Source organism: Pelecanus crispus, chromosome 6, assembly GCF_030463565.1.
Source record: "Pelecanus crispus isolate bPelCri1 chromosome 6, bPelCri1.pri, whole genome shotgun sequence".
Lineage (NCBI taxonomy): Eukaryota > Metazoa > Chordata > Aves > Pelecaniformes > Pelecanidae > Pelecanus > Pelecanus crispus.
In genome coordinates, this window is record NC_134648.1 from 67,964,791 (window position 1) to 68,022,370 (window position 57,580).

Genomic DNA, 57,580 nt, shown 5'->3' on the forward strand with positions numbered 1-57,580 from the left:
ACTGACTTTGGTGGGCTGGGATTTCACATAGTGCGTACCATCGCAAGACCACAGCAGGAACAGCACTACACCAGGGCCCTATGTGGGGTGCCATATCACTGTGGCACCCGAAACCAAACGAAGGACTTTTCAGCCTGTCATCTTGGGCAGACCCAGTTTGAATGGGTCTGCCCAAGTATGGATTTTGGTATGGGTACTCTTCCTATCACACAACTCTCTATTTGTTTGCTTCTTAATCCTGCCATAAAGAAGTATTTGAGATCTACTAATTCTGGGGCATGGGACATAATTTTGTGACTTCAGCACTGCAATGAGTAGTGTTTTATGCCTGTACCTTCAGGAAAATCCCTCTTCCTCCCTTCAGAAATGTTAGCTCTCACTGGGCACTTAACGTGAGTGTACAAAGTCTTCAGTAAATTCTAGATTAAAAAGTAATCAGGCTGGGTTGATTTTAGCCTCTTTCCTTGCTGACAGCAACATTGCTGTAAGAAAGCCCACAAAAGAAAACAAAATAATGCTCTAGACTTCTTAAAATACAGTGCTGAAAAGTACGAAGTTTTACAAGAAGCAACTGATAGAAACTTTTCCATATGTTATGTTGTCTTTTTTATGTACTAATAAACTGCTCATCGATCTCTGTAAGGCCCCTCTTTTTAAGGGCTTGCAAGCTTCAGGTGTCTTTTTGCCTTGATGACATTCAGGACACCTACTGAATTTAAGTATTTAAGAATTTGAGAAGATTGCCTGTGGCTGAAAAAGCACAGAAGTTACTCTCAATTAATAGGCAAAGCTCTTGGTTTATAAAACAAGTTATGGTTTCGTGACTGGTCCAAGCATACATTCAAGTCATGCCAAGAAGAAAAGCTTTCTAGGAGTCTTGTCCTGGGGTGGTATTACCAACTGTTCTGGTTTGGCTCACTGCTTCCTAAATATGAGGTGGGCCTCAGAAGGGATATGCACAAGCATTAAAGATGGATAGAGCACAGAGTGAACAGTCCAGCATAAGGAAATGGTTGAAGGAGGCAATAGCTGAGACAAGGGGGAAAAAGCAATAATAATAAGGGAGATGTGAGGGTGGCTGAACGCTGAAATAGGTTGCCCAGGGAGGTTATGGACTCGCATCCTTGGAGATCTTCAAAACCCAACAGGACACGGTCCTGGGCAAACTGATCTAGCTGACCCTGCTTGAGTAGAGTGGCTTGGCCAGATGTTCTCAAGAGGTCCCTTCCAGCCTCAACTATTGGCACAACAGCAGAGAGAACAAGTGGACCCAGAGGCCAGGGCTGAGAAGGCGGCATTAGCAAAGCCTGCTAAAATAAGGTCAGGAACCACTGTTACAAAGAGATTATGACAGAAATGTCTCAGATGTTCTCAATCAATGCTTCTGGGAATAGACTGTTCCTGAAGGGACCACCAATGCAATCAAATTCCTAATGTGTGACAGCCCACTCTGCATAAGAAGTGCTAAGAGCTCCAGAGTTCACCCTGTCTTCCTTAGAAAGTATCAAGGAGGCATGGACACTTGAACTATGCCTACATTTTCCAATTCCCTCACACATGAAGGCACTCCCCTTCAGACTTTACCAATTGCATAGCTATAGGGAGCACTGTAGAAACAGGATAGTGGTTCATGTATGTATGTTTGTCCTTCCACCCTGGAGTATTCTGACTGATTAATGAAGGGGCATGCAGTAGGTAGCTGGGAGATCTGTTCCCATGAAAACCTGGAAAGTACTCCAGCTAACAAGGGTCTGAACACTTTAAGTTTTAGATTAAAGAAAGCCCAATGCCAAAGGTGGCAGTTATTAGACCAAATTGTCCTCACATCTTCCATTAACCCAGAGTACACTCATCACTGAGTCAACGGAAGAGCATGTCCTCCTCATTAGTGTCATCTTTTGCAAGAACTAGCATAATGCAACCCAAACACTGAGGAAAAATACCCTTTTTTCCCTTTGGTTCCATTTTAAAGTGTCATTTTAAAATGTGTCCATAATTAAAATGTGTCCATTTTAAAGTTTAAAGCTCAAATGTCACTGCAGAAAGTGCTTTCCCTAAATGTCTCCCACCTTGTATGAATTTTCTTATTTCTTCCCCCATCACAACATCCTTGGCTCCAAAGATGCAACAAAGCTTGGACATCAAGAGTGGCCATTTGCTCCCAGCCTTTTTGTTCTTCTGATCCAAAAATGAGTATAAAGAAATTTTAAAACTATTTGTTATGCCAGTTTTACACAATTACCTGGAGCTCAAGGTGTTGAGGGCTGAAACAAGCTAGACAGAAGTGCAAGCAATTAGGTACATGGATAGGAAGGAGGGGTCTCCATCCTAATGCCTTGAACCCATGGGTTTAACGCTGGCTCTGCCCATTGAGAATACTGATTCACCCATGAGCATGTCAGCAGTTAGAGATTGTATACATATATTTGACTGCATCCCATTGACCAAACAGAGAAAGTTGGTGTCTCTTTGCAGGAAATCTTGATGCTGTGAGTACAATAACGGACAGAGTAACACAAGGTACCTTTTCCCTTATTGGGTGTGCTATGTCTGCAGCAATTAGTACAGGAGACCATAAGCTGGGAGGCTTGGTATGGACCTGTGTGCTGCTGTTGACTCACTCTAAGTCGGCCCGTTCAGTTTTAAGCCCAAATTCATCTTGCAGTCAAGCTGCCTGGTTTTAAGCCCAAATTCATCTTGCAGTCAAGCTGCCTGGTTATGAGTCCAAGCTCAGAAGCACATGTTTATGTCATGGTGAGATTTGGGACAGTTAGAGGGAAAGCCTGAGCTCATCCAGATGCTCAGCACAGGCTCTGCCACATCTACCCTGCAGTGCGGTTTGGCAGGACACCAGACGCCCACCAGACACCTCCATCCCCTACTTTCCAGGGCCTTCAAGGGACATCGTATGGCCAATGGCAAGCAGACAAATTGGCCAGGCTCCTTCATAGAAGCCCTCTGCTATAATATGATATAAGTCTTCCTAGTCTAAGCCTGCAAAATGTGTAAGAAGGGTACTGGTGGGAAACAGCCAGGACAAAAGCCAAGCTCCATATCCCAACTGCTTTTCCTGCTCACTGAGCAGCACTGGGGCAATTGAAAATGGAGGGTGGAGACAGCTTTCGCCTACTCGTAATCCAGCCCTGATGTACAGCAATAGCACAGTTGCATATGCTGAGTTTAAAAGGCTTAACTCTGTTATTCTTGCAAATAAAAAGTTCTCTATATAAAATAAATTAAAATATTTCTGTTAATAAGGCCATTGACAGGTTTCTCTTTATAGAACAACATACTTTTACCTTTTTTACTCTTAAAAATGCCATTAATATTGCTAATGTCAGTGATGATGAACAACATCAGACCTGAAGAGAAATCCACCGGTAAAGGGACGTAGACATACCTGACACATGAACGTTTCTGAACCAAGAGATAGAAAAAACCTCACTGATTTCAACAGCACTTGGATTCAGCAAAGTAAGAATTGCTTGAAAGGAACTTGGGCCAAAATCATGTTAAAAAAACTCTTTCCCAAACCAGAAGAATATTCCTACACAAACAATAAAACCACAACCACCCCCATCCCATCCGACACATTCTGGGATACTCCTCTCCTTCCTGCAGAGCTGTGTACCTCCATGGAAAGCAGGAGATGGGACAGTACTGGAGCCACACCTGGGAAGGTAAAATGGGGGCACAAACCACCCCACAGCAGGGTCACAGGCAACAGGCAGATGGAGCAGCAAAGGCTTCTTTCTTTTTGTCCATTCTCAAGGCCTTATTCTTTGAATTCAAAATAATTTATGGGCGCTCAGCATTGCTGTGGATGCAGGCTGCATGCAGCTCTCTGGTACGTTAATTCCAAGACTGAGCAAAAGAAAAAAGACGTTTCTTAACAGTCCTAAGTCTCAGCATGCTTTGTCCATCCGCGCAGTACAGAAACACTACCTAGTAAGCAATTTCAAATTAAACTGCCATAAATTTGCCATTAATATGAATATTTCAACCAGGAAATGTCCTCTCATAAGAAAGTGTTAATAAGCAAATTTGGGAACAGGTTCATTTTTATATGTCATCAAGCACTTCATTTTACATCTGCTTTAAAAGGCACAGTGTCACCTGAAAGTATACCAAGAATTGATACTAACTGATTTTCCATAGACTATTTCCTTCATACTTGGGGTTCTCCTAGTTCCAGGAGCAAGTCTGTGTGTATACATGCTGTCACTGATACATATATGTGTGGTACATGGACTTCATACTCTTTTGATCACCAACATCAGGTAAAAGATTGAAAGCATAAAGTGAGGTGGGGAAACCAAGCAAGCCATTGTTCCTCCTCTCTGCCTGTGTGTAAGCTGGCGATATCTAAACCTCTCTTCTCCCTGGAACAGGTGAAGACAGTTGAATACTGACAAAAAGAAATTCACTTATTTATTTGCCTATGTGTCACTCTATTTCCCAACCAGTGAATACAATTTAAGACAACTCTTCAGGTTTTAGACATCACCCTTCATACGAAGCCGTAACACTTCTGTGTCATGAGCACTCATGCTTGCTGTGCCTGAGTGAAGGGCACCTTCCTGAGTGAAGGATGCCATGCATGCTGTCTCAAAATCAGACTTTTTAAAAGAAAATCCAAATTGCCAGGGAGTCCTGTGTGAAAATGTTCCTGCTTAAAATGTCAAGGCACCCCTCTTCAGATCCCAGGACAGATGGGAAAGCAGCTTCTCAGCATTCCTCTGAAAGCCACATGGGCTGCCTGTAGTACAAAAGCTCCATCATCCTGTAAATTGTAAAAATGATAAGAAATAAGAGGGACTGGGAATAAAAAACTGTCCACAAAGGGGAAAAGTTCTTTGCCCCTTTCACTAGATCCTTTCACAAAGCTTCAGGAATGCTACTGAATCCTCAAAGGAAAAGGGAAGGAAGACTCAGGCCCCAAATGTGTTCCTGTGGCAGCAGCTCAGACCACACCACTTGTCTTGTCCTATACTGACATCTCCCCACATACGTCCACAGGGTCAATGCCTACACTCGTGTCAATGTTCTACTGCAGGAAAGGCCTTAGGGCCAAATCTGTTGCCTGTCTGGTTGACTTGCTGCTGCAGTATCTTCTTTGCTAATCCTATATGACTAGTATGGGGTCCCAGTCTCCTTCAGTCTGCCTGCTGGTCCTACACTGGGCACAAGAGACACCAATAACATCACAGCTCAGCAGAGCTCCTCTTGGAAGGATTATTCATTTTCTTCTCCAGGCTTCTAGGCCATAAAGAGAAATTACAGGCCCAGCAGACTTCCCCCTACTGAGCTCACCATACTCCTCTTCCACACCAAGTCTTCAGGCTCTTAATCTTCCTGTGGCCCGGGCAAGCATCAATCACTGCCTCTTCCCTAGGCCCTGTTTCTAAGCTCATGGTTTGCTCTGCAAAGCAGCAGGGCTCCAAAGCAAAACTGCTCCATGGGCAACCACAGCAACTGCACCATGGTGCGCAGGCTAGAGATATCAAAATGCTTTGCTTCAAAACGATGGCTGGAGGGGGCCAGAAGGGCCGTTAATGTGCTTTTTGCCAGCTACAGCTGACACAGCCCATAGGACAGAACATTACACTGCCCTGCTGGATTATTTAAAGCTGTTGGAGATAGCAGCAAAGGACAGGCCATTTCATAGCATGGACTTTCTAATCAGATCTCAAGGTGGTTTATAAATCAGAAAGCTGAGTTTACAGTAGTAGACATGAGCAAGACTTGCTGTTCTTTTGAGAAATCTTTCTCCCAGAGATGTGCAGGACAGACACTAGAGCTCTGCAGACTTGTGAGGTTACTTTACCGCTTCTCTGATGCAGCTGAGCATGTGGGAATGGACACACTCCACAGCTTCAGGGCGAACGTTAGCAACGTGCCTCTGAATCTGGTGCCTCCACCAGGCTCTGCCTCATTTATAAATGGAGCCGTTCTTGTTTTAAATACCAGACAAACCACACAGCTCTTAGGCAAAAGGAAAGGGCAGAAATGTGATCACTCCAACTAGAAGCTGATAAACTTTGCAGATACAAAGGTTTGAAATATAAGGCATATAAACTGGGAAATACATGCACACATATATAGGCACATATATAAATGAGTGTGGAACAAGCTTACAGTGAGTTCGCTTGTGTTCATACTGTTCAGAGTGAAAGAGAATGACATACTTGATACTTGGTCTGTGCGTCACCACTTTTTAACTCCTTTCAAGCCGTGCTCACAAGAAGCTGAAACTCAGCTCCAAATACGTAGATTAAGGAGACCTTCAAGGAAAGAAAAATCTTTTTGTTTCATATATGTGTGTGCATGTGCTTGTATGAACAGCACATCGCACAAAGGTCTGCTTTTCCGGAGCAGTTAAGTTAGGCCTCTTCCTCCTTCAATTTACTGTTCCTTTCTAATTACAAACAACAGTCATCAAACATGGGCAATGGGGAATAAATACGGACTTTTATTTTTAATGCTAAGAAATTAAAGTCTAATTATGAACAACCCCAATAGGGAGATAATGAAGCACAGTGGGCAAATATATCCGTATTTCAGAGACAGAAAAAAATACGCACATATCAAATAAGGGAAAAAATCATTCACTACAGCATGCAAAGGTACCTTATCAGTACCATCTCCATTAAAACTAACCAACAGCTCACACGGCCAAGAGGTGTTATGCAAAAAGGGAAGCACACAAAGCTCCTATGTGTTAAGAAAAATTGAGACTTCTATATATTATATATCATAAGGAAATGACCTGTGTCTCTCATGAACCTCTCAGAACAGGAGGTATGGGGCTTTAAAACATTCTGTTTGACCCTAACTTTACCCTGTTTCTCCCCCACTTCCATTATCGCATTTGTCCTAGAAATTCTTTCAGCTGTAAATGGTTGGAGACCAGGAATATCATCTGTTTGCCCTGTTCCTATAGTCTTCCTTACATATCTGCAGCTGGCCACCATTAGAGCCATGACCCTGAGCTGGGACAACCTTTTGTCTGATCTGAATTCCACAGAAAGAAGGACACATATTGGAATCAGGAATGCTCTAAATAAAAGCACATTGAAGGTACAACTTCCTAAGCCTGCTTCACATTACAAACTGTGTGCACACATCAACATCAAACACCACGCAGTGTTTCAGACTGGATATTAAGACATGCATGAAGACTGTATCACCCAAGTCGGAAGTGCAAAATCCCATTTATCTGTTTTTATCTCCAAATAACCCACTTGCTGGAATTATGTTCTGTGGAAAAGCTGGTTTCATGCCAGCCTTGGACCTACCCTACCGTAGACTTCACAGGATCAGTTCACCCTACTCCTGTCTCGGCAGGACACTGCAAGAGCGGGATTTGCTTGGTTGAGAGAGCACCCTGTGAAGGTTCGTGCAGAGATGGCATATAACTAGCTATGCAATCTTGCTCTGCCAGGGTTGTCCTTCCTTGGGCTGGGGGAATTATCTGAGAGGCTGCGTGGATTAAACTGCAATGGAAAGATTGTCTTCTGGACATCCTCCTACCTGCAGCCCTGAAACTCACCCTTCTCCCTGCCTACCTCTGCCTGTGTCAGTGTGTGCAAACCCCTATGCAGCTAGAAAGGCGGAATTGGTATAATGAGTATTTCTATAGAAAATATTGGAAAGGCAGTTTTCATAGTCTTCTAGTGGAATTTAGCATTTGGATAAAAAGGGGGAAAGTCCTATGTAGCCAGAAGCCATTAACTAAAAATTATTCGCCAAAGAGAATTAGGAGGAGGTGGAAATGACAAGGCAGTTAATCACAGCTCCATTGCTTATGTTTGTATTTTGCTTTAGGCAATGAATTAATCCTTCTTTCTCGGTTACCTTATCTGGAAGCATGGTAATACACAACTCACAAGCAGGCTGGGATAGTGAATTAGGCTGTTGTTTATTGCAGGGATTGCCACAACATGCTGTAGAAGTATTAGGAATGGTTATTATGTGAGAGAGAGGACTACTTAGAAAATGGTTTCTTTGCTCTGAATTATCTCTTAACACCAAAGAGTCAGGACAACCTAGGGCCCATATTTATCAAGCACTCTGGCACTGTTCTCAGTGGAATCAAACATGACACAAAATTATTCAAACTGTTAAGAAGACATCTTTCCTCTGCAGGATCCCCAAGAGGTCAATGAGAAGTGTTGGAAGATTTCTGTGCGAAGGTAAGGTGACGTAGCTAAAGGAAGTTAGCTAAAAGAGCAACAAGAAGAGCAGCCAATGGAAAATGCACTCAAGTATGTACAAATTTCTGTCACTGGCATAGTAATGCAAGTGGAAGTTCGGAGATAGTCTGAGCTGGTTGTTGCTGTCTTTAGAGTGACATATACACTATGGTCAATACAAACCCCTGTATGGTAGGCAAGTGAACGGCAAGCTTGAGACAGGGGTCAGAAAAGCACCTCAGAGCCCTATTTGTTACTGCCACTCTGTTGGAAACAACCAGCCTTACCTCCCCAGCAGAAAAACCTATGATGAAAGTACCCTTCATCTGCTGTACATAAAATCAGTTCATTGTAGTTAAAACTGCTCTTGGAAGTGTTTTGATTAATCTGTCTGCCTTTGCATTGCAGTGGATAAGGAACACTCCAAGACCCTGTTCTGCTAGTTCAGGAATCGGACCAGGAACCCTGAGGAGAAGGCCAGAGAGCAAATACCATCTTAACCCAGGACAGCTACTTTTGTAGTGACTGTCCAACACCCAGCTGCTTCACAGACTTGTGATGTCCGTGACATGTCTAAAACAGATGTGGCACATGAGACAGCTAAACAGATCAGGGGATAACTACACTCAGGAAACACTTTATGATGGAACAAATGTTAGCTCATGCTATCTAGTATTACATTAACACAGCTTAGCTATAAGGGCTATTTCAAAGCATATACATTGAGGTCAATCTCAAGCCTTCCATCAAAGTTCAGTCATCTCTGATCAAAGGGAGAGTTGACCAATAGCACGTATTTAAATGTGCCACTCTTACCCCATTACAAAGTTGTGTTCTCCATCATGGTAGATAAGGTACATTCTAGAGTAATGTCATTCATTTAACCAATCCTGCTTCATTCATGGGCCATCTCTAAGCAGGAAAGGTTCCCCGTAAGTGTTTGAAAAATCAAAGACTAATACTGTGGTGTGCTCCTGCAAACAGGCTTTCTCACAATCTCTTTTCTGATCAAGGTTTATGAAGCTAATTTAAGTTTTCTGTTCCTCCTCCTTTACTGGAGGCAATGTCCTGTCCTAACTGTCCCACTTCATGGGTGAAGCAAAGCCTAATGTTCTTCCTTAGTTTGCCTATTCGGGGTCAGTTTCTCATAACAAATTGCAGCTTCTGGGGCCTGGTGCCATCAGAGGCATGGCTGTTAGCTCACCAGTAACAAGGAAAAGTCTTTCTGGCATGCACTTTGCAGCCTTCATGGCTTTTTTAAAGAACAAGCTCCGTGACTTTTGACATGTTGGGTAAGAGGGGGTGGATGCAAAGGTAAACAATCAAACTGTGGGAGTTGCCAAATCAAACCCAGGGCTGTCTGGCAGGCAGGTGAGTGAGGCAGAACAACTGTTCCAGGACAGCACTCGGAGCAGAGATGTCTCTCTCACTCTGAGGCTTCAGCCTATCCTGAAGGAACTGGTTTTATCCTTCTTCATCCTAACAGCCATTAGAAAGTAAGTCTGCTTTGGTACAAAAACAGACCATGCTCAGAGCTGTCTGTTCTTACCACAGCATTAGTTTTTTTTCTCATTCTTTTGCATTAATAGGTTAAAAGAATTGTGTTGAAAGCATAAAACATTGATTGTTGCTGTCAGCTTTCAAAACACTTTCACAATGTTTGTCTCCTTTGCCACTGTGTTTCTCTGGGATTTCCTATATGCAAATAGTAGCTTTAACTTTTTTACTGCATTTTGGGGCTGGATTTGGCTGTGATACAAACAGAGCAGAAGGGTCCGTTCAGCTATTTCTCATCACATAATCCCTTTTCTGTTCCCCTCACATCCCATTTCCAGTATTTTGACCTCAGGATGACAATTAAGAATGAACGTTAAAGAACCACGTTCTTACATAAAGGCATGACACACACAACTTCTGAGTAACCATCTCAGTTTTAGCAGTACCTTGACTGCCACATGAGACAAGTTAGAAATACAAACCAACTTCCTGCTATAATAAAAGGAGGTTAGCTAGTCTGATTTTCTAGCACGAGCATTTAAAATTCATGAGTCTCTCCCTCCCCAAAAATGAGAATCTGTCTCAAAAAGAATAAAATAATAAAATAAGTTGTTTAGGGTTATTTTTATTTCCTTTCCTATTTTTTAGACTCTACAATAAATTCAGGTCATTTTCGAAGTTTTACCTGTCATCATAAGACAACTTTTTTGCAGGAGCTGGGACATTATGAAAAGCAGCAAGTGACATTAATGCTCACATACACACACAAATCTCACAACTTAGCAACTCTGGGTAGGAATCTACAGCTCCTGATGGCAACAGCTTCTTTGCTCACTCTGCAAATAAGGTCATCTGAATATTTTTAAAGAAGGTGGCTTTCTTCTTTTCCTTTTCCTGCCTGATATTTTTACACTATCATCCCGTGTGTCAAATCTTTTTTGACAAATGCTGCTTCTGAGAGTTTATCCTGTCCTTAACTGAAGGAATCCGTCTTTTGCATTTTTTTAAAATGGTTTGGTTTTCCCCCCCAAAAGTTCACTCCGGCCTCAGATAAAGGCAGCAGAAGAAACAAACAAGGCACAGAATTTTAAGCAGACTAGAAAAATCCATTCTTTCAGTTAATTGAATAATGTCAGTTTTGATTGCATAATACTGCAACTGCCTGTTGGAACGTTCCAGGAAATACAAGGAATACATAATGAAAGAAGAGAAAAAGGAAGTTCTTTCTAGCTTTTTTTATTTAGCATATAAAAGCCCTAAAATGCAAAGTTTTCCCCCTTTTCCAAGTCACTTTTAAAGAGAAATTTCTGACCCTTGTTCCTACAATTACACCACATTGTTAACTTAAGGTGCTTTAACCACTCAAGGTAAGAAGCTCTCCTCTGAATACAAAAGAAAGCAGAAAAGACATCACTTGTTAGGCTATGAAAGGAAACACAAAGGAAAGAGTTGTTGTCAGAGAAGTGAACTATGTATGGTTTCCACTGCCCTCCCAGAACATCGGAGAAGCAACTCTAAGGCTTCTGAGCTTCTGAAACAGAAGAGCCGTATTTTTCCATCCTCATACTTTTGCGCCCTAGGCAGAAGCTGCGAGGCCTACACTTCTCCCTCTCAAAATCTGACAGTTCCCCAAATCCCTTTGTAAACTGACTACATTATGGAATAGCAGGACTGAATGCTTTCTCAGCAAACTCTCTGGAACAGGCACTTTCTTTTTCCAAACCTCTGCATTCTATGTAAAGCAAAAATCTACATGAAAGCACTTTACACAGGCCTTTAAGTCTCAAATTCTCAGCAGGAAGACTGCTGTTGTAGCATCCAACCCCTATTCTCCATAGCTTGTTAATCTGCAGCGGTGTTCTCCCGTTTCTTTGCTGTACTGGCACCACACGTGGCAGATGTGGCTAGGTCCCAAAACAGCAAGAGTACTGCTTTACTGCAGGCACAGAACACGCTACTACTCCCCAACAACAGCCTAACGCTGTGGGTCCACCCCATCATCGATCCCAATTTGCCAGTTCCCTGTCCCTGACCATCGTATCATCGGCGCATTGAATTGTGGACCTGTTTTCTAACCATGTGCTAGATATTGGCAGGAAAAACTGATGAGTTCCTTAACTTCTCTGGGTCATGGTGCTATCTTGCCCGAGCAAGTCTCCCTCGGCAACATTTAACTGCTTTGCCCATCTCCAACTCTGGCTGGACCCTAATCACTTACTTGCTGCATGTGTGAGAAAAGCACTGAAAGCTGATTCTCTCTGCAAGGTCCTAACATGTCTGCGCTGGCCTGCAGAGTAAGGAAAGGCCTTGGTTACACAGTGGTACGTTACGTACATAACAGTGCACGTGCAGGACTGCATGGATCCGAGCAGCTGCCCGACAGCAAACTGCACCTTCATCAGCCCCAAGTGCATTACTTCAGTACATCCCTTGCAGGCAACCATTAGGAACCCATTTCCTCGCTCCTGACAACTCCCATGAACTTCAGGCCACACTCCCGCCCTCCTCTTCGCTGCCCCTTCTCCACGCTGGCGAGCCAGCAGTTCGGTGACTTTACGTTGGACAAATGCTGAAATCCTGAAAAATAAAAACTACTCTTAGCATAACCTCTGAGGGCTACCACGGCACTACCCCAGGCCACGAAACACTGAGATTATTCTTATACTCATTTGCACTTCTGGTGAAGACAGGGCCAGGAATCCACCGTGCAGAGCCCAGCGCCAGCAGCAGCCGGGCACCGCCAGCCCCTCCGCACCGGCGGGCACCGTCCCACCGCCGCGCCCTCCTCAGCCCCGAGCTCCGGAGGCGGCTCTCGCCCTCCCCTCCCAGCGCCCGCCGCCGCCCAGGCCCCTTCTCGGCAGCGCAGGGCGCTAGGAAAGGCCGGGGCCCGGAGCGGCGCCTTTCGGCCGCCATTTCGCCGCGCAGCCCCACTCCCCTCAGCGGCGCGCGGCTGCTGGGCGCCTCAGGGCGGCGGGAAAGGCGGAGGGAGAGGACGCGGGGCCGCCGCCCCCCGCTGCCCCTCGCCGCCCCCCGCTGCCCCTCTCCTCCCTCCTCCGGGGCGGGGGCAGCGCTTGCGCGGTGGAGCCGGCGGACGCCGAAAGTTTGGGGCCACGTGGGGCGCGGAGTGGGGCAGCCGTGAGGGCGGCCGGTGCCGCAGACGCTCCGGGAGCCCCGCCGCGCTTGGCCGCTGCCTCCCCGCTCTCGCCATGGCCCCCGCCGAGGTCCTCAGCGGCAAGATAGTCTCCGCGTACGTACCCCGGGGCCGCCCGGCCTTCCCGCCGGGCAGGGCTTCCTCGGGCGGGGGAGGTCTGCGGGGAGCGGCGGGGATCGTTCCCCCGCGGGACAGCCGCGGTCGGGGAGGAAGCCGGTGCGGCTGGGGGGCGGCCCGGGGGACCCAGCCCTGCAGGCCGGGGGAATGGGGCCGGGGGGGCCTTTGCTCTGGCTCGGCCGCCGGGACGAAGCGGTTTGAAGACAGCCTGAAGCTTTTTTTACCGCCTTGCATTCAAAGCTCGCTTCTTCCTGGCCGGAAGCGGTGGGAGTTACTAAATGAAGGTAGTAGTAAAGATCGTCAGAAGAACCTAAGGTGCTGTCATGACTGCGTTGCCCCCCAGAAGCCCAGCGGTGCGTCTGCTTGGTTCCCTGGTGCGTCTGCTTGGTTCCCTGGTGCGTCTGCTTGGTTCCCTGGTGCGTCTGCTTGGTTCCCTGGTGCGTCTGCTTGGTTCTCAGTGGCAGCGTCCAGCATCAGCACTGAGAGCGGCTCGCGATCCCTCAGCATCTCTGCGCTAAGTGCCCAGGCAGGTGTGGCATGGGTAGCTGAGGTACGGCTTCTGTGCATTTATGCGGTGCTCTTGAGATGCTTTACGAGCAGGAGCTGGGAAGCTGTGCTTTAGGTATGGTCTCTGTGCTCATACCGTCGTTGGTCACTTTATTTTAAAGCAAGATAAATTAAGCCGTGTGTTGGATAACGTCAAGATGAATGTTCGCAGGTGTCCTGCCAAAGGTATGTGGAAGATTTGGCAAACCCTAAAGAAAAAGACTTTCTTGTGCTTTTCAGCTTTTATGTAGCTGGCAAGCTGAGTATAGGTGACCGTGCATTGTGTCTTTTAGTTTGCTTATTTTTCCTACAGCTGCTACACGTACATATCCAGTAAGAAAGCTAAACGAATTTCCCAAACCCAGGAAAATGCAGTGTTTAGCAAAACATCTGTTATATTCTGTGCAAACAGGGTTTGGTTAGGTAGGTTTGTTGGGTACGTCCTCTCTATAACCAGGGAATTTGGACAGAAAGTGTAAATTTGAAATGGTCTAAAGTAACCTCGGAAAAGTTGTCAGACCCAATCTTAGGTATTGCTATGTACAACACATCTACATCTAACTGACAGTGGAGTGTTTCTGAAAAGTAGGACTAATGTATCTTGAATCTGAATATCCATGATGAAAGGCTGCTTGCACATTTTTTACCCAGTAATTTCTGGGTCAGTACCACTTGGGTATTGCAGTCTCTCTGTCCTGTGTGCTTCATTACACCGTATGCTTTTGGCAGTCTTGAAGCCATCGCGCTCTGCAATGCGTATGTGTGGTGCTGGTGGTACTTAGTGATTTGCCTGTTGCAAGTTTCCTTTTCGTGGCATAGAAAGTGCCCCTGAAGTGTAGTAGGTCCTTTCAAGCTACATGTTATTGCAATTTTAGAGAGACTAGCAATCTGGAAAGGTGCTAGCTTGGGTACAGTGAGTGTGTTTTGGAGGTATTCTGAGCGTTCACCTTAAAACTTCTAGCTTCCTTGGCAGTGCATATTGCATTACTTACTTTCTTTGAATTCATAGATACAGTGGCAAAATTTTTTATTTCTGTTTGTTTTCTGTATTGTAGTAGCAGCTGTTTTCAGAGATGAGGACCTTCGTGATGTGCAAATACCTGGGAAAAAGGCATAAGTTTTTAATAGGCACATACAGAGGAAAGGATTGCTTAGCTTCTAGCACAACTCTAAGGTGTTTGGCTGAAGCCTGTCTTCCAAAGGCATCAAATCTTGACCTGAAGACAACACAAAATGGAAAAATAATTGCAGCTGTACAGCTGCCCTCCTTCAGTTCCTTTATTTCTGCTGTATTTATGTCCAGTGCAGCAAAACCATCGTGTGCTCCACAGGAATGGGCCTTACGTAGTTCTGCTTTTTCCTAGTGGAGTACTTGAGGGAGGCATGAGGAAATGGGCTATCCACCCTGTAGATACCTGTCTCTTTCTTCCAGACCCTCTAGAGAATGCTGGTCCAGAGGATTCTCACTGTGCAAAGTTCACCTCCAGGCCGGGAGTCTGGCAGCAGCAGAAGAAGCGATAGGCATGTGTTTTTTCTAGGAATTCTCAACTGAATTGCCTGTTGTAGAAAGGGAGTGTTTCTGATTTTACGTCAACTGCAAAATGTTTTCAGTTACTATCTTGTAGGGGGTGTTTTTTATTACTTCATCCTCTAATTGAGAGAAGTGTTTGTTTGTAAGTCAGTCAAATATTAACAAATGAGGTGAATCAATCGAGTAGTGTTCCAGCTATGTAATTCTGGGTTTCTGTGTGTGTTTTAAATCAAAACTCTATTTGTGAACTTTCTTCTCCTGTCACCAAGCACCCCTTCCCCAAAGAGATGTGAAAAAAATACCTAATTCAGTCATGCCAGTTATTAAACAAAAATCAGGTAGATAGTGACATTCTTATTTTTGCGAAACATGTGAAGAGAATAAATAGAGAGCACTAGAGAGAGCAAGCACTTCCTTGTCTCTATAAATAAGGAAAACTTGATGAGGAGATAAAGATAGTTCACACTATAAAGTCTTGGAAGGCTCAGAAGAGGTACAAAGGAAAATAGACCTTTTCAGTGGCTTTGAATACTATCTTTGAGGATAGTAAATGTGGTTATGTTGTGCATGGGACAGAGAACATACAGGGCAGCAGGCACTGTTGTGCGTGTAGGATTTTGGTGTTTAAGTTAATGCTTCTCTGCCTAAGGCTACTTTTTTCCATAGAAACCTGGACAGTCTGTGAAAGATACTAAATGTTGGATGGGTTATGCATCAATCTGTGCTGTCTAGTTACCTCTGAGTGGCTTTCCTCTACTTCTCTGAGTGGTTGTTTAGTAATTCAGCCTTAGGTTTTGCTGCAAGTTAAATTTGCCTCATTGGCAAATGAGTTGCAAAAGGAGTTACTGTGTAACAATACAGTAAACAAACAACTAATAAGAAACAGAGAAATAGTGCTTTAAGTATGCAGAATATGGAGGGTTGGAGGGAATCAAAATAGAGTATACTCAACCTTTTTTGTTTTATTACTAGTATTCTCTTAAAATAAAAATACTCTGTTTCTGTGTCTGAAATAGATACTTGGAGCAAAACGTTGTAGTGGCTCTTCTTTACAGCTTATGTTCACTGCAGTGAGCGGTGTGTTCAGTTGTTATCATCTGAAATAGCCCAGGTTTTGAAACCCCTGGCTTGGCCTGAATTGGTTGATAGCACCAGGAATGGACCAACATTCCTGGTCTGGATGAGTGGCTGATGAATTGTGGTGGCAGGGAAGACTTCACACCCCTCCCAGCCCCTAGGGATGGGCCAGGTAGTGCTTTGAGTTTGAGGTACTGTTAAAGTACTGGATAGAGTGATGATCAGGCTCAGCTTATAACTGGAGGTAACAGTGCAATAAAGACAACTCTTCAGCGTTTTCAGACTGGGCCTCAAAAGTTTTTTGGAGTTCCTATGGAAACTCCAGCTAAATCTAGTCTGAACTGAAAAAATTCCCCGATCTGTGAGATCTCATTTACCAGATCCTACCCAGAATGTTTCAGGCATGCAATGAAGGGTACCACACTGCGGATGTGCTAAGTTAAAGTGAACTGTGTGGTCCAGTACCGCTTAGTGCCACCGAGCAGCCCCAAATATGAGCAAGAACCCCTTCTGCTAGGTGCTGTACAGACACAGAATTTAAAAAAATGGGACCCTGCTCCAAAGAGGTTATAAGGTAGGAGAAAACATGGTCCAGTGGACAGCAGGGCCACAGTGCTGTCATCCATGCACATCAGCACCAGGTTACATAGAAAGGGGGAGTCCTTAGGGAAAGAATGTGTAGGGGACTGCCATGTCCCCTTCATGGAAGGAAGAAAACCTTAACATCAGTCTTTGAGAAGACGGACCATTGTAAATACAGCCTAGAGTATTGTCTGAAGGGCTTGCAGCCCCACAAATGTGGTTTGAGTCCTTATCCATTTCTGTTACGTTGTCTTCCGATTAGATCACCTGATAGTTGGCTGTTGGATGTGGTAGCCATTTTGGGATGCAAACCTGATTGGCGTGATTGACGTTGCAGCATGGGAAGCTGGTTGTGCCAGTTCATGGTATTGCAACTCATGTTTGGGGCAAACTCTTCTGTATAAGTTTTAAAGACTCAGCTTTATGTGAAAATTAAACTCTGTTGTTCTGTTGGCAGCCAGCCACATTTGAAAAGTTCTTCAAATGCTGTCTATCCTGTCCCCCACAGATGATTGCTTCTTCAGCTCAGCTGTTTCACGGCCCTCATTGAACTAGTGTTCTGGACATGACGAAAAAGCCTACAAAAAACCAAAAGCATCTTCATGTATTTATCTGGCCTGAAGAATGCTCGGACAAGTGTTTGAGCTGACACAACCAAGAGTGGTTAAAAACTGTAGGAGTGTGGAAGTGGTAGAAAGAAGCAGGCAGCTCCCCCATGAGATAATGACAGTGTGCCAGGATCATGCAGTGGTGGGGCAGGAGACTTGTGAACGGGTTCCAGCTCTGTTCTCTAAACAGTGTCTTCCCTCAACCGGAGCCGTCTGTTGAATTACCAGCAGCATTCAGATAGACTTTCCCAAGGCAGTTCCCATCCCTGTGCCACTCCATTGGGACAGCCAACCTGTGACTCCCCCCAGGAGAGGCTCCCTTCTGTCTCTCCTTTGGGGTGCCAGTAGGATGTTTTGTGGCACGCTTGCTTTCAGCCTCTTCACAGTATTTGAAGATAAAGCAGTTGTCCTGCTAGCTAGGACATGGCGCCATGGAGGTTTGCAGTGTGGAGAGACAAGCTTCCCCTTCTCCAGTTTTGTTTCTTCTTGTGGGGGCAACAGAAAGTGAGCAGTGGCAGTGCTGCAGGCTCTGAGGAGGAATGGCTACAGGGACAACAGCCCTGACCAAGACAGTGCAGGCCGTCATCCTTACACAGCCATTTCTGGAGGGCTGCAGCAAGAGCACGTCCGATGCACGTTTCTGAAACTTTTGGGAAATCTGCGATCCAGGCAGTGAAGTCAAACCCTCCTCTTTGGGGGCAGGCCTCTTCTAGAGCATCATTGTCTCTGAAGGAGGTATTTTGCCAGGTCATACGTTTGGCAGTATTCACATAGACCCAGGGTCCTATTACCCAGAGAAGGGACAGAAACACAGCCCGGGGTCACCTTCAGTATGGTGACGTGTATGCTCGCACCTCAGCCACCCGAGCCGTCGCGTGTACAGAATACCACAGGTGTAGCAGTGGGGTCTGCCTGAGGAGGCACTAGCACGGGAGCTGGGCATCTCCATTTACAGCAGAGCTGGAGGAGTGTGGTTTGGCCTTTGCTGTTCCGGGAAATTCACTTAATAAATTTAAATTCAGCTCACTGTTGCAGCCTAGAGAAAGAAAGGCTAGCAGGTTTTTTTAATCTTTGGAGCTGGCTTTTGCACTGTGTGCTTAGAGCTGTGTGCTGTCCTTAACCTGTGTGGACCCTGGACCCTTGTTTGCAGTGTGTTTGTTTGTGGAAGAGCGTATGGGCACAGGAGGGGTCTTAGCGTCAGAAGGAAGGCTTTTGGAGGAACAGCCATGTACAATTGCAAATTTATGTTTGAAGACTTAAAAGTGTTTTCATACAGCTAATAAAAAATGTTGTTGATCTATCAATATCAACTTTTATCTTTGTGAAGACCTGAAGTCCACAATGGCATTTTGCAAACTGTATTGCTAAATAGCTGCTGGCTTGCAAAGTTTATTTAGTACTGCACTTGTAAGCTGCAGAGTTAAAACAAGGACTTAACGGGGTTTTTTTTCCTTAATTTTTTCTCAAACCTTTGCACTTGTGGCTTTTCTGGTAACTGGAGAGCAGTGGTAGTTAACACTAGATGGCTGTCTAACAAGTGATTTCTTGATTTAAGGCTCCTAAAGCACATCAGCTCTGGCAGCACCACTTCTTGTGTTTGTGCATGTTACCTTTCTTCTGTAGCTGAAGGGGAAGTGAGCTAGTGCCTAATTACAGAAAATGGCAGCAATATAATATGGGAACAGTCATGGCTGCTGGGGGTGAAAGCACGCAACAGCCTTGCTTCACAAAGGACAGAGGGAAACTAGACCCTTGGGTAGGCCTGGTTCTCCTCCACTGAGAAGACTGGATCAAAAGTAAAACCCAGACCTGAGACCCTTTCCAGTTGACTGTCCCTTATGAGGGCTTTATGGTGTCATAAATTATGATATATTTCACGTTTGCATTTCTTTTTGTTTGGAGGCCACAAAACAGTGCTGTGCCGTCCTTACTGGAACACGGGAGGCTGTTCTCAGAAATTGCTCCCTCAAAGAGCTGGCACACAGCACCCGCTCGGAGGCCACGCGCAGTGGGTTTCTGATGCTCCATGCGATGACTGCGTTGTTCTTACGGGCTGCTCGTGAGCTTAGGCCCTGTTGTGTCTGCAGCTGTAGATTTGGTGCCTTCCCTAGGGTCTTACAGCTGGAGTGTAAGGAGAGGCAGTTGGTGCTTTGCCACCCAGCAGATAAACTTTTTGTCACTCCAGCATGAAGAATTGCTAGGACAAGGCGTGCTATGACACTGTTTTCTGAACTCATCAGACAGTCTTACTGCCAAGCCTTTTACAGAGGTGATAGCTAAAGGAAGCCTAGGAACTACTATTTCTTAAGTAAGGTTGAAAACAACCTCTTTTACCAAAGCTTGTTAAGAGACTTTGAACAGCTTGGCCAGATGCAAACACTTATAAATACTCTGAGCCCACTCCTCAGGTGCAGCAGAGCTCTGATGGCATGATTCAGGATGCAGCAGCAGAGATGCATGATTTGTGACAGAGCAGGAGGCTGTGTGATTCCCCCAAGATGGGGCTTAGAACAGTCTCAGGGCTGCTTCTGGCAGGGCCAGCTGCAACCATGCCCTGGGATCAGTGCTGCTGGGTTGCTGCAGAGGCATGTGCTGCTCCCATTTCTCTTTCTTCTTGCCTCTGGCATTTCTGATTTGGAGCTCATAGTTGCAGGGTACAGTTGGTTTTGCTGGCTATCTGTCATCCTGGAATTTTCCTATATGGCAGGAATCACAGCCTCCCAGCTGGTATCAGCTACTTACTCTGTCCCTGTACCCTTGCTGTTCGCATTTTTAATGAACCGGCACCAACAGCACCTCCTCCAGTCTGGGAAGTCTGGTTCCACTTGGGAAGCAGCAGACCTTGTGATACTGATTTGAGGGTAGATGATCACAAGGAGACCATCTGTGTTTTAAACGGTAGGGTGTTTGGAGCAGGGTAGATTTGCTGAGTATGATGGTAGCACCTTCTCATCTCTTTGAGAATAGTGGGTGGGACATGGGCTGGAGATCACGTGGAGGAAGACAGACCTGTCAATCCTCTGGAGTCCTGTGAGGTTTGCTTACCTGGCTTTTGGCTCTGAGTGAGTATCTCCTATGTTTGCAGTGAAGTGCTACAGCCTCCTTCCAGCACTGTGAGCCCATGAGACGGGCACGACTGGTCAGTTCTTCTCTCTGAATCCCGACTGCCTCTGGTGAGGAGACAGAGCAGTGGTGCTGGGGCTGCACCCAGCCTTTTGGCAGAATTTCAAATTCCAAAGAGCAGTTGGGCCTCACACCCAGGACCTCTTCCCCACCACCTTCCCTGGTGAAGGGTCATGCACATAGGGCCAGACAGTGAATGAGAAATTAGAGAGGAGTGCAAGGCTGGGGACGGTGGTGACAGTGGCTTTTGAGCTGTCTGCAGCTAATTTATCAGCGATAGGTACTCGTTACCTCTAAAACATTGCATAGTAAGCTGGGTATGAGTTGACATCCGAGCTGGATTAACTAATCAGTGAATCCTCTCATGCTTCCATTTCAAAGTTTTGTTTTCATAATTGTATCCTTAAACTTGTCTTCACTGAAGAGTTGACCTGAGCTGTGTACCAGGGTTGAGCTAGTTTTCTTCGCTGCTTCACCTCTGTCTACCTCCCATTCTCCTTCCTGCTCCCATGGAAAAATCTTTGCTTGTTTGGAAGCCTTCGGGCTGGGGGCATTTTCTCACATGAGTGTTGGCAAGCACAGAAACAGACTGGAGGCAGGAAGGTGGGTGTAGGACTGCAGCCTACTCGGCCTAGGTTAGGCCAAGCGGGCAGGAAATAGAAACACATAGTATTGACGAACTGTAGAAGAGGTGTATCTTTGGGTACCTGTCATGGTTTAACCCGACAGGCAGCTAAACACCACACAGCCGCTCGCTCACTCCCCTCCCAGTGGGATGGGGGAGAGAATCAGGGGAAAAAACCAAAAAGTAAGATTCGTGGGTTGAGAAAAGACAGTTTAATAGGACAGAAAAGGAAGGGAAATAATAATCATAATGATAAAAGAATATACAAAATAAGTGATGCACAATGCAATTGGTCACCACCAACCGACTGATGCCCAGCCAGTTCCCAAGCAGCAGCCCCCCGGCCAGCTTTCCCCCAGTTTCTATACTGAGCATGATGTCATATGGTATGGAATATCCCTGTGGCCAGTTTGGGTCAGCTGTCCTGGCTGTGCCCCCTCCCAGCTTCTTGTGCATCTCCAGCCTTCTCAGTCAGTAGACCACGAGAAGCTGAAAAGTCCTTGACTAATGTAAGCATTACTTAGCAACAACTAAAACATCAGTGTGTTATCAGCGTTATTCTCATACTAAATCCAAACCACAACTTTATACCAGCTACTAGGAAGAATATTAACTCTATCCCAGCCAAAACGAGGACAGTACCTCCTATTTGTTTCCAGAGTTTTACCACTGTAGATTCATCATCCTTTACCAGGACAGCAGGTGTGACAGTGTTGACTGGTGCCTGTGGAAGACAGGTAGATTTGGTATGGCATATGTGGAAATAGGATTTGCTTTTGAGTAGGGAGTTTGAAATCCCAAGAACTTCCACACCAGATTTTCTACTTTTTTCTACCCTTGTATCCTATGAGATTGTGAAGAGGAGGGTGAAGCAGCACAATGTGGACTTTAAAAAAAATTAAAAAATATTTTAAATAAGTTTGAATGAAACTTGCAAAATGTCTTAGTGATTTATGGACATTAATCTTATTTGGAGATTGCTGGGACTTGTGTGCTCAAGGCATAAGTAAGTGTTTGTCAGTCTGTCCATCTGTCATCTTTTCAACTCCTGACTTATCACTGTATGAGAATTCAGGCTCTTGGTTAACTTCTACCTTTTTTTTTTTCTTCCCCCCCCCTCTTCAGACAAGTGAGAGAGAGACTAAAGCAGCAAGTTGTTGAGATGAAAGAGAAATTTCCAGGCTTCAGACCAGGACTCGCAATTTTGCAGGTATTGTTTTCTTTAATGACAGCTACAGAAAATCGGTGTTGCTTTGCAATGGTAAGTGCACAGCTGATGAGCTTCATCAAAGTTGCCTTGCAATGGTAACATTCTATAAGGAATAGAAGAGCAGAGTTCCCTGTGGGATGGTAACACAGTTCTGTGATGTCTTTTCCCAAGGACTGGGGCCCAGAAACGTTTTGGGGTTTTGGGGTTGGTTTTTTTTTTTTTTCCTTTCATCACACCCTTGCAGTTCTCTTGCATTATGTGTGTGAAATAGTGGAAGTAGACTTCTTGCCTATTAAGAGGAAGCAGTGCTTGTAGACTCTATTACAAGTCTCTGCATTTGTGTGAGCCCCAAAGCCTGTCAGCTTTCAGAGATGTGTTTGTACCAGAAATATCTGAAATGGGGTGTTTACTAAGGGATTTGCTCTGCTGTTATATCAGAACATGGAGAGAGCAGAGGGGTGGCGGGGGGGGAACCAACCAAAACCACCTTTGGCCAAGAAGACTTTGAGTGCAGGGGATGGAACAAAATCCCATTGCTGAACTTGATGTGTCAGAAGTGTAAGTGCTAGAGTCCGCACAGAAAAACTTGCAGAGGAAAAAAGCACTCATCAGTACAGGGTTTTGGCCTGTGTTTGGCAGAATTAAGCTGATTTTTTTTTTCCTTGCAGCTATAAAAAATGGAAACTCTTTGTCTTTGGATTAGAAGGTGACTAGCAGTAGCAAGTTCATCTAATAGGAAGGAACTATAAGGCCACAAAGGATTGATGGACTGAAAGTGGCTGCTCAGAGAAGTGGCTTCTGTCCTTATTCAGTATTTTGGGCTCCTGAAGAGCTCTTGGTGCCTGTGTCTGGATTCCAGTGCTAAGACCACTATATTACACAAAGACCATGCTCCTCTTCGATGCCAGGAACAAATTTGTTCGTGGTTTGTTTTCCTTCTGGTTTTCTTTTCCATTAGCTTTAAGAAGATCATCTCTACAGAATACTTGTCTTCAGGTGTTTAGAAGGAAGGAGAAAGGTCTTTTATTTAAAAGTTAGTAAGGAATGCTTTGATGGAAGTTGAACTGCTGACCTTGGAAACTGTCTTCAAAGATTGCTGTCTTGTACTGTTACTAGATTTTTTTTCTTGATTGGTCTGTGTTCTCTTCAATCCTGGGTTGTCTCAGAGTCCTTTACAACCTGTTTGCTCTTTGGTTCTCTGACACTTTTGTAAGCTACCAAACAGTCTGGGCTTGGAGTTCATCTCCTCGTACTGATATTCTCAGCTGTCTATTTTTCAGTTAAGCTGAAGTTAAGTTAGCTGTTTTCTGATACGTGTAGCACCCCACACAATATGTGCTCTTTTCTTGGGAGGTATCTGGTGTCCTCTGAGCTCAAAGAATAAGTCAGTTAATCTTGTATTTTTTGTCCTGTAGTCAGGAATGTCCTCTTTTGCACAATATGTGTGGTCTGTTTGCTGACATCTGATGCCTGCTCTCTTCCTTCATTTCTGCCCTGTATGAGGCATACCTTTTCCTAAATCCAGCAGACTTTAAAGGGGAGACAGCCCCTTGGTCTTACCCTAGGGAAGAAGAACCGGTGTATGCTGGGTGATCAGGTAATGCAGTCACCCCTGCAGCTCGTAATCAGTGTGAGAACCAGGGATAGCTACCAAGTACCAGGGAATGGATTTTCAATGGTTTATTTATCAGCTTTTCCTTATTTGCCCCTCATTTTCTTATGGTTACAAGGAGTATTACTTTTAACAAAACATACTGGATGTTGCAAGCAGTCTTCTGAAATGCAGTTGTGCTGTAATCACCCAATACCGTCAAAAACTACAGGCATTTGTTCCACTTGCTGCTTTCTCTTTGTGCATCACTTTGTTCTTTTTTTTTTGTTGGTTTTTCTTTGGCAGGAAAATTCTCAAGGTATAAAACATCAGTGGAAGAAATCTCTCCATCAGGGCACACATATGTGCATAAAATTAAGATTCCTGGGTATCAAAGAGGCCCAGCTTTTCTGAAAGCCTTAATCAGATAATTGGATGTTATCAGTACCTGCTGATCATGTTAATTAGCTAGAGATTTAACTTTCTCAGATGAGATGGCAGGCGGTATTTTCTGCTGTGGAGAACACTGGTTTTCAACAGGTGTAAATAGTGTTTATGCAGGAGATCAGACAACTTGTCTTTAGCTGCCTCTTACTTGAAAGAACGCTTTCCTGTTAGCTCCAGCTACTTATAGCCTCTATCAGTGTGTTTTACAGTTATTCAAGAATACCTGTCTCCTTGGTGTAGCTCAAAGGAAGCCAAGCAAGCTAAGGGTTAAGCCCATCTCAGCCTGTGACTGGGACTCTATTCTGCAATGTGACTCAACTGTCTTTTCATCCTTAGGTTGGAAATCGGGATGATTCGAACCTCTATATTAATATGAAGCTGAAGGCTGCTGCTGAGGTAATGCCCAAACTCTTAGTATTTCCTTTTACCCTCCTACAGTAGGTTAAATCTGAATATGAAACAAAAGATGCAAATCGAATAGTTTTATTGAAGCTTTGCCTGTATTGGAGAAACCAGTGTTGGCCTGAACTCTTTGGTGTAAGGAAGCAGTGCAGGTGTGTAACGTGACACTTAGCCGAGTGGGGTAACAGCGGTGTGGGTTGGTGCCGCTTTTTGTGTGATCACCTCCTATATTACATGTGCCTGAAGTGCTGATGCTCTGTCTCTCCTGACCTGTGGCCATGTGCTTATCTTCCCTGAATGTCTTGTACCTGCAGTTGCCTTGCATCTCTCACCAAGTGGCACACTGCATGCTACAGCAGGGCTGGGAACGTAGATGAGTTTTGGGCCCCTCAGTACAAGAAAGACATTGAGGTGCTGGAGCATGTCCAAAGAAGGGCAACAAAGCTGGTGAAGGGTCTGGAGCACAGGCCTTATGAGGAGCGGCTGAGGGAACTGGGATTGTTTAGTCTGGAGAAGAGGAGGCTGAGGGGAGACCTTATCGCTCTCTACAACTACCTGAAAGGAGGTTGTAGCGAGGTGGGTGTTGGTCTCTTCTCCTAAGTAACAAGCGATAGTATGAGAGGAAATGGCCTCAAGTTGTGCCAGGGGAGTTTTAGATTGGATATTAGGAAAAATTCTTCACAGAAAGGGTTGTCAAGCATTGGAACAGGCTGCCCAGGGAACTGGTTGAGTCACCATCCCTGGAGGTATTTAGAAGATGTGTAGATGTGGTGCTTAGGGCTGTGGTTTAGTGGTGGACTTGGAAGTGTTAGGTTAACGGTTGGACTTGATGATCTTAAAGGTCTTTTCCAACCTAAACGATTCTGATTCTATGAGTCCCTGTTTCCCTAGGTGATAGCTGGCATCTTCACCGGCCTTTCAAGGCAGCATGCTGTCAAGCCAAGATGATGTTGTTCATGTCAAAAGGTGAATAGGACAGTTGAAGTATGGACCCATCTAAGTAGGCAAAGCACTAATCTTTTTTCTTCTCTTTCTTTGATGGTATGTCCAACTAATAGGACTGTAGCCACACAACAGGAGATGGACCTGGGAAATGGGACAGAGCGTAGCTGCGACTGGGCTGGACTGAGACAATAACTAGATCAATCTCTTATGTCAGTTCAGAAATCTGATAACTTGTTGGTATTCTCATTTGCAGATTGGGATCAGTGCAAATCACATAAAACTGCCGAACACAGCAACAGAAACTGATGTAAGTAATATAGCCAATAATGAAAAAATACATAATTTTGGTCTTGAGCCCAAGAGGTGAACTTATATTTGTCCTCATTTTATAAACAAAGACTGCCCATAGATATTAAGTCATGAAAAAAGAACTGGAACCTGCTGAGATTTTTTTTTTTATTTTTAAAAGAAAACTAAAACACTACAATGTAAAATTTAGAGACTTGAACAGGTATTTTTCTAAAAATAAAAAATGTGAGTCAGTTATACTCTTGGGTGGAGAAACTAAACATATTGTGCATGTCTTTTAATCCAGATAGGATTGTGCTTTTTCTTTTGCATCAGTCATATTTCAGTTTATCGGCCATTAGGTTTTTGGTCTTTACTTCTTGTAGGTCCTCAAGTGCATTGCCTCTTTGAATGGAGACCCTGCTGTTCATGGCTTTATAGTGCAGCTGCCGCTTGACTCTGATAAACCCATCAATACAGAAAAAATAACCAATGCTGTTGCACCTGAGAAGGATGTAGATGGGTAAACTGACTTCACCCCTGGAAAGCATGACAGCTACTCCAGAAAGAAACTTTTTTTTTTTTTTAAATTTTGAATAGTGATTATGAGGCTAGGAATCTAACTTGGCCTTTATTCTTTCAAAATACAGTTTAAGTAGCATCAATGCTGGGAAACTCTCTAGAGGGGACCTTGGAGACTGCTTTATTCCCTGCACGCCAAAAGGATGCATGGAACTTATCAGGCAGACAGGTAAGGAGGTTTCCATCCATTATTCATGAGTGCAGTAGTGTTCAATAAGAGAATAAGAAATTATGCACCTCACAAGGCTATGCTTCGCATTGAAACTTGTGTTGAGATGCTGCATTTCATCTCTGCCTTTTCAGATAGGAAAAGAGCTAGTTTTAAAGTCCTCTTTCCCAACTCCAATTCCCTATCGCACGCAACCCTGAAGAAAAATAGTATCCTGAAGTACCAGAGCCAGACTTAAACTGACCAAAAGGCTCCAGAGCTGTTTGAGTTAGTTTGTACTAGAATGCACAATGACCTATTTTTACTTTTTCCTAACTTTCTGTGGTGCAGGCATCCAGGTTGCAGGGAAAAGAGCTGTAGTGGTTGGTCGTAGTAAGATCGTTGGTGCTCCCATGCATGACCTGCTGCTCTGGAATCACGCGACGGTAACCACTTGCCATTCAAAGACCTCAACGCTGGCTGAGGAGGTAATGACAGGATGGATGCATGAGGCTGTAGTTATCTGCTGCACATTGCTACTCTCTGCATTGCTACTCTTAAGTCATTGTGTCTGGGTTGTCTTTCATCTGAAACAGTTTCCCAGTCCTGTTCATTGGATGGTTGTGTAAATAATTCTGCTGGAATAGGTTCCTGATTATTTTTGGCCCTTAATTAGAGGCTTTTAATTAGAACAATAATATTATTATTTTTGTTTTCTTTGGGCAAGTGTAATCATCCCTTCCTATTTTCCAAGTAGTGGCCTGCAAGACAGCATATGTTTTTGTTTTTCCCCAAAAGGACCACCTGGCCTTTTGCTTTAATGGCTGGGAAATGCTAGACCAAATATTTTCTCCAGGGTTTTTTTTTTCCAGTCTATTTTCTATGACTGGGAGTTGTACCATTTTCCTCTTTAGCAGTGAGAGTGACAGCAATAATGTGTTGCTGTGCTGCCACCTACTTGGATTTCGTAGAGCAATCAACACTGCCAGGCTCTGTAGGCAAGTATTAAAGCTGAAAAGAGGGTAGGTGTATTTGAATATAACTCACAAGGAAGATCAGAAACACTGCAGTGCTTCATGCTGTTAAGTTGCTGTTCAGTAAGACTGTCATTAGTTTCATTAACTGTTGAAGCACTAATTCTTAATGAAATGTTAAAAATAGTTAATCTCCCTTGAAGATGAAAAGAAAGAATTCCAAGGGATAGCAGCTTCCTAAGCAAAATGAATGAAGCAGTGCAAGAACTGACAACGAGCTTTAGTCAGTCTCTAGCACCAGCCTTGCGACCAGATCTGTGAAATTTACTGAGTAATGTCTGAACAAATATTAGTGCTGAATTACAATCAGCTTTCCCTGGAGTTGCATGTTACGCAGTCCTGGACTTAAAAACCACAAAGCAGTACTGCCACAAGTGAAGTGTTGCTTAGAGTTCTGTGCAGGGGTTGTTCTTGGCTGCCGTCTGATGAGTGCTGGGTATATTTCTAGCATTGAAAAGAGCAGCTGAATATGCAGGGATATTTGAAGGGAGGAAGATAAGAATATGCAGAAGGCTTTAATTTTATCTAAAAGTAGTCTGTGTGATCCACTTGGGAAGCAGGGAGGAGTTCAAAGGAGGTTGTGAAGTGTTGACTAGCAATAGTTCAGGGTAGGAGTGTGAAAATAGGCCATAATTTCTGGATGCAGGAATTCGTGCTTGCCAAGGAACTGCTCTCTACCTTTAATTGCTGACGATGCCCTTCCATCCCTTTGATGGCAATGGGTGAGCACACAGTTTCACTGCAGTTGAAACTGATCTAAGTTGCTGCTGAAGAAGCTCTGTGTTTTTCCACTGCTGGTGTGATAGTGTTATTTATTTGTCTTTTTTTATAGGTTGGTAAAGCTGATATCCTGGTAGTTGCAGCTGGTAAAGCTGAAATGGTAAAAGGTGAATGGATCAAACCTGGTGCAATTGTAATAGACTGTGGAATTAACCATGTGCCAGGTGCGTGGGTAATGTATAAAGAGTGGGGATGTGTTTATTTGTATATAAATGCAGTTGCTAAGTAAGTACATGGATACTGTTTCCTTGGTGTTTCTAGTCAATGCGGACTTCTTTCTCTTTTAAGTCTGTCTTAGGTAATGACGGCAACCTCTGAAATGCCAGAATTAAAAAAAAAAAAAAAAAAAAAAAAGGTTGGTCTGAATTGTTGTTGTTGTCCTAAAGCAGATCAGTGGCAGTTTTCTTTCTATCCTCAACGAGGATGATCAGCAGAGGAAAGAGGATGCCTAGGAAATATTACAGCAGAGTATCCATGTAATTTGCCACAACTACATAGCGAAGTCTTGCCGCTGTTGTCACTTGTGAGCGTGCAGCTTTGCTGTCATTACTTCGCAGTTAGATCTGATTAAGCTGTTCTGTTTGAAATACATAAATGGCAAGCAGTCTCTTAAAGTAGCTGTGGATTTGTTGAATCACAACATTACCTTCTTAGGCTTGAATGGCTGTTGTCTTGAAACAAAGTAGCTTCTGGAAGAGTATTGGTGACAGTGGCTCTGGCATAGAATAAAGTGCTTGAACATAATGGATTTTAGGGTAGGGTTTCACTTAGCTACTCCTTTCTTGTAAAGGAGGAACAGACAGTCTGGCAATTTCTGTTTTCATCTCATTTTAAATCCAAATTACAGATATTGAATGATATGGAAAATTAGTCACCATCCAGCTATCTCTGTGCTACACCCACAAGGCTTTTAAAAGGTAGTTTTCATAATTAATCAGTCATTTTGTTGCCATTATTTAATGGAATGTAAAGAAATTTCTGTTCAGCAGTCTTGTTCCTCAAAGATGACACTGAGTTGCATTTAAAAACATTAGTCCTCTGTCTAATTAAAATGAAAAAGTCATCTGCTGTTGCTGTTTGTTGCTCGACATATTTGTGCCAAGCTACCCAAACTTAGCCAATTTGCCAAAGCCCACAAGGTCATTGCCGCTTTGCATGAAGCAGAATGGCTTGGAGTCTCCCCCACTAACATCTTGCAAATAAAACTACCATTGTGTTTCTGACATGTGATGGTATGACCTTTTTTTCAGGCTTGATGTGAACTGCATCTCTGAGGACACATCCCCGTTTCTTTGCAATTAGTCTGCCTAGGGCTGTGCACTGAGATCTGAGCTTCTTGTACACTCAGCCTAGTCGGTGTTACATGGCAATACGCTTTATGGCGTTCTGAGACTCGGTAATCAGGGCTTGATAGAGTACCATGGAAATTGTCAGATTGCAAAATGATGGATGCCACAGACTCTTTTTTTCTGTGATTTTTCTGAAGCTGCTGAGTTTTCCTTCCTCTTTCTTCCCTTCTGATAGGTTGTGAAAAAGTTTTCAGATGAATCTTTTGGGAAATTGGTGCCAGAATTGTGGGAATTGCTATGCTACAGAAAGAATGGCAGCTAGTTTGCCAGCTTCTCCAGCTACATCACTGTACAGACAGAATATTGCTGCTAGCCATGATGGTGCTCTGAACGTGGTGGTGGGGAAATAGCACAGTTGCTATACATCTTACCATAGCTGTAAGTGCACCCGCCTGGGTGCCTCCTGGGTGTAGATGTTAGTTGCAGCTGGAGGGCATGGCAGTCTCTGGATATGTCTATGCTTTGCAAGAGTCTTTGCAAGTTTCCAATGTGATTTGACATATCAGGACATTAACTTCATGCAGGCTTGCCAAGTTTGAGTTAAAAAAAGTTATAGCCGTGTAGCGCCATGCAAATGCAGCTGTTGTGCTTTTGAATGGAGGGTGGCCTGTATACTTCCAAGGCTGCCAGTTTGGAGGCTAGAATAGGCAGTTAGGCACATCTGGCTTTGTGTTCATGTGTACTACAGCTGAACAGAATTTCTTTCAGGCATCTAGGTAGAGAGAGAGGAAGAGAGGATCTCCTGAACCTCTGTTAGAGCAGACAAGTGTGTCTTACTCCCTTTCCAAACTGGATTGTATTTGCCTTTCTCTCCTCACTGCTGCGGTTGGAGGGCTAGTCCAGCAAATACTCTGAATGCCTTATTCCAGGCCTCTGCTACAGTAAGGAAGAACAGTGCAGGCAGAGGATATTCCCAGAGATGGCATAGTCTCTGGAGTGTCTCTCTGAGTCCTGATGGAGGAAGCAGCCCTGTTCAGAGTCCTCTGCTATGGGATTTTCCAGCCCTAGCCAACAGGGAACCTTGAACAGTGGGATATGAGAACAGCAAAGGGGGATCAGCCTCTGTGGATTTCAGTGGCATGCTCTTCAAACACCAGAGGAGCTAGAAAGATACAGAAAGTCTTGACTTGATGCTCTGTTTATATCTTCATGTACTGGGAATCAAGCTGGCATCACAGGCCTATAGGATCAGATTGTGTTGGATCCCTTGTGAAACACTTTTCCCAGTGGTGTCCAGAAAAAGAAGCAGACTGCAAGCACGTGGTCTCATGTTTTATAGATGAGGTCATGCATGGTCTTGTGTGCTTGCAGTCATATATCCACCAGAAATTTGTTACCGTTCGGTGTACACTGGCACAAGTTTGCTTGGAAGCCATGTGGGTAATCCCAACCCTTGTCTGTGAATTAGCTCCGGTCCAGAAGCTGCACTCAGGCTGTCTCTGGAGACATGCAGCTCATGCAGCTGTCTCTGGAGATAGATGGAGATCATCCTACCTGTTCATTCCATATGTGTAGGTATGTCCTTCACTTCTTTGATCTCAAAGTCCTTGGATGCTCTCTGTCATGTGTTCCAGCTGGCTAGAGAACCTACTGGACCAAAGAAGACACAGGCACCGGGAATGGTTATAGTGTCACTGATACTCTCGGTATCTAGTTCATTTTCTTTTTTAAAAGTAATGAGACAAATATTGAGAAGGTGAAATTATGGGAAGAGGCGGAAAGTGTTGTATGTGAGCTTTCCTTCAAAAGAATATTTTAAAGGTAACTGAATGGCTCCTAGGTTGTGCTCAGCAGTGCTTGGTGTGAGGTGCGGATGCAGAGGCAGGGACTGGGGGTTTGTTTAGCTCGTGCTCATCACTCTGTGCGTGTAACAGGTTAGGCTGTTTGTGTTTGGAGTGCCTAATTCAGCCCTTGTTTTCTTTATTCTCGGGCCTGCAGTCTTCCTGGCCAGGGTGGCTGGTAAGCCTGGTTGGCATCCTTGGAAGAAAATATGATTACGCTATTTGCCTTTTGCAACTTTAATTGAACTGGTCTCTAGGCTGAAAGTCCAGATTGGTCTGCAGTTCAGGTAACAAAGCTGACAGTGGCTGTAGAAATGCTGTTTAACAGCTGTGATGTTGTTCAAGCTTTGAACTTTAGGGAGAAGAAGTGTTGCTTAAAAGACAAACACAGCAAACATCCAAGCTAATTGTCAGTAACAACCCAGCTAAAAATTAGTGTTGGCAGGAGCTGCTTTTTTTCCCTTCTTTGGTTTTAACATTATCAGCTGTTCAGGAGTTTGGTTTCTCTTCTGCTCCTCCCCCTCACCAAATGTATGTTAAAGTTATTGATTGTGTTCTGTTCAAACATACACTTACTGTATCCAATATAATATTTCAATGTAACAACATTAAAATCTGTCTTCAGGTTTTTCACATGGCTTAAAAGTTCCCTAGAGTCCTCATATATGAAATGAGGATCTGCCAAGCCAGGAGAAACTTAAATTTTCTTTTTTTGTTATGTTGTGTCTATAATCAGCGAGTTCCTTAGATGACTGTGCTAGTTTACTAATGCATTTTGTCTTTTTCTCTCTTTATGGGTGAGCTTAAAGGTCACCACTGGAAAAAAGTGCTATATCTGCTTCTGAATTGTCAGGCCATGTAGTGCAGCAGGATATAGCTTTTTTTTTTTTTTTGACAGAGAGAAAGGAGATTATTCTGCTGGAGCTCTCTTAAGCCACCTATGAGGTTTGTTTTGACAAGACTCTGATCTGTGAACTGCAGTATTTACCAGTTCATCATTAGAATGGCAATGAGTAATTGAAAAGCTCAGCACTTTCCGTCTTCAGTTTCTGTAAAGGCAGGTGATTTTATTCAATAGTAAGGCCTAGATGTCCTCCAAAATGGAACAGAGCAAATAAACCCTGGTTTTTGGAACAAGTCAGCCATGTTTCTTCTGTCACTTCTTCTAGACCATTGGTCTATATATTCTTCAAATTGGAAGCTGTACTAATCCTTCAGAGCAATACAGCAGGAGCTGTGAGAGGATGGTTCAGGTGACATCTCTATTGTGTGTCCCATTTGTGTTTTATTATTGCACAGATGTAAGATTTGGTCTGTGCTTTGGTCCCCCTGCATTTGTTTTGGAGTCATCTTCAGACTGCCCTGTGGGCCATGTGCCACTGAGAAAATACTTGCATCCTCAAGGAAAGGGAGATCTGTCTGGCTGAGTATAAATGGGAAGATATGGCTTAATGGGAAGATACGTTGCATGAGCTGTTGACACTCTCCGAGTGAAGTACGATGATAACAGCTTCATCTTGTGATGTTGTTTTAATTTTTTATCTTTCTTTACAGCTTCCTGGGTACTCAGCTTCTGTTTTGTTTACTCTAGCAGAGGACTTCAGCTTCAGTCAGTGCCTCCTCCTCTGTTGTTTTGGTGAGATGTGATGTGTAACTTATTTTTTCCTTAAATCCCCAGACAGCACAAAGCCCAGTGGAAAAAGAGTTGTAGGAGATGTGGCGTACAGTACAGCAAAGGAAAGAGCTTCCTACATCACCCCAGTTCCTGGTGGCGTTGGGCCTATGACTGTGGCCATGTTAATGCAGGTATGTGGGCAGACTGGGAGACTGCTGGTCATCTCCTCTATGTTTGCCTTTGGGGTATGTTGCTGCTGACCAACAGCACACTACCAAAGCAACTGGTGCTTCCTTCTTGCTCTTACAGAGGTCCAGTTAGGATTTCCAACTTCTAGTCCAAACAGTTTGGGTTTAGTTAACTGAGGAAGAAGATAGACCTTAAGGAAATGCTAGGACAGCGTTTTTTTTTATTTGGGGTTTTGGGTTTGGTGGGTTGTTTGGGTTTTTTTGGTTTTTTTTTTTTTTTTTTTTTTTAATGTGGTCTCTCAGAACAGTGAGAAATGGGCTTTTCTTACAATGCTCTAGCTGTAATTCTAAAACTATCCTTAGGGTGATTGGATAAAAAGGAGGAGATTAACAGTACAAGCCAGCTCCCTCTGTTTCCTGCTTTGCTTAAGAAACCCTGCTGGCACAGAACACCCCCAAATATCCAGCACACTGGAAGATAGATAGGCAGATGGATAGATAGGTATGGTGGGTTTTTTTTCGTTTTTAAAAAAACTATGAGCAGAATCTCATTGTGGATTGTTAGCAAATGCTTTAATCAAAGCACTTTGTGTTAATCCCAAACTGAGACAGATGGGAGGGGAAAACCTTTCTGAGCCTCTTTGTTAACCAGTATGGTTCATACAGTGGTGGTTGCTATAATGCATTCTCATGCTCGTTTTAGAGCACCGTGGAGAGTGCACAGCGTTTTCTGGAGAAGTTCCAGGCTGGAAAATGGAACATCCAATATAACCAGCTTACCCTAAAGATGCCTGTTCCAAGGTAATGCTTTCAAATGAAGCCACTGGAAGTATTCAGGCAGTATAGTATTCACTTCTGTTCCCAAGCTTTGCGTAATACGGGGCATACATGCATATAGACTGTAGACTGTGCATTGAAGTTTGGAGAGTAGAGAGGAAGCACTGTGAGGCCTTCTTAAGGGAGCGGAGCTAACCTGCAGTGATGCTGTCACATACGTTGAAGAGTAGGTTTGGGCCATCCTGATAATATTAAGGTGTAAACATGGACTTCCACAGACTCTTTAGGCCAGCTAGATAGTCGCTGATTCAGCAAATAGTGAGACACTTGTATTTTGGAAAATTTTCAGTCTGACTTGCCAAAACCCTAGTATCTTGAAGTAGGAGTTGTTGGTGTCAAGTCTCCAGGGAGCAGTTGAAAATACACAAAATGCCATAAAGGAGCATAACACATTGCCTACAAAAAGGCATTCTTGGGGTGGGAGGGTTGGGGCGGGGGGAGAGCATTGTTGTTTGGTTTGGTTTGGTGGGTTTTTGGGTGTGGTTTTTTTTTTTTTTGTTTTTTTTTTTGAAAAAAGACAACTCTGAGGATGTGTCTATTCTAATGTAGTCAGTGTCAGTGGGATTGATTCATTCAACTCGGAGGGGTTAAAGCTTCCCTTTTAAAATATAGATTAGGTGTTTGTAGTTTATGCCATCCGGAAGAGGGGAATTTGTGGGAAGTCTTTGACTTATAAATTGACCTTGCTCTCTTTCTTTAAGTGATATTGAAATATCGCAGTCTTGCATACCCAAGCCCATTGATCAAGTTGCAAAAGAAGTTGGCCTGCTCCCTGATGAGGTGGAGCTCTACGGCCAAACTAAAGCCAAGGTTCATCTGTCAGCTCTGAAACGGCTGAAGAACCAGCCAGATGGCAAATACATTGTTGTTACTGGGTAGGTACTTCCTTAACTGAGGCATCACTTAAGTGATGTCAAGGTGAAAAGAAATTTTACTGGCGTGGCTTGTCATTGTATTGTCTTGGTGAGGTGACTGTATGGGGTGCTCTGGGTTTTAGTAAATCATGCTGTGAAAATCTACTGGTTTGGGAAATAGGTTTATCTCTTGTGGCAAATAGTGGGAATGTAGTTTAACATTTCTCTTCAGGAGAGGAATTGTTTTGGTCTGCAGGTCAGGGTTATGAAGGGCAGACTGGATCGTAGTCAAAGGTCTCCTAGTCTAGTAGCCCGCCTTCAACAGTAACTAGCAAGTTGTTTCAGAGGAAAGTCTTTGGCAGGTATGTGATAATTTGCGAATCTCATTCCAGTTTTGAACTGATGAAGAGATTAGCTGAAGTCTGAGCCAATCCAGAATCTGAGTTGGCATTAACTGCAATCACTGGGTGACTGTTTTATCCCTGTAAATGTTTTGAGTCTTACCCACTGCAAAGGTTTAATTGTGTCTGTTCTGCTTTTTCACTGCAGGATAACTCCTACTCCCCTGGGAGAGGGGAAAAGCACCACCACTGTCGGTCTTGTTCAAGCCTTAGGAGCACATCTTCACGAGAATGTCTTTGCCTGTGTTCGGCAGCCTTCTCAGGGGCCAACCTTTGGTATAAAAGGTATGAGCTGTTCTGTTATTTGCAGTTGGACTAAATGGGGAAAGATGACATTCAGAGATTTTATTCTGCTGCATTGTAGTTTTACATAACTCCCAGTTACAATTGCATTTCTTTCAAGAAAGAAGAACCTTGGGTAAGTTCTTCAGTGTTGTCTTCAAGTGCTGAGCTGGGATTTAAACTAAGCTGCTCAACAGTAGCTGCCTTCTTAAAGCCATTAGGCAAACACATGTAATACCACTCTGGGCTAGAGAGACCTTTATTTGCATGATTTGACTATTGTCTCTCTGTAGGTGGAGCTGCAGGTGGTGGCTATTGTCAAGTTATCCCCATGGAAGAGGTAATTCTTTATACAAAGCCTCATTACACAAATAGCTCACAGACCTTGAAGAGATACTGCAATCAGATAGCTTACAAAATTTTTTTTTTTTTTTTTTTGATGACCCAGTGTAGCACTCCCAAGAACTGGATGCTTGATTTCAGCAAAGCTTTTTTTTTAAAAAAAAAAAAAAAAAAAAAAAATCTTTGGTTGTTTCGGAAGGGTGCCTGCATGGTCAGGGAACTTCATAGAACTGGGAATTCCCAGTTCCTCTGTTCCCTCCCCTTCTCTGCCTTAAATTGCTGTATACCCTTGAGCAAAGTACATCCTGTGCCTCTTCCTTGCAGCACTGAAATGAAAATGATAATGACTTAATATGTTTTGGAAGCATATTAAGTAGTTCTGTCAGCAGCAGTGGTCACCGACCCTTTCTGTGAGCTATTTTGGTGTACTTGTGTTTTAGATTACTAACATGAAATGGGAAAAGAGAAGCTGGGAATCAGTAATGCCAAGACCTCAGCCTGTGGGGGACTGGCACTGCAGCATATTTCTGACGTGACTTGGCAACAAGTAAAATCCTGTGTCTGGGGGCAGGGAATTGAAAGGCACGTGTAGCACGTGCTCTCGTGCTTCTCTCAACTCTCAGAGTAATTGCCTGTAGAATTCTACCTTTGTCTCATGCACTATAGATTGACACAGGGCAATTTTAGGAAGAAAAGCAGAGATGATCAAAAGGGCTGTTTGTTCCAATTGATGCAGCAAATCCATAAAAGATAAAAATGTTAAGGAGGCAGAATATTGATTTAGTCAGGTGCCAAGAACGTGTGTGAATGATGGATGTGAAAGGAAAAATAATCTCCTTCTCTTTGGGAGTGTTAATAAGACAAGCCAAAATACTTGGCTGTGTGCAGCAGTGGGAAACAGCCCCGCTCTTGGAACCAAACTGGCTGAAAGGACTTTAAGTATGACCCACATGGTATAAATACACATAGTTTTGTGGGGGTGTTTTAATCGATGTATGTCTCATAAAATTGAAATGTGTATATATATGTGTCTATATATATATATATAAAAAAAAACCCTGAAGTCACTACTTTACATATATATGTATATGTAAAAATAAAACTGAAGTCACTACTTGCAGTACTGACCTTGATACATTATTCATATTTCTGCATGCAGCTTTCATCCTAGGAAAAGATTAGGAAGTGAAAAACTTTTGAGTTCATACTGCAGAACCAAGGTAGTAATAACTGCTTCTTATTGCATGTATGTAGAATGAGACCACAATTAGCATTTACTAATTAGGATTTATAATCAGTGTGTGACTAGCTGCATTCTGCTTTTAGCTATCTGGTTTTTAAGACCACAGTGGTAAGGCTTGAACAAAATGGTATTGTAAGGTCTGTCATATCACATCACCTTTTTTAATGTCTCCTTTTCATCTTCCTCCTTTGCTGCTCTGCTACAGAGGAAAAGGATTGTTTTAACCACACCTTTTACACCCCTGCCGTAATGCAAGTTTGTCACGTAAGCTATATATCCCAAGCCATTTGTCAGTATAGCTACAGTGCAGTCAGATAACTCATGTAGACAAACCCCCTCAAACTATCTTCTAATGAGATAAAACCAAGAAAACTACTAACAGTGTCACTGTGTAGTACATGGTCTACAAGTTCTGCCTACGATACTGTGTGTTTGAGTGGTTAGCTTATGCAGAGCTCTGTGCAACCGCAGCTCTACTGCTAGCACTACACAAGGTTGCTAGTTTCAGTTTCGCTCAGATAGCTGAAGCTGCTGCTGCTCCCACAAAGATAATATATGTGTGAAACCTGTTGTGCAAATAATCAGAGTATGTCAGAAGGAAGGTGAAGGAGGAGCAATGCAGATGTTCCATGCCATGGTCTTCTCAGGTGTTAAGGAGCCTGTGAGAACTGTTCTGGTGAAAAAAACCCTTTTTATTTGGAAGCTTCGTTCTGGAAGTTTGTAAAATGACATAAATGTGGGGGAGGCATTTTTCTGTTTTAGAGAAATTCTTTCCTCTCTTCCACATACTATACTGAGCAATCTCTCCCCCTCCACCCTCACCCACTTTAACATCACTATTAATACTTCTCTTTCCATCTGTCTACGACGAATTGAAATAAATGAAAATTGCAGCAGGATGAGGTAACTGATATGTTTTATCTTCTGTAGTTTAACCTTCACCTCACTGGCGACATCCATGCTATCACTGCAGCCAACAACCTGGTCGCTGCTGCTGTCGACGCACGTATATTCCATGAGCTAACTCAGCCTGACCAGGTACAATCCTTTCTTGTGATGTATTTGAACCCAGCCCACTTTGGCCAAGATGCTTTGGGGGTGCCAGCAGTTCTAATTAACTACCTGTTTCATTCTGCAAGGCTCTCTACAACCGTTTGGTGCCTTCTGTCAACGGTGTTAGGAAGTTCTCAGACATTCAGATCCGAAGACTGCAGGTAAATTCACTGGTTTCACATTGGTTTCTGTTTCCATTCCATTTCCTCATCCTTTACATAAGCAGAGCTAGGTTACAGAAACCTTTGTGTTGTCCTCTAGGTCGTTCTGCTGGCATTTAGCTTTTACATACTTTATGTATGGTAGCCCTTGTTACAGCACAGAAAACAGTGAGATGACGGCCCCAAGGGGAAGAATCATTGATGTATGGATAATGCAGCACAAAAAAGGCAATTTATAAAATTCAGCAAAAAGAGAACACAGAATTTTTTCTCTTACCCAGATTGAGAAAACAGGGAAAATGGAAAAAAATACCTGTCCCCTACATTGCCTACTCCTCCTCTCCTCAAAAAAGATTTCCCAGTTAGATGAGTAGCCCTGTCATTGAGTGGCAGTCCCTGAGCAGACCACAGCTCCTCTGATCCTCAGAAATTAATGTGAACTAGCATGTGTCCCTGACTTCTGCAAAAATGAGGATTAACAGAGGAATAGTTTTGCACTGGGGTTGGACCTTCTGGCTAGGAGGAGAGCCTGGGGCCTGCTAAACTCATTCAAAGTACAAACCTGTTTATACAGCATTCAGGCTGGATCAGTTGCCCATTTGGAAGTCAGGAGCAATAGTCAGACTGCTTAGGAAGCTAAAACTGTGATTTATTAATTGGCTATAATGTTTCAACAATTAGAGAATGTGTGGTTTGTTTCCACTGCTGAGCAAAGAAGCTATGTCATATTGCTTGGTGTTCCTGACGTACTGCTGAGGGAACTCTTCCCTAACCGCTCTTAGAATCATAGAATGTTGAGATGTGAACAGGATGCTAATACTCCAGAAAGATGATATCTTTTTTCTTTCTTTATAAATTTATTTTTCTAACTGATGTGCTTGAAGAGGAAAAGAACAGAGTTTCTTCTGCTGTTCTTCAGGAGAAAAATACGACTTAGCTGTTTAGTTAATTAAAAAAAGCTTGCTCGTTCATAAATCAACTCAGTCGTTTTCCTCATTCCTAAGCTTGCGCTTGTATCAGGCTTCTTGAGATAATTCTTCTCTCAGTTAAGCAACTTGGCAAACTGCCCATCCTCTCAGTATGTTCAAGATCAGCTTTCTGGGATGCTGACAGCCTTGTGACTGAATTGTTTAATTCCTCCTTTGTGTTGCTTAACCAGCATGCTGAAAGCAGTGTCTTTAAATACGCATGGCTGTGTGCAGTGACCCTAGGCAAACTAATGAGAAATGGATGTAGGTATGTGAGACTAATGATTAGAACAAGGCATGTAAGGAACTGCGGAGCTCTCACTCTTTTCTGTAGATGCCTTGCACAAAGCTTGGTGACAACCTGCCCTAATGAGCTCTATTGTCTGCTTTGCCCTTTACTAGCTGGCCAGCAGCAAGCTCTGCTTCCAGATACACACTGATACGGATCGTCTTACGTTGTTGTGGGGAAGAAGGGAAGGGGCACCAAAAAGGCAGCCCCTCCTTATTTCTGAATATGCAGATGATGCTGCCAAAGGCTCATTGCTCTAGTGAAAGGTTAATTTCTGTGAATCTTTTCATTATACCTTTTTTTTCTTTTATTTGTCCTTTCCTTCCGTAGAAATTGGGCATTAACAAAACTGATCCTACGGCTTTGACAAACGAAGAAGTAAGCTTATTTGTGAGATTGGACATTGACCCAGGCACCATAACATGGCAAAGAGGTACAAGAGCCATTAAATGAAAGAATTGCTAAGAAACAAAACGTTCGTCAAAAGAGAGGTTTGCAAGTGCAGCAGGAACTATGCTTCCTAGGAGAGTGGGAAGGAGAGCAAGGCTGGCGTCTCCTTCTGAGTGTTTGGTGGGATAGATGCCTGCAGCTAGGATCCTGTTTCTAAAGGGTCTGATGCAGGGACTTGAATCTGCTTTGAATTCACAAAGATTAAGACTTCACTAATTGGTGCAAGTTTGTGTTTCTGGGTTTGTCAGTAACTGAGAGAGTCGAGATTGGCAACTGTAGCCAACAGCCTTTTTACCTGACTGAGAAATCTCTGTGAGCAAGGAGAGGGTTCTGCTCTGGGATTAAATTCAGTTTTAATCTGCCCACTTGCTCTGTTGGGGACTGACAGCAAATAAAGGCCAGATTTTTAAAAGGTTTTTAAAGACACCTGAAGGCAGGTCTGGCAGATTTCATATTTCACTAGCAAAAGAAATTTCAAATATGGACATTTTTTTCTGATTTAGACCCCAGGAGTATTGCTTTTTCTTCTTTTTATTAAAATACAGTATGAAATGTATTCTCCAAAATTTGCTTCATAACCTGTAATGGGGCTAAAGTAGTCTGCCTCATGGGAAATGTTTTATAAAATACTTAGAATTTTTCAAGCAGATAGTAAGAAACAGCAAATTTAAGCCAATACCAATATTTGATAGTTTGTGTTTCCAAGGTAATTTGAGTTAATGGGGCTGTGTGAAACTCTTCTCGCTACATGGTAGACTCTGACCATGTTATCGCTTAACTTATAAAATGAGAATTTTATTTCTTTTTGTCTGTAACAATTTCCTGATTTCACATTGACTAATGATGGTGAAAAAGCAATGGGAATAATACTAGCAGCTCTGCTTTTCAGAGAGGCTTTGCACTTGCGGTTAATGCACGGAAAGCAAAGTAGACTCCCTCTGGATGCAGTGCAGGGTCTGCATGTGACTGCGGGTATCTTAACTTTGTTGCAGTTTAGTTTTGGGGAAGAATCATGTTGAGTAGCACTTGCCATTCGTTAGGAGAGGGTGGTATCTCAAACTGCCATCCTATCTTCATGGGTGATCTAGCTGAGTGGTTGTAATAGGGCATAGATGTGACTTATGACTTGCAATGTGACTGCTCATCTTTCTCTCTGCATTCCTCACAGTGGTGGATACAAATGACAGGTTCCTTAGGAAAATCACTATTGGACAATCTCCAACAGAAAAAGGCTTCTCACGAACGGTAATTGTTCCCTTTTCTTGCATGTTTTAAAAAGTACTTTGAAAAATGTGGTCCTAAAGCAAGTTTCTGTAATTTCAGATGTTTCCATCTTTTACCAGTACCTTGTTAAAGAGAAAGCAGAAAGTCCCTTCAACCAAGCAGTTAAATTTGCTACCAGTGCAGTGTTTAGTTTTATTGTCTGTTCCCTCCTTCTCTGTTCTCTCCTGAATGTTGGCTTCCCAAACTGGGATGGCTGTGGCATAACAACAGTGGTGCACAAGTGCCCTCTGTAAATATGATGCATGGCAATGGCTAATCTTCACCACTGCAGATGCTTTGGGTGGGATGTATCTGGCCAAAATTAGACACAATATCTAAGCTTGTTGTCCAGATTCATTATATAATCAATAGAGTAATATAGGCAATCTGGGCTGTGACTCCTCTCATCCCTTAAGTAACTGTCAAATTAATAGTTCAAATGAATTGTGCTCAGAAAAGCCTTTCTATTGACTTGAAATGTCCCTAGGGTGCTTAGCTTCGATGGAGGTGTCTGTGTTATGTCAGATGAATTCTACCCTTCATTTTCTATAGAATCTGACTCTTTTTTTGTCACTTACTGTACTGTTTAGTGATAGTCAGATGAGTTAGTAAGCTCAGTCTTCAAATATAATTTGTTACTGTTAAGCATTCTTACATGAATCACTAATGTATGTGCCAGGAGAGAGTCATGTAATACCAACGGAATAAGTAGTTTTTACTTAATTTTGCAGAAAAAAATCTAGTTTAAAATGGCCAGATTAAGTGAAGTATGTTCTGAGAGTAATCCTTTGGATTTCTTTTGTATTTGTATGTCTGCATTTTGGTGTTGTGGGTTTTTTTTGTTATGATGGTGATGATTGGCCTTGTTTCAAGAATTTAACAGGGGTAAGGATTACTGCTAGGGAATCTTGATGAGTTCACATTCTTCATTCATCTCTTGCAGGCTCAGTTTGACATCACAGTGAGCAGTGAAATCATGGCAATTCTAGCACTCTCTGATGGGTTGGATGATATGAAAAAGCGACTGGGCAGAATGGTAGTAGCTTCCAGCAAGAGAGGAGAACCAGTTACAGCAGATGACCTTGTAAGAAAGTCATTCAGTTCTTAAATGCTAACTTTTTCCTATTACTTCTGAAAGTCCTTGGACTAAAAAGCATAGAGACAGTTCTGTACAGAAAAGACCTTAGCATATAGAAGATCAAAGATAAAATCTTAGCCCCTGGAGTTAATGAAGGTTTTTTACTTTAGTGTGGCTAGCACCTTACCCAGAGAGTGTGTGTGTGTGTGTGCGTGTGACCGGGGCAGGGACAAAGGGTCCTCTGTGATCTGCTGTGTGTCAAGTTGAAGTTAGCACCATAGGAATTAATGGGAAAATACATGGTAGCTTCTAGATAAAAAGCATATTTACGAGTCAGAAGAACTCAAAATGCATCCGGCTGGCCATGCTGTTTCTCAGGCTCCCTGGAGTGAGGAAAACATTGAGCAGGAACAAAGCCTTGTGCAAATTTAATTACAGATTATGAAGTATCTTATTCTGGAAGACTGTGAATGCTGTAAAAGCATTGCAAAAAGTACAAGGTCTCCATAAGGCACCCTTTGGTGAGGGACACAAACCCTTTATTTCCACTGCATGAAATGCTGAATGTAGTAGCACTGGTGATGTCTATTGCCAGTATGTAAAGCAGTCCAAAGCAGCAGTTGCAAGCTGCAGCGCTGTCTTGCAGCTGTCCATACAATAATTATTAGTACAGTTCTTGACAGATATATGATATCAATGCTTACTGCTGTCCTGTATAGTAGATATTTCACAGCCTGCTTTGCAAAAGACAAGAGTATCAGAAATTTGCATGATGTGGTGTTAATGAGGTTAGTCTTGCATTTTCTGAATGAACCTTTCCAGTGGGATAGAAGAATCCACAGGGTGAGTATCCTGACCTGTGTTTCCAGCAAGGTGGGACATAGCACTAAGGGTTACCCAGCTCTTGTAATCTTGCTGTGGGGTTTTTTGTTTTCTTGTGTGTTTGGGGGGGGGGGGGGGGGGGGGGGGGGGTTTGTTTTACTTCTTCCCAGGGTAAGCCTAACAAACAGTAGATTAACAATGTGGCCTGACTTTGGCCTTGCAGGAAGAGGGCTAGGCTGGGAACCATTTATCTGTAAATGTCCTTATGAGAGACGTTTGGGAATGAGGAAGAGCATGTGCCAAAGTTCTGTAGGCAGCTTTGAGATTTTAATTCCTACTGCTAGCATGCTGCCAGTTTAACCTTAAGTACCTGATAAACCCTGTTCTGGAAAACAGGAGTCTCTCCTGCTGCCCATCAGCAGTGGAGGTAGATGGTGCTTGGGTAGGGAGTTGCTTTGAGTTTTATGTAGAGTCCAGGTGATAGAAGTCTTTCATCTGAAGATTTTTTTTTTTTTATCCTAATTAAGCGTAATTTTGTCCACTGCAACTGTGGAATGGAGGATGGTATCAGACCTGTCCAACAGGTTCTCTTGAATGTTACATATTTGTGCTGATGGCAGCCATTGGCTTGCATCATTAGGACTGTGTTACATACTCCTCATGCAGGCAGAAATGTGGTGATCGCAGAGACCAGACTGGCACAATAAGATGTCTGGGTCCTTCTGCTGTGATATAACCAGTGTCATGAGTGTGCTACCAGGAAGTGCAAAGAAACGTGGAATCAAAAACCGGCTACAGGTTTTTAGTAGATGGTATGTATTGAAGTGCCATTGAGTGACACAGGCCTGAAATGTCACCATGGAAATCTTGCTCTGTAGTTTCATTATTCTGGAGATGTCTGAAGTTTAAAGCTTATCCATTAAATGTTAAATAAGCTTTCATGTGGCAAGATTGAAACTAATGAAACAAAGCAGTGAATGTCTTTAAAAAAAATCTTTCCTATAATTGAGTGCTGCAATCCAATTGAAATTAAAAGGGAAGAAAAAAAAGAAATCATGATTCAAGGTTTTCATAACTGCTGTGAACATTTGGCTCAGTACCCATGATAGCAATTCTAGTTACTTTTGCAAGTGCTGAGTAACAGCCAGTTTGGTTTCTACTGGACTGTGTCAGTCACAAGAGTGACCAAACCCTCAGTTTCGCTTCCAAAAGCAGATGTGGATAAAATCACAAGCTTTCACTTTGCAGGAAGCAGAATTGTAGTGGGGTATATTGCTGCACCTCAGAGGAAACATGGCCTCCAGTGTTTGCCTTTCATGATATCAGCCTGGTCTTTTCTCATGAGCACAGAGGTTCACTTTAAAAGTTATTTCTGCACAAGAGACTTGGCCAGGATGTAGCAGCTTGTTAACGACATTTTAGGGCCAATATGTAGAGCCTAGTTGCTGAAATGAGGAAGGAAAAAAGTCCAAGACAAATCTACCTGCAAAACCCAAGAACATTGACATCGGTGTAACTTTAAACTTCTTAGTGTGCTTAGATACTGCAAAAGGCAGATGGTAATGCTACAGTTGAGATACTAGGGTGATGAGTGTGGTCCAGTATTTCAACCTGTGTAACAACTGTCCTGAAAAACTCCCTGCTTTGTGCCACTGAATGGGCTACAGTAAACCGTACGTACCTAAGGGTTACCCTCTCGCTGCTATAGTTTACTAACCTTGCTGTAGCACTGAAACAGCGATTGGTCTTTATGCCCTCGCTCCAAAGCGATGGCCAAGCAAGGTCACAACCAAGAGGCTGCCTCCAGCAGAAATCACCAGTCCTTTTACAAGGATGTAAAGGTCATTATTCTGCCTTGCCCTGACTAGCATTAGTTATATCTAGAACAACTGCTGGTTCTGGTCCTGAAAGCTCGCCAGGACAAAAGCAGAGCCTTGACGCTGCATGGGAACTGTCTCCAGGTCTCGGTACATCTGGAAACTGATCGCCCTTTTTTTCTTTTAGGGAGTGACTGGTGCTCTGGCTGTCTTGATGAAAGATGCTGTTAAACCAAACCTCATGCAGACACTAGAGGTGAGCACAGATGATTTGCTATATGTGTATTCTCAGAGCCAAGATGCAACTGGTTTAGCTCATTCATCACAATCAGTGTGGGCTTACTCAGCTTAGAGTTGGAGGTTTACTGTGGTTTCCCACCTAGGGTTCAGGGCTAGGGGAGAAGGCTAGCTTCTTTCTAGGTCTGCCATTGGCATGTGGGATGGCCCTGAGGAAATGCACTAAACTTTGCTGTATCTCTGTTCTGTTGTCCTTAATGCCAGGAAATGTTTTGGGAATCTAAATGGTGTGGATGCATAATGGCAAAGAGTTGCTGGGATTTAGCCATCCTTTTCCTAAGCGGATTAATATCTCCACTTGTGCAGATTATTATAATCCTGTTTGCCCTGTAGTCCTTATTACTGATAACGAATGTTTGATCAGAAGGCTTTAAGATCTGTCTTCTAAAAGCGTGTTGTGGTTTGGTGGGTTTTTTGTCACCTTCAGGTACCATAGTACTTAATTCCTGAAATGCTGCAGATTTGCTAAATTGTATCCTCTGATTTTCTCCCCCCCCCCCCCCTTTCTAGGGAACACCAGTGTTTGTTCATGCTGGACCTTTTGCCAATATTGCACATGGGAATTCTTCAGTGCTGGCAGACAAAATAGCACTGAAGCTTGTGGGTAAAGAGGGATTTGTTGGTAAGTGTGTGGGGTGGTTTTTTGTTTGCTTTCTGTTTGTTTATTTTGCAGGGAGGGATCTGCCTTTTTTTATTGTGACTGTCTTGGGTTTTTTTGTCTTGGAAGAAGCTTCTGATTTATATAATCAGATCATGATTTCTCTGCCCAGCAACCTCTCACAAGCTTCTTTTCTTTTAATTCCTACTCTAGTTACAGAAGCAGGATTTGGTGCAGACATAGGCATGGAGAAATTCTTTAATATTAAGTGCCGCTATTCTGGTCTCCGGCCTCATGTGGTGGTGTTGGTTGCTACTGTCCGAGCTCTGAAAATGCATGGAGGAGGGCCTGCAGTAAGTACTAGGCCAGGTTTTCTTTAGGCGTGAGGGGCTGTTACTGTTCTGCTCCAGTCACTTATAAGCCCTGCAGGGTTTGATCTGCTTGTAATTGTCTTGAGATTTGCAGTTGTAAAAGGATTCCATGCGTCCCTGCTGCTTGTAAGCTGCTTCATTGTAGTATGTTACAGGTACATACCTGCTTGTTTTATTGTCCTAATGAAGTGGCCGTATGCTGGGGCACTTGTGATATTACCACAGTCAGTCATTTGTTGTATTGTGAGTGTATCTTGCAGTCTTTTAGTCTTCCTTTTATTTTTTTTCTTAGAAAAAAGGATCAGCCTTGGAGTAGAACGTTGTATCTTGACACTATTTAATAAGCACGAATTGCTGTCATGGATAAAAATCTTATGGCGTGCCATGTTTTTTTTTTTTTCCTTCTTTCCCCAGGTCACTGCTGGGGTACCTTTACCAAAGGAGTACATGGAAGAGGTAACCTTCTTTAGCTGTTGTGACGGTTGACCAACTAACTGCGGTCATGACACGACATTGTCATGCAGTGCACGCCTGGATAGCTAGTGTGTGTCATTTCTTTAGCTGCCAGGGAAATGTTTCCTCATAAAAGCTATAATGTTCTCTTTTTTTTTTTAATTTAATTTAATGATGTTACTTTGGCTCTGCTCTTTCAAGTGTTTATTGTACTTGATCTAGCCAGTATTCAGAGCCTTTTCATTTCTCCTGAGCTCATGCAATTGTCTGTGCACTCAATTTTTCATAGTAATATCTACTCTGTGTCCCCTGACCCTCTCAGTATGGAGTAATTTCTTGGCTGAAATACTGTCTCTGAAAATATGCAGAGTGCCTCTCTAATTACTCTCATCTTAGCAGTAGCAGTTTCTGGTTTTATTTCCCCCGCTCCTTTGCAAGCAGAGAGGAAAGGGAACTAAAATCTCAGCTTCTTTCCTTGTACCTTGAATGGTTGTATACATTTGGATAATTGGTCTGGCTCTCTTTACACTGCTGCAGCTTTTTCACTTGTGGAGCTTCTGTATGGATTATTCTTTGCATAGGAAGGGGTGAAATGTCTGGATTTCCACGAATAGTCTCTGATGCTGCAATATGTAAATATGTGTAAACCGAAAGCTGTTGCCACAGGCTTCAAACAAGTGTCATGAAATTCACTGCTAATGATATTTAATATATAAAGAGGAATGTGTCAGAGAGGAAAATGAGGCTTTACTGTGAGGAGTTAATGAGCAGGGGTATTAACTTACTAAGAATAACCAAAAAAAAAAAGATAAAATGTGATTTCTCTTACCTTGGCTTGGCAGCTGAAACCAGTGATCATTAGAAGTAGTCATTCCTTTTCCTGTCTTCCATCCAAGAGCCTGCACTGGTCAGGATGTTCAGAAAGTAGCACTGGGGACTTGCCTTTGTGATTTCATTCCCATTTTGACATTTTTATCATTAGCTGTAGACGTAGTAGATTTGGAACAAAAAGTTTCACTGCCCCTGATAAAATGTGCTTCCTGCTTGCCGTCTTCGTTACAGAATCTTCAACTGTTGGCAAAAGGCTGCAGTAACCTAAACAAGCAAATCCAAAATGCACGGATGTTTGGTGTCCCAGTAGTAGTGGCTGTCAATGCTTTCAAGTAAGTGAGCTGGGACATCGAAGTGATGTGTGGGAATAAAATTGTGGCACTTTATATGCTATGTTTAACACAAACTTGTTTTCACTACTGTTGATGTATCGTTCGCAACATTTTGCATTGTTCGGAAAATGCTGAATAAATAGGGGAGCTCTGCTTAGTCATTTCAAATGCATTCCTTTTAAATTGCTTAGGATTTTATGATCAGTGACTATTATCTGCCATCACTTATACCCTGACTGGCCAAATTACCGTGGACAAAAGGTGCCTGTGACGATGCAGAATCTAAGCACATAATAGATGGTGAGGTGCCTGCGCTGTCGACCACACTGTGTTCAGTGGTCTACTGTATGGAATAATTATGCCCTGCTAAGAAGCATTTTGGGCTCTGCACGGTGTACTGCACAGGAAATAGAATCTGTGTGTGGTCTTTCTATGCAACCAGAAGGGCTTTGAGCTGGTGTGTTAAAGCTGATGCCTGTTGAAGTGGAGTAGCCAGCTAAGGATTATTCATCTGAAGTAAATGAGTATTGGCTGATCTAGAGAAATTATGGTTTTTAGCTTGTTGTGTGCACATGATATAGCACCTCTAAATCAGCAATACTAACACCTTTTTGAGTTTACTTCTGAAAACATGAGTTGCATTGCCAATAGAGGACAGATACCACAGAAAGCCTGGAACGCTGCTCTGTCAGTAGTCGTGGATTCCTGCATGTAGGTCCAGAGCTACCTGTTGCTGTCTGTTCCTCTGTGGAGTACCTTCCTTCACCAAGGTGGAGAAGGCTGTGGTGGATATCCCCTCAGCAGCTTTCTGATGGCTGGATTCTGTGATTTCTTTGGACAGCTTTTGGATGTTGTCAACAAGAGCGACAAATGATTAGAACAAACAGTTAATTTACTGTGTGTGCATTCTGGTACAAATGCACAAACTTTTCTCTTTGCAGAACGGATACAAAGGCTGAACTGGCCCTTGTAGTACAACTGGCAAAGGAAGCGGGAGCGTTCGATGCTGTGGAGTGCACTCACTGGGCAGAGGGAGGTAAAGGAGCGGTTGCGCTGGCCCGAGCTGTTCAGAGAGCATCGCAGACACCCAGCAACTTCAGGTTCCTCTATAATGTGGAGGTAAGAACTTGCAGTATTACAGAGGTACTTTCTTTGTAAGGCGGAGATCAGTTGGTTTCACTAGCTTAAGTTGCTGAAGGCTGTCTGAAAGGCAGCTCTGAAAAACTGAGAAGGAATTTGGTTTTAGAACATAACATTTGATTAGTCTAGAGTGGGCTTGGTAGTGTAGGTTAATGGTTGGACTGGATGATCTTAAAGGTCTTTTCCAACCTAGATGATTCTATGATTCTATGATTTATTCCCCCAGTCCTAGTTAGTCAGTTCTTGTTGTTTTGACTACCAAGTATTTACTTTTGACACTGAAAGATGCTGCTGTGACCCTGCTAGAGATGACAAACAGGTTTCTACCGTGGTAGCCATATTCCAGGGTAGGGGAAAGTTTACTTTTTGAACTGGAGACGTGCATTCCTGACAGAGCATGGAATGGGACAAGCCTGACCAAACCTGTTACCTTACCACAGAGCTGCTGGGCACACTTGTTGCTCAGGATGGGAATCTGTACAACAGGCTATGGAACAGAATTTGTCTATTTTTAACTTTTTTTTTTTTTTTTTTCCTCTGCAAGTAAGGTTTATGGAGTCACGCTACAGGTCAGGGTGGAAGAGAGTGCATCTGTATGTATTTCTAATGACTTTGTACTTAAGCAAATTTGACAGATGACTTGGAGGTAACGAAGTCACTGTTAGTTCCCAGGTTATGGCCTGAATCCTCCTTTAACAGCAGGCACCTATTCAAGAACCTAATGAAGTACAGAGCTATGTCACTATATCTATTTTAGCTCTTTAACAGATGCTTTCAGTTTTTCTTCTTTAACCTGTTTTATTTGTGCTTTTATTTAACTGTTGACTTGTATCCCCTCGAATTATGTTTGTCTGCTTTTTGAATTAGACTTGAGAAAGAATTAAGATACCTCTTTTGCAGCATGGGTAATGAACATGCAAGCACAGCTTATAAGAAATACGGTTGTGTGTCTTTTTGTTTCTGACTGTAGTGCCCTCTTACCAAGAGAAACAACTGCAACAAGATAAGTGAAACCTGTTCTGAACACCCTCAAATTACTGTATAGCTTTGTTCTACAGCAAACGGGAATAGCTCTTGTGTCTGTAGATGGGCATTGCACAGCACATATGAAGGATTGAGAAGCTGCTGTGATGTTACAGCTCTTTGTCGTTTGGCCACACTGACTTGCCTGTCATCTTTTTTTTTTTTTTCCCTAGCTCCCTGTTATAGATAAGATCAGACTTATTGCACAGCAGATCTATGGGGCCAGTGACATTGAGCTGCTTCCAGAAGCACAGGAGAAAGTTGCCTTGTACACTAAGCAAGTGAGTCTTCCACGTCACCTGATACCAGTGGTGCTTTTCGTTTAAAATGTTCATATTGAACAGTGATGTTCAAACTGTGCATGAAGGGAATCATCACTCAAATCATGTCTTTGTCTGGGACTCATTGGATGCTGCTATGGCAGAGGAGGAAGAGGAGGTGGTATGGGGAGGGAGAAACTGGCCCTGTCTTCTAGTGGAGAAGACAGAACTCATCTGGCCCAGAAGCACATCTGTGATAGCGTATGGGGAGAGAAGAGCAGGTGGATTCAGTGGTCTTTCACTGCTGTATTCTCCAGTCCTTCAGCGATTTAGGAACTGGGGAACTACAAGTGGTCAGACTGGTGCTAAATAGTCTCTGATGGTTTTTTGGGTTTGGGTTTTTTTTTTTTTTTTAAATCTTGTTCCACTGAGTTGTCTAATCAGTTTTTGAACCCATATGGATTTTTAGCCATCTCAATTACCTCACAGAAAGAGTTCCACAGCTGATACAATACTTCTTTTGGAAAAAAATCTACTTTTATAAGTTTTAAACCTGGCATCTGGTTGTTGAATTAGATGCTTTCTGGTTGTGTTGCTTTTTCTCTTCTCTAGCATGACATTCTTGTGAATTTACCTGCTTCTGCATTAATGAAGGACTGTAAAGGGCTTTGAAGAGAAGGGCAATGTGAGAACTAGCCACTCTTTGTTTACAGTGTGCTTGAATAATTTTGCTTTTGCAGTCCATTTACTACTGGTATATATAGTTTCTCACTTTCATGTTTTATGTATATTCCTTTACAAGTCTATCAAAATACCATAGCTATGTAATTGCTACTTCCTCACGACCTGCAATTATATTGATCAAATATTTCTAATTAAATGACCTCAGCTGAACAAGAACTTTAGTTCTGAGCTATTTAAATTAATGTTTTGGGAACAGAGTAGAAAGTAAGTTAGCTATGAAGGTTGTATATCTAACACTTCCATACCGTTAAATTTTTTCCTCAGTTGGATGTGCTGGGGGCCATGGTGGTTCTTTAATACTTAGCAGGGGGTGGAGAGAGATTTTTGAGAGAGAAGGAATGGGAATGTAGAATGGTCAATAGATCTGACAGGCTGTGGGTGAAGCAGTTGGTGAAAATTAAATGTCCTGATAAAATGTCTGACGTCTGCAGAGAATGGCAGAATACAGCCATTACATCTCTGTACAGGAAAGGTTACTGGGTTTTCGCTTACTTCTCTCTTCTTTCTCTCTCTCTTCATTGCCTTTCCCAGGGATTTGGAAACCTGCCAATCTGCATGGCTAAAACTCACTTATCATTGTCTCATGACCCTGAACAAAAAGGAGCACCTACGGGTTTTGTTCTGCCAATTCGAGACATTCGGGCCAGCGTTGGTGCTGGATTCCTGTATCCGCTAGTAGGAACGGTATGTGATTGAGTTAAGCCCTCAACTATGGGGTGAGGAAAAAACTTCATGTGCATTCCAGTAAGCAGTTACAAAAGGTATCTTAAATTAGGGGAGTCCTTATCATTTACAGATGGTGTTATAACAGTCCAGTGTATTAAATGCCCTTAGTAAGTTTTTTCCCCAGGGGGAACAGGGAAGCTAAAATAGACCATCTGACCATTTGAATACTTAGCAAGCCCCCAGTGCACTCCTCACGTTCCACATCTCTGTTTTTGTGGATTATGAGGAAAGGGTGAGCTCTGTAGCTAGAAGAGTAACTGGCTTGTATCAGGAATAGTGGGCCAGCAGGAGCAGGGAAGTGATCGTCCCCCTGTACTTGGCACTGGTGAGGCCGCACCTTGAATAATGTGTTTGGTTTTGGGCCCCTCAGTACAAGAAGGGCATTGAGGTGCTGGAGCGTGTCCAGAGAAGGGTAACAAAGCAGGTGAAGGGTCTGGAGCACAGGCCTTATGAGGAGCGGCTGAGGGAATTGGGGTTATTTAGTCTGGAGAAGAGGAGGCTGAGGGGAAGACCTTATTGCTCTCTACAACTACCTGAAAGGAGGTTGTAGTGATGTGGGTGTTGGTCTCTTCTCCCAAGTAGTTAGCAATAGGACAAGAGGAAATGGGCTCAAGTTGCATCAGGGGAGGTTTAGATTGGATATTGGGAAAAATTTCTTCACGGAAAGGGTAGTCAAGCATTGGAACAGGCTGCCCAGAGGGGTGGTGGAGTCACCATCCCTGGAGGCATTCACAAAACGTGTAGACGTGGCACTTTGTGACATGGTTTAGTAAGCATGGTGGTGTTGGGTTGATGGTTGGACTGATGATCTTAGAGGTCCCTTCCAACCTTAATGATTCCTAGTTTTACTTTCATTAAAAATAATCCAGCCACCAAGCCAGGAAACATGAAATTAATTACTACTCCACGCTTAATTGGTTTAGCGGTGGACTTGGTAGTGGTTGGTTAATGGTTGGACTTGATGATCTTAAAGGTCTTTTCCAACCTAAATGATTCCATGATTCTAATGAATTCTGGGAACTGTAGTCTGGTAGAGGGGATGGGAGAAATCCTTGGCCCACCTAATTGCTGTTGTGACTTTGCATTCCTGATGAAAGCACTTTGCAGTATTGCAGGTGAAGACTGTACACCTGCAGATCAGGGTAGAACAAGACAACTCCTCCAAAGCTTATAAAACAAACAGCTTCTGATGAGACATCTCTGTAAGTGAAGCTGACCTGTGCTGTTAGTCATTTGTCAGTCTCCCCTCCCATTTGGTTCTCATGGTTTTGCTGACCATCTGTTTGCTCTTCAGCCTGCATCAGTTCCAACAATTCATTTTACTATGCCCTTGAGTTTTTAGTTTCTGTTCTTTGACATGATAAGCATAATGTCAACTGAGAGGAGAGAGAGAGTAGCTTCAATGGAAACAGGATCCTAGAATAGCTTTGATATGAATTGCCTGGCAGAAAGAGGAGCTACCTGCAAAACAAGCTTATGTTCAGGTTTGCATCCAAAGAAAGAATGTTAGGATGAAAGAATCCACTGGAAATCTTATCTGGGGAATCTCTTCTGGGCAAACGTTAAGTAACTTGTTAGATCATTTTAGGGGATGGAGTAGTTGGAGCAAGCAGCTGTCTTTTTCTTATTTTTGGGGCCTGAACCTTTTTCTGAAGTCTTCATGGCAACATGTTTGTTTTAATAAGCTTTCAAAAGCATTAGGGGTGCATGGCTCAGATGATGAAATTTGCTGATTTATGAGTTGGATCCCTTCTTCCTTCAAATGCTAGCTAGACCCAAATATTGTATATCTTTTTCTTTCAATTCTTTAAAAAAAAAAAAAAGGTAGGTAAGGGTTTCCAGATTACCCAGCATAAATAAAATAACCACATCCTGATTAAAGTCTGGCTCATCCATCTTTTTAAAGAGTAATATGTGTTTTGGGATGAAATGAAAGGTAGCATGCTTGTTCCTGTTATTAATGGCATTTTTTGCAAGCCAAGATTTAATCCAAACAATTATTTTTTTTCTTTTTTTTTTTTTTAATAAGCACTGGAGAAGGAAAGGGTACACAGCACTAATGAGATACACAAGAGAAAGGTGTTTTCAGACATCAAAACTAACGTTTTGGCTCTTTTTCCGATGTCTTCAGTTTCTATGAAGTTGGACTCTTTCTGCTCCCTTCCCAGATTCCTAATGTTTTGTTGGGCATGTAGTAAATTGTGGTGTTAATTCTGCCAGAATTAACAGTAAGTCTTCTGGTTAGGGACATGAAGATCGCTATTCTGTGGTGTCTACAAAGCCAGGGAAGAGATGTCCTTTTGAGAAGCAATCCAGGGCATTTTGAATCGGATCACTATTTTAAACCCATTCAGCAGGAGGTGTGTTAGCCTCAGAATAAATTTTTGGCAGCAGCCATTGGACTGTGAGCTGAAAATACAGCAAATATGTAGCTCTCTGCAGAAGGTTTTATGAGAAATTTGAGGTGAAATTAATCACCGGTGCATGCATATTCTTGTTATCTGAAGTTAATCACAAAGGTATGTCACATTTTATTTTTTCTTGGCTTCTGAGTTGTGGGTTTTTCCCTTTCTGGCTCAAAGTTGAAGCTGTTGTGCTTTAGTGAAATACTTCGAGGTTTTAAGGGAAATATAATTTCAAAGATTATGTAGATTTAACTTTGAGCATGGAAGATAATGAAAATGAAATAAATCATTGGACTCAAATTGGTTGGGTTTCTTTTCTCGTGCTGCTGATGAATTGAAAACAAATTATTTATTCGGCTCTGGTTTTTTTTAGTTCCTAAATGGCTTTTTTTTTTTTCAGAAGTTCCACAAGTGCAATAAATTCTTAGTTGATATTGGTTTTATTTGAAATCTTGCAAAGGGATTGATGATATCCATGTGGTCTAATTTTTTTGTGTAAGTAAATAGCATGAATTGCCCTGTGTTCTTTTTCAGCACGTGGCATTGAAAGGGAGGAGGATAATGGAGGAAGAGTTCATTTCTTCAGCTCTGAAAATAACTGAGTGCATTAAGCATTGTAGACACTTGTACAGAAAATTAGTAGCCTGGGTGGAGACTATCCTGTACTGCATAGAAATTCAGGGATTACAGACTGTCTTTAAGAAATAGATAGCAGAGTAGCCACTGTGGGCTGCCCTATGGATGGGAAAGGAGGAAAAGTGACCATTCCTTTCAAAATAGAAAATGCAAGAAATAGTAAAGTCAGGCCCATCTTCAGCGATATGGCACCTCGTACTCTGTTGAATGTCACTGTCTCAGCTCCTGCTGTGGCCCTCTGAATCTGTAGGTGGAGATTTGCAAAGCTCTATGATTCGTAAATACGAATCATAGTACAGTGATGTGTAAATAAATAGGAAGTTTCTTGCTCTGCGTGACTGGAGACTGGCAGTGACTATGGTGGGAACAGGAAAACCCTTCCAGGCACTTTACATCTCTTAAAACCTTGGCTCTTGAGAGCAAAATATTCATACAACTAAACACAAGGACAAGGAATGACAGTCTTCTCTGTAGTCCCCCTGTTCTCTGTCTGGGAAAGCAGCAGCTCTGACAAAAAGCTGGTGCAGTCCTAGAATTCATTATGAAGAGTAGAATTGATTTTTACTTCTGCATAATCCATGCAAGACCTGCAGTGGTACGGTACATATGGGACATATTAGCACTTGTTAAACGGCTTAGGAAAACGGGACAGGACTCCAAAAGCTCCCCGAACAGTTTTGAGAACTTCAGAAAATGCCTAAGCAATAGAGCTTTGCCTCCTTGCTGCTTAGCTTATTATCAAAAGGAAGATTGGGAGGTAATTTGATTAGTGTGCAAAATACTTGCTCAGGAAGAAAATACCAGGTTGCCAAAGAGATCTTTAATCTAATGGAGACAGGCATAACAATATTGATTTGTGAAAGCTGAGGCCAGATGATGCAGATAGAAAATGAGACCTTGAATTTTTTATTAAAGGGGTTAATGACCACTGGCACAAAGTACCAAGCATGGTGACGAGTTGCCCACCTTTGTAGAGCATCTGTATGTAGCCTGCATGTGCTGCTGGGCTAAATGCTGAGTTAGGGAAGGGGAAATCCTGTCAGCTGTGTTAGTAAATCAGGCCAAGCGTAGTCCCCGCCAGCCTTGCGTTCTGCAGCTCTGAAACTGGGTACTCGGCAGCGGAGAGTACTCGGACAACTGGAGAGGACTGGCCTGAGGCAGGCGTAGTGCTGGCAGCTGTTTTGCTAGCTGCAGTTCTGCCACTGCACGGCCCTTCTGACTTGAATGCCTCAGAAATGTTCCAGTCAGAACTGACCTCTCCATCTCCATTTAAGCTTTAACCCAGTAAAAAAACCAAAAACAAAACCCCCAAAAAAGACCTGCCCACCCCCAAGTATTTAAATTCTCTTCTCAACAGTAATTATTCCTAATTATTTAATGCTTCTAGTTCTAGACTCTTAAAGAATTGTAATCAACTGAGACTTTACAGTCAGTAAAGTTGTATTAAAACATGTATCCTCATTTTAGTAACCAGGAAACTGCCACAAGTAATTATTTTCTCTCCACAGTAAAGTCCATGAATGCTCCTCTAACAGTTAACTGGTCAGCTGGATATCTAGGTACTTTGCCAAATCTTGGACTCAGTCACTGGCAGAGGCATAAGCCAAACTAAATCCTCATTGTAAAAAAAAAAAAAAAATACACCCCAAAAAATCCAAACAAAAAACCAACAAAAAACCCCAAACAAACAAAAAAACTCCCCAAACCTCCCCCCCAAAAAACCCCAAAGCCCCAGATCTATCTACTGAGCCAGGAGTTCCTGATTCTCATGGTATGCTGCAAAATGGTACGTGACCATCATCCAGCTGGTACGTAGAGTGCAAGGAGCTGCATCGGCCGTTGCCATCATAGTCTTCAGCAGTGATTTAGTATTATACTTTCTGCGTGAAACTATGCTGCTTCCATTTTAACATTTTGTCTTTTGTTGTCCAGATGAGCACTATGCCAGGACTTCCTACGAGACCCTGTTTCTATGATATAGACTTGGACCCAGTGACAGAAGAAGTAAAGGGGCTCTTTTGAACGGAATTATTAACCAAGGGTAGGTGCCTCCTTGAAGGCTTTTGATACTTGGGCTTTATTTCTCATCTTGAGGTAATGGAGTTAATCCAATCTCATATTATGCCATGTGTTTCCAAATGACATTTGATTATAATTCGGGCTGAAAGTTGCCTGAAGTACTATATAATAGTAATTAAACTTATTTTTCTTTTTAGCTCCCAGAAGAACACCTGATGAGTCATGTAAACAGAACTATGCCCCGATTTTTTTTTTTTTTTTTTTTTTTTTCCCTTAAGTCAGAACAAGATATGACTGAGGATATAGCGCAAGAAGTGACTGGAAGGAGGAGTACTAAAGAATCAACCACTTACATTTAATCTGTAATAATTTTTAAACTGCTGTGTTCCAAGCTAGTTGACACTGAGCATATAAAGCATACTTCCTCTACAGACCTCCTGCTTCATAACTGTAGCTGAAGCAGAATACAAAAG

The 57,580-nt window shown here is 42.9% G+C and overlaps 1 protein-coding gene across 2 annotated transcripts; it reads left to right on the forward strand.

The window, feature by feature from the left end:
- The first annotated feature begins 12,898 nt into the window (after window positions 1–12,898).
- MTHFD1 (methylenetetrahydrofolate dehydrogenase, cyclohydrolase and formyltetrahydrofolate synthetase 1) lies at window positions 12,899–57,110 on the forward strand. Of its 2 annotated transcripts, none has more exons than XM_075712189.1 (27): window positions 12,899–12,939; window positions 22,178–22,262; window positions 24,637–24,696; window positions 25,901–25,954; window positions 26,322–26,458; window positions 26,586–26,686; window positions 27,017–27,153; window positions 28,532–28,643; window positions 33,288–33,415; window positions 34,116–34,213; window positions 34,951–35,124; window positions 35,653–35,789; window positions 36,080–36,126; window positions 38,302–38,409; window positions 38,511–38,585; window positions 40,173–40,275; window positions 41,461–41,537; window positions 42,499–42,639; window positions 45,460–45,528; window positions 46,080–46,197; window positions 46,381–46,520; window positions 46,953–46,994; window positions 48,054–48,154; window positions 49,096–49,273; window positions 50,491–50,598; window positions 51,853–52,005; window positions 57,021–57,110. In XM_075712189.1, the coding sequence occupies exons 1-27, from the start codon at window positions 12,899–12,901 to the stop codon at window positions 57,108–57,110; spliced, it is 2,814 nt and encodes a 937-aa protein (XP_075568304.1). The 2 variants fall into 2 exon arrangements, with proteins under 2 accessions (XP_075568304.1, XP_075568305.1); XM_075712190.1 differs by having other exon boundaries at window positions 46,080–46,191.
- The last annotated feature ends 470 nt before the right edge of the window (window positions 57,111–57,580 follow it).

What these genes read in the sequence shown, in the direction of transcription:
- MTHFD1 (XM_075712189.1), top strand. Translation starts at nt 12,899, where the DNA reads ATGGCCCCCGCCGAGGTCCTCAGCGGCAAGATAGTCTCCGC. An exon ending in ACACAGCAACAGAAACTGAT is followed by an intron (nt 25,955 to 26,321) that starts GTAAGTAATATA and finishes TACTTCTTGTAG; the next exon opens with GTCCTCAAGTGCATTGCCTC. An exon ending in CAGTTACAGCAGATGACCTT is followed by an intron (nt 42,640 to 45,459) that starts GTAAGAAAGTCA and finishes TTTTTCTTTTAG; the next exon opens with GGAGTGACTGGTGCTCTGGC.